This window comes from Notolepis coatsorum (assembly GCF_963971535.1).
Source record: "Notolepis coatsorum genome assembly, chromosome: 8".
Taxonomy (NCBI): domain Eukaryota; kingdom Metazoa; phylum Chordata; class Actinopteri; order Aulopiformes; family Paralepididae; genus Notolepis; species Notolepis coatsorum.
The window spans coordinates 89,573,320-89,634,267 of NC_140172.1; the positions used below are offsets into that span (position 1 = coordinate 89,573,320).

The 60,948-nt window shown below is 44.1% G+C and overlaps 1 protein-coding gene across 1 annotated transcript; it reads right to left on the reverse strand.

Annotated features, from left to right (window-relative positions):
- Window positions 1-14,898: 14,898 nt before the first annotated feature.
- On the reverse strand, window positions 14,899-40,890 carry LOC311233503 (insulin receptor substrate 1-B; the record flags this gene model as incomplete). The annotated part of the gene is made up of 3 exons (XM_084320470.1): window positions 14,899-14,936; window positions 15,215-18,391; window positions 40,542-40,890. 3 exons carry the CDS (start codon window positions 40,888-40,890, stop codon window positions 14,899-14,901), a joined length of 3,564 nt encoding a protein of 1,187 aa, XP_084176596.1.
- Window positions 40,891-60,948: the final 20,058 nt, after the last annotated feature.

Genomic DNA, 60,948 nt, shown 5'->3' on the forward strand with positions numbered 1-60,948 from the left:
TATTCGCTCTCCTATTGGACAGCGCCCCCAGGCGCCAGCCCCCAACGGCAGGTTCAAAGACAAGTTCAGGCATGTCAGAACATGCCCGGAGTCAGCGTATTGATACCAGACAAAGACTGCGGTTTGGGACTAGATATTCACTTAAGTATAAATACAGCGCAAGGTGCGCACACCAGTAGTTCAGCCTCGTTCAGTACCTTACCCACCTTCACCACGAGTCAACGTGCAGTGAAGTGAGCAACCTTGCGTCTAACAGAGCATTGAGAACCACGTGCGAATAGAATAGTAAAAGTGTCAGAGTTTAATGAAGTAACGTCGAGTTCGACCTAATCTAATGTGAAGTAAATAGTCGTTCATTTATTGTATATCGTGCGGCCACAGTTCGTTCGTGTGTAGCATTACCCAGCGGTTCGTCGTGTCTTTAGCTAGTGTACTTAGCCAGGGTGTGTGGCCTAAATACGTCGCCCACACCCGAGGAGTCCTAGGCGGAGAACCGTTGGACATGTACACAGGAGAATCGGCGTCGGCGATTGCAGAACCATTACTGGTTGGATTATATTGATTTGGAATGTGGTACCCGGAGAAGAGCATCGTTGATTTCCACTGTCGTTTGGGATTCAACCTTGTGAGGATTACAACTCGGGCCGGCCTCGTGGACGGAGGCTGGCTAGCTGTCATCAATGCTATCTAGCATTTGGATTACAATTATTACTTTGCTGCTGATCAAGGGAGTTTACAAGGACCGACTCCTGTACCTGGAGTCTCTTTATTCCTCATTGAATCAGACGGAGTACCCGAACATTCCTCTACCCTCCAGGCCTTACACCCCCGGAGGGAACCCATTGTCTCCAGGCGGTACCAGTGTTGCCCTATCTAGTTGCTACTATACGACAGGTGGTGTCAACTTAGACCCATCGTAGGATTCCTGCTATTCTTAGTGACTCATGCTATTGACTGACTTTACGTATATTCTTCGCCATACAAGCGCAACCCTAATTCTCATTCTGTAACCTAATGTTGCCTAATAATAATAAATTACCCTCAAATACTATTTCTTTGTCAATGCCGTGTTCTTGTGGGTGTTCACCATCTATATTTGATGTACTGTCTGGCCAGTAATTAAAGTACATAACTAGCAGTGGTTTAATCTATCACAATCTTTAATACAGTCAGGGTTTTGTAACCCCTCAGTTACAATTGGTCCTTCGAGCCGGAGGGTATCAGTGTAATATTTAATATAATATTAATATTGACATGGCCAGCGGTGAACACTCTCCAAGCGGCTCCCCTAAGCTAGAACGCCCGCAGCGCAAACGTCAGCTACCTCCATATCTGGAGGAATTCGCTTTCGTTCTACCCCCGAGCTTATCTAAACAGACGTTAAATACGGATAAATCGGATAGTTTAAGCATGTCCAATCCTATCGACGTGGCGACCCTGCCAGTAGAGACCCCAGTGGGTTCAAACGAAACTGACTTAGCTCACGGGGGGACCAAGTGGGACATGACGTGACTATACCTCCAGACAGTGTCACCGGGATAGACCCCGGAGCGCTCCAGGATAAAGAAAGCGCTCCAGGGATAGAACCCGACACACAACCAAGAGAAGAGAACCGCGCCCAGGAGATAGACCTCGGAGCGCGCCAGGAGAACAGATCTCCAACAAGCCCTGTCAGCACCCGATCACCTCCGTCAGTGTCATCCCCCAGCGAGGCAGACCAGAGACTGGCGCAAGCCTTGATCGCCACGCTGACAGCCTCAACCGAAAGAGACCGACTCCAGGGTGAGCGCGACCGGCTTCAAGCAAAGACACTTAGTGAGCGCGAACACTCTGCCACGGAAAGAGAGCGCCTCCACGCGCAACTCCAAGCGCAAGCCCTTAGTGAGCGCGAACGCTCTGCAGCGGAACGAGAGCGCCTCCGGGCGCAACAATTAAGTGAGCGCGAACACTCTGCCGTGGAACGAGAGCGCCTCCAGGCTCAACAGATGAGCGAGCGCGAACAACGAGAGCGCCTCCAGGCGCAACAATTAAGCGAGTGCGAACACTCTGCAGCGGAACGAGAGCGCCTTCACGCGCAACTCCAAGCGCAAGCCCTTAGTGAGCGCGAACACTCTGTTGCGCCTGGAGGCGCTCTCGTTCAGTTGCAGAGTGTTCGCGCTCACTAAGGGCTTGCGCTTGGAGTTGCGCGTGAAGGCGCTCTCGTTCCGCTGCAGAGTGTTCCCACTCGCTTAATTGTTGCGCCTGGAGGCGCTCTCGTTGTTCGCGCTCGCTCATCTGTTGAGCCTGGAGGCGCTCTCGTTCCACGGCAGAGTGTTCGCGCTCACTTAATTGTTGCGCCCGGAGGCGCTCTCGTTCCGCTGCAGAGCGTTCGCGCTCACTAAGGGCTTGCGCTTGGAGTTGCGCGTGGAGGCGCTCTCTTTCCGTGGCAGAGTGTTCGCGCTCACTAAGTGTCTTTGCTTGAAGCCGGTCGCGCTCACCCTGGAGTCGGTCTCTTTCGGTTGAGGCTGTCAGCGTGGCGATCAAGGCTTGCGCCAGTCTCTGGTCCGCCTCGCTGGGGGATGACACTGACGGAGGTGATCGGGTGCTGACAGGGCTTGTTGGAGATCTGTTCTCCTGGCGCGCTCCGAGGTCTATCTCCTGGGCGCGGTTCTCTTCTCTTGGTTGTGTGTCGGGTTCTATCCCTGGAGCGCTTTCTTTATCCTGGAGCGCTCCGGGGTCTATCCCGGTGACGCTGTCTGGAGGTATAGTCACGTCATGTCCCACTTGGTCCCCCTGTGAGCTAAGTCAGTTTCGTTTGAACCCACTGGGGTCTCTACTGGCAGGGTCGCCACGTCGATAGGATTGGACATGCTTAAACTATCCGATTTATCCGTATTTAACGTCTGTTTAGATAAGCTCGGGGGTAGAACGAAAGCGAATTCCTCCAGATATGGAGGTAGCTGACGTTTGCGCTGCGGGCGTTCTAGCTTAGGGGAGCCGCTTGGAGAGTGTTCACCGCTGGCCATGTCAATATTAATATTATATTAAATATTACACTGATACCCTCCGGCTCGAAGGACCAATTGTAACTGAGGGGTTACAAAACCCTGACTGTATTAAAGATTGTGATAGATTAAACCACTGCTAGTTATGTACTTTAATTACTGGCCAGACAGTACATCAAATATAGATGGTGAACACCCACAAGAACACGGCATTGACAAAGAAATAGTATTTGAGGGTAATTTATTATTATTAGGCAACATTAGGTTACAGAATGAGAATTAGGGTTGCGCTTGTATGGCGAAGAATATACGTAAAGTCAGTCAATAGCATGAGTCACTAAGAATAGCAGGAATCCTACGATGGGTCTAAGTTGACACCACCTGTCGTATAGTAGCAACTAGATAGGGCAACACTGGTACCGCCTGGAGACAATGGGTTCCCTCCGGGGGTGTAAGGCCTGGAGGGTAGAGGAATGTTCGGGTACTCCGTCTGATTCAATGAGGAATAAAGAGACTCCAGGTACAACAAAGGAGTGAGGACGACCGCATAAGACTGGAGGAGAGGCGCCTTCAGACGGAAGAGAACATCGAACGAGACCGCGCCAATGCACAGCGCGACGCCGCCAATGCACAGCGCGAAGCAGAGCGCGACCGGCTGCAGGCACAGATGATAGAACAATTGATCGCCAGGGCGACACCCCCTCTCTCCGCACGGAGCTCCCGGAGATCATCACGACAAGGGTCTAGGGCACCTTCCCCTACCCGACAAAGCGACCCGGCCAACAGGAGGAACCTGTCTACGTCTCCGAGCCCCCTCCCCGACCGGTCCATACGAGACCCAGCCAACGGGAAGAACCGGCCTACGTCGCCGAGAGACTAACTAGAAGACTCCAGGACCTAGAAGAGGAAGAGGAGGAATATCAAGCCCACCAGCACGAACGTACGCTGGACCAGGAGGCCCAGTACAGCCCCGACTTCAGCCCCGAGTCACTGCACTACAAACCCCCGACCCAACTCACGGGTGAGTTTGACGTACAGTCAGCACCGAGGAACAGCACCTGGGGACCCGGCCTCTGGTACCCACCAAGTACTAACCCACGACCACACGTACGGGGAGACTCGCCCAGGAGGCCTCTTCCCCTACGCTCACCAATGTACCAGCCATCCATGGCATCGTACCTTGGCACACCGACGTTCCCAGACTTTACGCGCGAGGACAGAGCACAGTACACGGAATTACGCATGTGTTTGGAGACTATGATGTCCGATGTCCCCGACGAGTCGTACAAATATGCCATCCTCCTCAAGCATCTCAAGGTGCCCAGAGCGCATAACATAGCGCTGACATATTCCAACTCAAGCACCCCATACTCCGCGGCTCTGGTGGCCCTCAACCAGCGTTATGGACGCATATGGGATTACGTGATCCAAGAAATACGTGATATTGACCGCCTCCCCCCAGCCAAAGACAATAGAGCACTGGATGACCTCTCTATCAAGGTACAATCCCTCGTGGGGATGCTGGGGTCCCAAAAGGAGAAGGGGAGATATGAACTGTATGCAAATTCTAATGTGGAGCGAATACTGGAGAAGCTCCCTCCAGCCCGCCAAGAGCGTTTTCGGCGGCAGAGAGACCACCGTGATCCCAACGGCCCAAAGCCATCCCTCCTAGACCTGGCCGCTTTCCTCGCAAGGGAAGTTAGCAGCCTACGACTGGACACATTCGTGTGGAGTGGATCTAGCCCAAGAGATGGACCTCGGAGGTCCAACGATAACCGCCGGTCAGTGACAGTTATGCACCAGGCCGAGTCAGTGCCGCAGCACAAGAACCACAGCACCCCCCAGACCAAGGGGAAGTGGAAGATTGTATGCCAGTACTGTGAAAATGAACATTGGCTGTCTCAATGTGACACCTTCAAGAAGCTGACCGCTGACGAGGTGAGTCAGTGGATCAAAGCCAACCGCCGCTGCTTCCGCTGCGCGCGCAGCCATATGGCAGCTGAGTGCCGCCTAAAGAAAAGATGCAGCAAGTGCGACGGCGCCCACTTGGAGGTCCTACACGACAGCAACAAGAAGAAACCCGTACCCCCAAGCAGCTCGAGAGTGAACGTCATGTACATAGACCCTGCGAAGAGCGGGAGCTCCCGAGTGCTCTTGAAGGTGGTCCGAGTGATCTTAAGCTACGAGGACAAGGTCATGGACACTTACGCCGTCCTAGACGATGGGTCAGAAAAGACTCTCCTCCTCGCATCCGCCGCAGCCCGGCTGGGTCTGCGGGGGAGCGAAGAAACAATGACGATCCGTACCATTAGAAGAGACCTGAAGACCATAAAGGGTGAAAATGTCTCCTTCACGATAGCAGCGGTCGGGCAGCCCGAGAAGCAGTATAGCATCACTAACGCCTTCACCAGCCACGACATAGGCCTGTCACAGTACACCTACCCCATCCCAAAGCTGATGGAGAAATACGTGCACCTACGTCAACTACCTATACCGCTCATCGACGACGCCACCCCGACCCTGCTCATAGGATCCGACCACGCACACCTCATCGTCCCAAAGGACCGGGTCCACATCGGGCCCAGAGGCTGTCCAGCAGCGGTCGAGACCCGCCTGGGTTGGACACTACAAGGCCCCCTCTCCGGGTCTTCCAACCGACCGACAGCCACTCGCTGTCTCTACACGAGGATAAACGAAGACACCACCCTCTTGCAGCACGTCGAGAGGCTATGGACATTAGACGCGATGCCCTTTAAGAATGAAAAGAAACTCGTTAGCTCAAAGGAAGACACTTATGCCATAGCCCTCCTCGAGCAGAAGACAAAGAGTCGAGGTCAATGGAGTGATGAGATACGCAACTCCACTCTTGAGGCGAGAGGGTATGCCCACCCTCCACGCCTCAAAAGAAGCGACAGAGCGATATCTACTGAACACCGAGCGGCGTCTAGCCAAAGACCCCACTCAAGCCACTGTGTACCGCGCTGAGATCGACAAGCTGATCACAGCGGGACACATAAAGAAAATTGACATTCAAGAGGCCGACCACAGCGTTTCCGGTAGCCGGTAATTACCGGTATTTGACCGGCAAAATCTGTTGAAGTCCGACATATTTCATCTCTCCGGTCTTAATGTCCGGTGAAAATAATTCCCTGAGTCTAAGCACAATTTGATTATTTGAATTGTATTAAAATAGGCTAAAATTAAATAGCCTATGCGATGAACGAAACGATCATTACATTTGTTTCCTCGTTGCTTCTAATAATGACAACGACGTTGTCAGCGAGCGAGAGCTTAGTGCTGGGTCTGCGAGTGCATGTGAAGCTGCAGAGCCAGAGCACTATCAGCACAATGCAGTATTCCAGCAGTACTCCAATTCAGCCATTTTCAGCCAATGTTGGGTGGGGGGCGCTGCTGTGTGGTTCCCAGAAAAGAGCCAATAACAGCTAAATCAGCTTCTCTGCAGCGCCATACTCTTTGCAAATAAGTCGTTGCGAGGTGGAGAGAGTCGTCACGCAAACCACGATAATGTTGCCGTCTCTCTGCTTTCTCAGTTCTTCGCTTGATATAATTAATACAAATGTCCAATATAACGGAATTCGTTAGCTCATAAAAATGTGATTATAACAGACTGCTGTTTAGTGTCGGACCGACTGCCCACATACGCGGTCTATTTTATTTCAAGTCAGCAGCAGCACAGAGTATCGAGGGACTTATTTTATTTGGAATATATTAATTAATGACTGTATACGCAAAAGTAGCCTAGTTTTAAGTAATAATATTATAAATCTACATGCCTTGAGGATGACATTCTTTATATAGCCTGCCTATCAATTGTTTTAAAGCTCAATAAACTATGACCGGAATTAATCTCATTTGTCCGGTAGATTGAAATCTTGCAGGTCACGGAGACCGGCAACAATTTTTTCTAACGGAAACCCTGGCCGACCAGACGATTGAATCCTGGTACGTGCCCCACCACAAGGTCCACCACAACGGCAAGGATCGCATTGTATTCAACTGCAGCTACCAGATCGGACTACAGAATTTGAATAAAGAACTCTTGCCCGGCCCGACACTCGGCCCCTCTCTCCTCGGCGTACTACTACGTTTCCGCCAAGACAAGGTGGCCATCAGCGGCGACATCAAAGGGATGTTCCTGCAGGTGCGACTAGTGGAGGAGGACAAGCCCTTGCTGCGGTTCCTATGGAGAGAGAGGATCAAAGATGAGCAACCATCCATCTACCAATGGGAGGTCCTCCCCTTCGGAACCACATGCAGCCCATGCTGTGCTACGTTCGCACTGCAAAAACATGTGACAGAAGACCCTGAAGCTGACGAGGAGGTCAGACAAAGTGTAGAGAGGAGTTTCTACGTGGACAACTGTCTGCAAAGCGTCTCGACGCCAGAAGAAGCCGAAGCCCTCCTGCTCAAGCTCCGCGCCTCACTGATCAAAGGCGGCTTTGATCTCCGGCAGTGGGCCAGCAGTGACCCTCAAGTACTTCGCAGCCTCTCCCCAGAGACAAAGGCAGCAAGCAGCGAGACCTGGATGGCGACCACCCCAGGTGAAGCACAGGAAATGACATTGGGCCTAGTCTGGCGCTTCAAAACAGACTCGCTCCATTACAAATACACACCCCTGACCACGGAGCAGGGAAGGTCGACCCCTCTACCGACCACCAGACGGAGCGTATACAGAACACTCGCAAGTCAATACGACCCGCTGGGGTGTATCCTACCTTACACCACTCGGGCAAAAATGATTGTACGAGAGCTGTGGGACAAGGAACAGGGCTGGGACGACCCCATACCCGACCACCTAGCTTCCACCTGGAGAGAGTGGGAGAGAGAGCTCAGCTCGCTCCAAAATGTGAACATACGCCGAAGCTACTTCCCACCCACAGTGCGGCTGGAGACGTGCCAGATGGACCTGCACGTCTTCAGTGACGCCTCGGAAGTGGCCTACGGCTCGGTGGCCTACTTGCGGGCCCGAGAGGAGGGAGGAGAAATACACACAGCCTTCATCCTGGCTCGCTCAATGATAGCCCCCCGCAAGCAACAATCGATCCCGCGTCTAGAGCTCTGCGCAGCTCTGGTAGGCGCGCAACTCGCCACGTTAATCCAACGTGAACTCACCATCCCGGTGCAAAGAACAATCTTGTGGTCAGACTCCATGACCGTACTCACATGGATCCAGTCCGATTCTTGTAGATACAAGGTCTTCGTGGGAGTCAGAATCACAGAGATTCAAGACCTGGTAGGATCAGCGTGCTGGAGGTACGTGGACACGAAACAGAACCCAGCCGATGTCATCACACGGGGGATGTCCCTAGATGACCTCACACGTCACAATATCTACAGTGACGGTCCTGAGTTCCTCAGGCTCCCGGAGGAAGAGTGGCCTACCCCCACCCCTCGGGAGGCTAGTCAAGAGGAGGCAGAGATCAAGAAATCTATGTTCTGTGGGTTGACGCACACCCCAGTCCCCACTGACCCTAACATAGACGACTGCCTCACCTTTGAGAGTGCGCAGCTAAAGACATTCCTGTGGCACCACCCTGAGGTTCCCCCCACTACCGACATTGACGCATCGAACTACGCAGAGGCAGAACTCCTTCTGCTACAGCGAGCCCAAAGAGACTCGTTCCCCGACGAGCTAGACTGCCTGCAGGGAACAAAGCCAATCCCGTCAGACAGCAGACTGCTCCACTTGGCCCCTGAGCGCGACACCCATGGCCTCATCAGGGTGGGTGGTCGTCTGAGACGGGCCCCGGACTTAACGGATGACGTCAAGTTTCCTATAGTCCTCAACAGCCGACACAAGGTCACTGAGCTCATCATAAAGAAATACGACGAGGATGTGCACCACGCTGGGGCAGAGAGAGTCTTCGCTGAGATCCGACGTCGCTATTGGATACTGAACGGAAGAGAAGCAGTACGTCGCTTCCAGCGGACTCGTCTAGACTGTCGCAAGTGGAGAGCACAACGCCCTCGAGTACGTCTCAAGTGATGTAGCAGATGTCGACCCAGTCACCCCCAACACTCTCTTGATGGGGCGGCTGGACCCTGCGCTTCCACAGACGGTGTACAGACCCGAAGAAGCGAACGGCCGAAGAATGTGGAGGTACAGTCAAATATTGGCTGACAAGTTTTGGAACAGTTTCCTCCTCCACTACCTACCGTCTCTCCAAACCCGCCAGAAATGGGTAAAGGATAGAGACAACTTACAAGTGGACACAGTCGTTATGATCATAGACCAGTCACTACCCCGAGCTATGTGGCCGGCCGGCCGCGTAAGCAAAGTGATCACTGGTGCCGACGGAAAGGTCAGAGCGGCAGAAGTTATTGTCCAGGGGCGGACCTACACCCGACCCGTGGCGAGGCTGATAGAGTTGCCGAGGCTCCCTGACTCCCCTGATGACGATCATGACCCACTGACTTTGTAGATTGCCCTACTCCCCACAACAGACATTGAGCAGTTGACTGGACTATTAATCTGTCTCCTTTAACTAATTAGGTGCGGACTAATTAGGAGGCGGCTGTTGTGAAGGGCCAGATTAAACTGAGAATCTACCTTTATTGTTTGATATACTTTGTATATTATTTATATATATACACGGAATATCCCTTTACCTGCGTTCAAACCAGAGTAATATTCGCTCTCCTATTGGACAGCGCCCCCAGGCGCCAGCGCGCAAGCCCCCAACGGCAGGTTCAAAGACAAGTTCAGGCATGTCAGAACATGCCCGGAGTCAGCGTATTGATACCAGACAAAGACTGCGGTTTGGGACTAGATATTCACTTAAGTATAAATACAGCGCAAGGTGCGCACACCAGTAGTTCAGCCTCGTTCAGTACCTTACCCACCTTCACCACGAGTCAACGTGCAGTGAAGTGAGCAACCTTGCGTCTAACAGAGCATTGAGAACCACGTGCGAATAGAATAGTAAAAGTGTCAGAGTTTAATGAAGTAACGTCGAGTTCGACCTAATCTAATGTGAAGTAAATAGTCGTTCATTTATTGTATATCGTGCGGCCACAGTTCGTTCGTGTGTAGCATTACCCAGCGGTTCGTCGTGTCTTTAGCTAGTGTACTTAGCCAGGGTGTGTGGCCTAAATACGTCGCCCACACCCGAGGAGTCCTAGGCGGAGAACCGTTGGACATGTACACAGGAGAATTTACGTCGGCGATTGCAGAACCATTACTGGTTGGATTATATTGATTTGGAACGTGGTACCCGGAGAAGAGCATCGTTGATTTCCACTGTCGTTTGGGATTCAACCTCGTGAGGATTACAACTCGGGCCGGCCTCGTGGACGGAGGCTGGCTAGCTGTCATCAATGCTATCTAGCATTTGGATTACAATTATTACTTTGCTGCTGATCAAGGGAGTTTACAAGGACCGACTCCTGTACCTGGAGTCTCTTTATTTGAATTGAATCAGACGGAGTACCCGAACATTCCTCTACCCTCCAGGCCTTACACCCCCGGAGGGAACCCATTGTCTCCAGGCGGTACCAGTGTTGCCCTATCTAGTTGCTACTATACGACAGGTGGTGTCAACTTAGACCCATCGTAGGATTCCTGCTATTCTTAGTGACTCATGCTATTGACTGACTTTACGTATATTCTTCGCCATACAAGCGTGACCCTAATTCTCATTCTGTAACCTAATGTTGCCTAATAATAATAAATTACCCTCAAATACTATTTCTTTGTCAATGCCGTGTTCTTGTGGGTGTTCACCATCTATATTTGATGTACTGTCTGGCCAGTAATTAAAGTACATAACTAGCAGTGGTTTAATCTATCACAATCTTTAATACAGTCAGGGTTTTGTAACCCCTCAGTTACACTGCTGATATGCTTCAGCTGCTTCGCGAAGCTCTTGGAAGCTGAATGCTCTCTTCTTGAGAGCCAAACATGACACCTGTTTCAGGTAATTCTGATCAGAGAAATCAAACCATTTGTCTAGGTAAGCGAGCGCTCTCTGATAGAAAATTAAAAAGTCCTGTTCGATCGCAGCAGCCTGTGCGGCCGGTAGGAAACCTCTGCATGAGAGCACTGGTCTCGAATCCAAAATAACGGTCCTTTGATCGTTGTTCAAGTTTCAGTCTTAGACTGGTCATGAGCTGGAAAAGCTCACAGACAGTTGTCATCCCCCTCAACTTCAAGCACTGCGTCGTAAAAAAGCTTTAGGCTATTCTGCAGAAACATCAGGTATGACTGACGTCACACACACTGCAGCTGCCTCGGACTGTCTGAGGACTGTCTGAGTCGAGCAGCTCTGCTTGGCTGCACATTGGTTTGACGTCGCCCGATTTTTTTATTTTAAATATAAGAGGGTATTGGAACGAGGCATTAAATTAACAACATTTAATACATTTTTAAATAATAATCTTTGAATAATAAAAAATAAAAAATAATAATTAAATTTTTTTATCTTTGAATTGCGAGACATTGTTTTGTTGTAGCGGGACGCGGGACAAACGTCCCAATATCAGGACTGTCCCGGTGGGCACCCTACACTACATTTTAATCAAATGTATTACAGTGTGAATGTCTCCAGATCTCTCCTGGTAGAGCCTGTGGTGTGGTAGGCCAGCAACAGCAACATTGCCCCTATAACCCCACTCCTCTCCAACCAACACATCAGACCAAAACATATATATGTTTCTCTTATTTTTTTATATAAATTGCAATACTGAGAGGGGCTGTTTTGCCTAGACTAGAGGTTGCTGTTTGTCGGCAGATTCTACCTGGGGGGAGACCTTAGTCTCCATTTCTTTTAAAGTTACAGCAAATGATCACTAATGGGAATCAGTGAATTGTCACAAATAGGGATTTAATAATTTTTTTTAAATGACTGTTGTTACTGGAGAAAGCTGGTGGGTGATGTCACAAATTAAATGACACATGGATAGTAATCTGGATGGAGTTCATTTCCACGTAATATTTTTAGGGGGGGATTCTTGTTTCTAAAATCCATTGGGTTTGCAAATGTTATGACCTTGAAACACCTCCTCTAATTTTCTATAGTTAACAATGTTGTTAAGTGGACATGTCACATGTATGTGAGACATGCCAACAGAATTAATTGGATTCCACTAGCATTTAATGAATGAATGATCATTACATTCATAAGCACTTTCCTAGACACTCAAAGTGCTTTACAATGTAGGGTGGAAATAGCCTCCTTCACCACCACTGTGTAGCATCCAACCTTGGGCTACACAGGCTCAATTAAGCATTACATCACGCACAGGAGTGTGTTATAAGAATTAGATCATGCCTAGGGGTGGTTGTTAGGCCCGAGGCGCAGCCGAGGGTTGTTAGACCCTCCTAGGCATGATCTAATTCTTATAACACACGACTACAAGTGGTGTAATGTCTTTTATACAATTGCCGAATTCATCCAACCTTATTGCTATACAATAAACACACATTAATTGAAGCATAATGGAGATTTATTCACAACCATCCGCAGAAAAAGTAGGTAAAAAAAAATATATAAAGTTGCCTCCGTGTCTAGAAGCAGCTGGGAGGTGCGGTGTTTCAAAGCATGCCATCTAAGAGTGAAGTTAGCGGTTGTTATTGGATTGATTGATTGATTGAAAATTCTATTACAGATAGACAGTGCTACATCTATACATAGGTTGCTTCAAAGCATGCCATCTAACAGTGAAGTTAGCGGTTGTTATTGGAATGATTGATTGATTGATTGATTGAACATTTTATTACCAGATTGCAGAATGGGTACAATACAGTACAGCTCAATACACACAATTGTTAAGGGGATGCAGACCAGAGAAAGACTTTTGTCTTGTTTACATCAGGGTCCCCCATTTTCAATGCATCATATGACATACATGACATACAGATAGACAGTACTGCTACATCTATACATTTATGACATACCAGATTTACAAATACAGTACTGTTTTTGTAGGGTGATTATGGTGTATTTACATTGAGGTTCTGGGGTCACGTGGAGTGTATTATACGAAATAACAACCGTCGGCTTTCCTTTTCTAAGCATTTTCGGTGATAGAAGTGATTGGGAATAGTTGCGGGACGCCAAGATGTACCCACAGTAGAAAGCTCGCGTGGATCCTTATATTGGTTCTTTTAATACAGCGTTTTTTAAATCACGCGAAACAAATAACCTCTGTTCTCCTTGCAAAGTTTTTAATTCTTTCTTATACAGTAGGAAGGGGGAATAACACTATATCGTGGGTGTTCCTATGACTTGTATTCTGCTTACAGCTTCGAAACTCCACTTATTTCGTTTTACAATGTCAAAGCCTTTTAAATATAATCAAAACGTTCCCGTATTTCTGCAATCTATGCGCCAATAATAACGGGTTGAGTTCTATTACATGCTGAGTAGGCTGATAGTGTCTGCGCGTTCACCAGAGAGGAGTCGGATTCTGCAACTGCCAGTGGCCACTCCCCCCCCCCCCCCCCCCCCCCGCGATTTATATTTTGTTTTACAATGAGTCATGACAAACCAATTACATAATCCAACATTGTGTAAACAACTAACATATTCCAGGTAAATTTATCTATTTTGAATGAGTCGTTATGACTGAATCAATACATCCATTCATAAAGATTATTGTCCGCCATCTTGGTTTCATTCGGTAAAAGAATGAACGGCGGAGTGATTCGGAAACAAAGTAATTCGGTTGTGGGCGGGTTCTGGGATCACGTGGAGTGTGTTATGAGAAATAACAACGTCTGAAACAAGTGTTTCAGCCAATCAGAATCAAGAAATTTGTATGCCATTGTATAATGGCTGCCATACACTGGCACCAGGCACATATCACACTACACATACTGTATGTATTACTGCTATGTAATTGGCTGTAACTAACACTATTAGTACTCTGTGTTCTGTCACTGAACCCCCTTCAACTGTCCCTTTGTGTAAGAATGGAATAGTTCATAATGTAATACAATATGCTTTAGAAATATAAATGTCATTGTAATTTTAGACACATTTCCATTAAAGCAGCAGGGACATTTGGGTGCTGAAAAGGAAATGAAAGCAACAAGCCATCTACAAATTAAACAAACCTGTCAGGTAATACATTCATGCTGCAAACTCCTGGTGATGTCTATATAGAATAAATATATCTGGCTTTGGCTAATTACTGAGAGGAGCACCACAAGATACAGCACTTAATATGCACCTAAGAAAGTAGAGGACCTGAAACACCTACATTTAAATACACCTTACCCAGATACAGGGTTCCCACAGACATTGCAAAATGAAATTCAAGGACTTTCACGTACTTTCCCAAGCACTATTTTTAATTTAAAAAGGACATTTAAAAGGATACAATTCACTTTTAATTAAATGCAGTTTAATTAAATTATTAAAATCAGATCCAATATTTATGGCTTAAAACCAATTTCCGACAATTAGTTACACTGTAGATAAAAAAAGAAATGTCTTTATTCAGATAATTTTTTATCATGGATGAATAAAACTTTCAATGCGAAGTGTTGATTTGAATTTCAAGGACTTTTTAAGCACCTTGTAATTTTTTTTGCTGTTTTCAAGGAATTCCATGCCTTGACTTTTTTTTTGTAAAAAATCAAGCACTTCAAGGACCTTGTGCGAACCCTACCCAGATCATAGATTAGAAAATGAAGTGCTTTTGGCACAAGGTTATTTTAAGACTATCCTCTATTCTCGATGTTAAAATACCCTTATGTCCAAAAGTCTGCCTCTTGGGCATAGGGGTAGTTGGTATACAATCAGCACTCACGCAACGCATCATTGTACTAGCGTATTTGTCAGTTAAGCGTACAATTATGTTGAATTGGAAGATACAAAAAACAAATTGTAATTGCATTGACACCTGGATGAGAGATTTCATGGACCTATTGACAATGGAACGAGCAGCTTCAACGCTCGCTGAACATGACCATGGAGAGGACGGTCCCTGGATCTTTATAAGGACATATCTGGAGAATAGACTATATGACTGGATGTAGAAGTGTTTGATTTGTTAGTGTGTTTTGTCTGTATTGTACTGTATTGTACTATGTTTGTGTGTTTTGTTTTGTCTGTATTGTACTGTATTTATGTTGAGCTGTTTTGTGTTTCAAACAAAAAAAATTAAGTGGTCATGCACAACCAATTATTTTCTTTAATGGCTAATCTACCCATTTGCTGAGCAGAGCATTTAAGAAATAGTTTTACAGATCGAGTAGCCCTTACCTTGACCATCCTTTCTACTGCTCTGCTGTGTTCTTAGTTCCTCGGACTTATAGAAATCAATACTGACGTAGGTGTTGATGTTAGAGCCACTGCCGCTCCCCAGACCACCTCCTCCTACGGTGTAGGAGGTGGTGGAGGAGGAGGAGGAGCGTTCCACTCCAGCTTGAGGGCTCTCTCTGACGGCCAGGTCAAGGTCAATATAGTTCAGGCCTTGTTCGGCAGACGAGGAGGAGGAGGCCTGGGCCGGCGAGGCAGAGGACAATGCCGGCTGTCCATTCTCCCATGGCAAGCACTCCGGGCCACGTCGATGACCCGCCACTTGGGACGCTGAAGAGGGCGAGTGGTGCGGCGCGGATGGGGACGCAACGAAGGCCTCCGACCGGTGACACCTTCGCCCGCGCTGGTCGCCTCTGACCGGCCTGCCACTCGGCTCGGGCGACGAGAAGCCAAAGCCCTGCTCCTGCTCCATAGATGAGACGTGGCCCGAATGGATGGCTGGCGTCATCGTCGTTATTGTCGCGACATTGGAACAGTGAGCGGGGGAGTCTGAAGCCCTGCCGAAGGCTGTGGCCATGTAGTCTGTGAACGGGCTGAGGATGTCTGTTGGCACTGTTGTCGTGTTCGTTCTGTACCTCGGACTACCTTCCGCCGCCACAGGCAATGACCTACCGCGTTCATCTCTGGCCTTGGGGACGACGGCGGGCCTCGGGCCCTGCGGTGCACTGAATGTAGATCTGACGGGAGTCCGGGGGGACGACAACTTGACAGAGTCCATGCTGACGTACTCGGTGGAGGTGGCCAGTGGTGCCGAGAAGCTGCGGGGGAGGTTGGCGGAGCCGTTGTGGCAGAGGACTGTTTGGTGCGATGGCCTGAGAGTCCCGTGAATCACCGATCTGCCGTGTTCGCTCCCTCTTCCGTACTCGCCGTCTCCCCCGTACACGATGCTCACATAGTCGCCAGGGCTCTGAGACGCCGCTGTGGGCAGGAGGTTCTCCTTGGCCCGGGGCAAGGTGTTAGCTTTCGACATGTCCAAGGACACACTGAGCGGACGGCCCCTCCTTTGCTGCTGTGGGCTCTTGCTGCTCGACACTCGCTTTTGCTGGTGACTTCTGTCTTTCACTCGTATTCCCACACTCCTGTACTCCGCTTCAATGCGTAATAAACTTAACCCTCTCCCCACTGCGGTCGACATGGACTTTTCCTCCAAGCTTTCACTGCTGGCCGAGCTGGAAGAAAACGATGAGGAGGACAGGGAGAGTTGACAGCCTCCCGCGGGTCCTACTCTGTTCCGCTTGCTGTACCTCGCTTGGCCGCACCTCGCCGCGCCGTCAAGGCTGCCATTGTTCTCTTTTCCCTTCCCTTGGCTTAAGTCGTCCTCAAAGCGGGTGGAAAGAGTGTGCTGGTAGGACCGTGGCAATGAGAAGTAGGAGTAGGAGGTTTTGGGCTGCAGTGGGTGCTGCTCAGGGGGGTGGGAGGGGGGCGTGCTGGAGGCGGAGCGAACGCTGGTGGGCGAGACATTCACATAGCCGTCAACACCCCCCACCCGGCCCTCCACGCTGCCCCGGCTCCCCCATGTCACCAGTCCGTGCGAGTCTGTGGAGCAGCTGCCGTTGGGAGACATGACCATGTAGCCCTCGGAGGCGGTCTGGCGGATGGGCTGAGGGGGAGACACGCTATTGTTGGGGGTCATGGCCATGTACTCGTCGTCAGACAACCCAGGCTTAGCACCAGCATCCGACACCCTCACCGAGAGGGGAAGTGAACCAGGGGGAGGAGCCGTCACTCCGGGCAGCATTGACATGTATCCACTATCCACATGCCCCGTGGCGTCCTCGTCTGACCTGCCCTTGTCGGCCCTCTTCTTCGACTTTCCTGCCACGTTGACCTGCCGACCCCCCGCTGCCGGACCTCCCGAGCCCTGATGCAAGACAAAGTTCTCTTTGTTTGCGGTCCGAGACATAATGGCATATTCATCATCACCATCGTCATCCTCCTTCCTTCGCGGGGTGAGGCGGTCTTGGGCGGCGAGGGGCAGAGAGGCCCTCTTGCTTAGCCGGCGCTCCGCCTTGCATTCCCTGCTGGAGGAGCGGCGCAGAATCCGCCGGCCCTGGGGGCGCTGGTGGTGGGAGCCGAGGAGACCCTCTCGCTGTCCCATGACTATGTAGCTGGTGGAGCCTTCTCCGTGATGGGATCCTCCGGACATGTTTGGGACGAGCAAGGAGTGCTCCCCGGGGCTGGAGCCGTACTCATCCGAAGAGCCGTAGTCGCTCGGTGAACCAGAGACGGACACTCTCTGAGGGACGCGGTTGTAGGAGCAGATGGTCATGCCTCCCGCAGCCGCTCCAACTAAGCCACATTCTGACCCATGACCGGAGCTGGAGGACAGGCTTGGGGCCGGGGAGGGGGTGGGATTAGGTGTATAACGCGCTAGGCTGAGAGTGATCTTAGCTGGGGTCGGTGCTCTGGTCGGCTTAGGCCTCAGGGTGGGCGTAGTAGAGCAGGACCCGTTGAGGCTTGGGCTGGAGCTGGCCCACGTCCCCTTGGCACATGCTCCGCCTTCCTCCGACCTGCCTCCGATGCTGGCAGTCCGTGCTCTCGGGAACCCATGGCGCAGTGTGGGCGAAGTGCTGGTGCTGCTGTTGCCCCCCGCTCCGGGGGTCTCGGTGCGCGCTCGTCTGGAGAAGCCCACCTGGCTGGGAGGCAGATGGGCGTGATGTCGACGGCTCGGGAAACTGATGGGGTTGGAGGTGGTGCCTCCGCAGCTCGAGGTTCCCACCGACTGGGATTTACTACGCTGGCGGAACTCCTCACTAAGGGCTTTCATGGACTCCAGCAGCGTCTCGTGCATGTTCTGAGCCACGACGGAGTCGTCCACCTGCATCCAGAACTCCCCGGGGCCCGTCATCGCCGAGCGGCCCACCTCGATGAAGAAGAAGTTCTCAGAGTGCCCGCACCTGCGCACGTTCATCAGCTGCAGAACCACCGCCGCCACGTCGGAGTTGAGCTTGACGAAGTTGACCGTCTTGTCGGTTAAGCACAGCCGGTGGACACCAACCAAGTTCCTGGCGTGTCCCAGACCCTTAGGCCACACCTTCACTTGCCACACCTCCTTGAACGTTGGGCTGGGGGAGGGCATGCCACACTCTCCACTACTGCCACAGTCATCAGGGGTTTTACCTAAAAACAATGACAGAGAATAATGATATTAATGGATTGTTACATTCATGTATGTGTGTTGGGAATTGGAGCAGGTAAGGGGCCCAATACAGTTAGTAATATCTAGACACACTAGGTCAGGAGTGATGTCACCCTTTTTATGTTTTGGGTATATTTTGGGTAGTTATTGTAGGTAGTCAGGAGTGTGTTTTTATTTGTCTTTTTTTGTTCTTGTATAGTTAGATAGTCTATTCCCTAATAGTCTGCCTCCCCCCACCCCTTGGTCGGGTGTCTCCAAAATCCACCATTTAATTGATCCCCTTGTTAGTTGTGTATTTAGTCTATGTCATTATGTTATTGGATACACTGTAAATATTTCCTGCACAATATATCACTTTCTTTCACCTAATTTGTTGTTGGCATTGGTTTATTCTTCCTTTGGTTCATTTATCCCAGGTTACATCACAATCATCATATGTTGTTAGTTACCCCTTCCCCTTGACTTAATGGGGAAACTCTAATTTTACAGATTTTTCGATTAAACCAACCAATCGATTACTGGAAAGGTCCTTGACTATTAGTCGACTAATCATTTATTTACCTGAGGACAGCCCTGTTCTATGTAGGTCAGGCTATAATGTAACACTTTATTTAGACCTTATGTTGTACTTTATATAACAGTATCCCTTGAAGAAATAACAAGGCCACTGCCTAATGTCAATCTTGAGTAGCGACACTGTAGCAAATTTAGCAAGCATATAATGGTTCAGCAGTATCTTTTTCCTATAAGCTAGATGTTACATTTGACTTGACCTTTCGGCTCTTGCTGTATATTTTTATTTTTGGCTTCATCACAAATTACTAGGGCTGACCCCGATTAGTCGAATAGTCGACTAATCCATCAAAAGGAGACGTAGTCGACTGCCAACCTCTTAGTCGAATGCACACTAATGGTGTGCATACCAGAGACGATAACTGCCTAAGAAATGGGCACAGAGGCACTGAAAGAGGATTTCACCCATCTAATGAACACACTAGACAAATATCAAGATGTATCCATCAGTCAGTAGACCAATTGCATGCTTTCGCAGAGGACAAGAAGCCTTCAGTCGACTCCTTCAGACATTAAGCACCCCCCACAGCCCAAATGGAATGATAAAAAAAAATATATATATATATATATATATATATATTATAATTATTTTAGTTTTTTTTATAGTCGACTATCAGTCGACTATCGGCAAATTTCAGCCAATCAAAGTCAACTATACAAATCCATAGTCGGAGACAGCCCTACAAATGACTCAAACACAATGTAAAGTTTAACCAGTTCACTACCACACTACAGAAGGTTAACCTTTCACTACAGTGTGGTAGTGAAAGGGTTAACCTTCTGTAGTGTGGTCGTGAAAGGGTTAAGAGACCAGCTGGGGGGTGAGTAGGTGCTCATCCATCGCATGGTGACAGTAGTCTGAATATGAGGGATGAGGACCAGTGATGCCAGTAACGCGTTACTAAGTAACGCGTTATTGTAATCTGATTACTTTTCCCCGAAAATAGTAATCTAACGCGTTAATATTTAAAAGCCAGTAATCTGATTGCAGTTACTTGTCCAAGTGGCTGTGTGTTACTATTTCGTTACTATCTCATCATAAATTCATAATGCAGGCGGAATGCAGTATTTTATTTCGTTTTCGACAGTCAAAAATACATTTTGAGCTGTTTTTCTTATTTGGCAGTGACGTTGTGTGGCAGTGAAAGGGTTAAATACAAGAATGTGTCCCGCGGCGTGACTGGAGCCTCTGTCTGTGAGTGACTCTGCTCTGGTCCAATCACATTCCCCATCCACAGTCTGCGAATCAGAGGCAGAGTAGGGCGGGTCTTCACAGCACGTCATGTGACATATGCGCCAATCGTGTGACAGCAGGGCTCCGTCGTCCGGAGAATTCCACCCCAAAACGCTTGGCAAAATTAAAAGTGAAACTTTTGCGGTTTCTGTTCAGACTTCCATCCCAAAACGCTCATCTAAACGTAGGCCCAGTCACTACTTCACAACATTCATATGCGGAGGAAACAAAATACTGTCTACCGCTAAAAACAGCACATCCAATTGCATTGAAAGCATCTGGAATCACAACACTAGCCGACGCTTCGACTAGGTACAGGAGGGTTGATGGTGGCAGAGCAAAAGCTCTTATTTGCCAGATTTACAGTTAATTTACATGTTAAAGAGAGACTGATTGTATGTTTATAGAGAGACATTTATAAAAACAATTTAATAGTTACAGTTGATATAATTGAATAGTTCAGCCTGCATTTGTTAGATGTGATACACTGGTTTTGTAAAACCACTGGCTGGCTGCTCTAATGCTGTGAGCATCATAGACTGTTGCTTTACCATACTTGATGGTACAGAAGCTGAAGCACTAGTTTAACAATTTACGTTATGTGCAGAGAAACAAGTTAAAAACAATTTATGCACTTTCAATAAAGCGTTTAAAAAAAACTGTTGGGGGAACGACGACGACTTCGTAACCTATAGTTACTTTCAAAGTAACTAAGTTACTCTGATAATCAAGTAATCAGTAAAGTAACTTAGATTACTTTTTAAAGGAGTAATCAGTAATCAGTAATCAGATTACTTTTACAAGTAATCTGTGGCATCACTGATGAGGACATACTGAGGATGTGGCCCTCTCTCTCTCTCTAACAGCGACACCAGATCAAATGTAGGTTAAGCACACGGCATGCAGAGCTATAGGCAGAAAAACACAAGCTCCAGCAGAACAGATATAGATCTGGCACCTGTACACCACCTGCACCTGTACACCACCTGCACCTGTACACCACTGGCACCTTTACACCACCTGCAACTGTACACCACCTGGCACCTTTACACCACTGGCACCTTTACACCACCTGCACCTGTACACCACCTGCACCTGTACACAACTGGCACCTTTACACCACCTGCACCTGTACACCACCTGCACCTGTACACCACTGGCACCTTTACACCACTGGCACCTTTACACCACCTGCACCTGTACACCACCTGCACCTGTACACCACTGGCACCTTTACACCACTGGCACCTTTACACCACTGGCACCTTTACACCACCTGCACCTGTACACCACCTGCACCTGTACACCACCTGCACCTGTACACCACTGGCACCTTTACACCACTGGCACCTTTACACCACCTGCACCTTTACACCACATGCACCTTTACACCACTGGCACCTGTACACCACTGGCACCTTTACACCACTGGCACCTGTACACCACCTGCACCTTTACACCACATGCACCTTTACACCACTGGCACCTTTACACCACATGCACCTGTACACCACTGGCACCTTTACACCACCTGCACCTTTACACCACTGGCACCTGTACACCACTGGCACCTTTACACCACTGGCACCTTTACACCACATGCACCTTTACACCACTGGCACCTGTACACCACCTGCACCTTTACACCACATGCACCTTTACACCACTGGCACCTTTACACCACATGCACCTGTACACCACTGGCACCTTTACACCACATGCACCTGTACACCACTGGCACCTTTACACCACCTGCACATTTACACCACTGGCACCTGTACACCACTGGCACATTTACACACTGGCACCTTTACACCACCTGCACATTTACACCACTGGCACCTGTACACCACTGGAACCTGTACACCACTGGCACCTTTACACCACTGGCACCTGTACACCACTGGCACCTGTACACCACTGGCACCTTTACACCACTGGCACCTTTACACCACTGGCACCTTTACACCACCTGCACGTTTACACCACTGGCACCTAGGGCTGGGCGATATGGCCTAAATATGATATCACGATATTTTCTGACCTTTCGGCGATACACGATACGCATCACAATGTTTTTCTTTTTTTCCCCAAACAATTCATTATGAGGCTTACCAAGACAGTATTTGAGTTTGCAAGCTAACATTAAAGACAAAATAAAATACCCATGCATTTAGCATTTTTATATTATATATTAGATTTAGATTATTGGATTATTAGATTATATATTGCATATATTTAGCAATGAGATATTATATGATTTAGATATGAAATATGATGAATTGAAAATGGGGGACCCTGATGTAAACAAGACGAAAGTCTTTCTCTGGTCTGCATCCTCCAGTCCACTGTTGACTGTTGTTGTATTGAGCTGTACTGTATTGTACCTATGCTGCAATCTGTTAATAACGTTTATATTCATTCAGTCGGCAAACAGAATCATTTTGATTGACAGTCGCGTCTGCCAATTACGTCACATCGCTTGCACCCGCCCTGCTGTTCTTAGCACCAATCGGCAAGCGCGTATTCATTTTTTACTTCCGCCATTGGAGAGCTCAATGAAAACAACAATGGCAGTGGTAGCTCGCCGCGGCCGACGTTTAGCTTTTAGCTCTGCAGAATGACTAAACGACTGGAGGCATAATGATTTTACTGCAACGGATGTTATAATAAAAGCCTTTCCATACATCTGTCTGATTGAAAACGTTATTAACAGACCGCAGAATGGGCACAACGGAGTCAGCACGGGCTGAGATATGAACGGCTAATGCTTGCTATATCTATTCTAGGTCGACCTCGGTCGTTGCTATGTAAATACGCTGATGTTATTGAAAGTGTAACTATATAACGTCAATGCCACAAAACTAATGCCTTTGTTATCATAAGTAGTAACTTTTGATGCAGTAGTGTGTGTGTGGGGCGGCGCTGTTCAAAAGTGTCAACGTGTGGACCAGATTGACGCAACACAAGCCTCTTGGGCAAAACATCACGATATCCACGATACGTTTAAAAAGTGTATCGTTAATGAACTGTACCCGATATTTATATAATATCGTCATATCGCCCAGCCCTACTGGCACCTTTACACCACCTGCACGTTTACACCACTGGCACCTTTACACCACTGGCACCTGTACACCACCTGCACCTTTACACCACAGGTAACTGTACACCACTGGCACCTGTACACCACCTGCACCTTTACACCACTGGCACCTTTACACCACCTGCACCTTTACACCACCTGCACCTTTACACCACCTGCACCTTTACACCACCTGCACCTTTACACCACTGGCACCTTTACACCACCTGCACCTTTACACCACTGGCACCTTTACACCACAGGTAACTGTACACCACTGGCACCTTTACACCACTGGCACCTTTACACCACAGGTAACTGTACACCACTGGCACCTTTACACCACTGGCACCTTTACACCACAGGTACAGACGCAGCGCTCAAAAATCAAACCAATTCTGCTGCTTGTCTGCTGCTTGTTGCTGCTTGTTGCTGCTTGTGTGCCACTTAAGTCTACTCAGGTGTTAATTTTCCGGGGCTGTTGGCTGGGGGAACAAAGGGAGGGTAGTTAACTTAAGTGCTTCCCCAGGGAGGGGGTCGGGGGCTACTGCCCTCAGACCCCCAAAATAATTTTTATATGGGCAGTCTGACTTGGGGTACTGACCATATATTAGTGTTGCAATTAGAGTTGTTCCGATACCGATACTAGGGCTGCACGATTTTGGGAAATAATCTAATTGCGATTATTCTGACAGATATTGCGATTGCGATTTGCGATGCGATTATAACATATTTAAAAAAAAATGTACAAGAAGAATGTTGCTGCTTTGTGTAGTCGGGTCCCAACTGCAAAATTACTGTATTACCCTGTATTATACACTTTTACTATCATGTAGACTATTCTGCTTTGTGTTTACATGTGATGTATTGTATACATGCACATTTATTATGTTCTTGTGTGATGTATCGCACATTTTATTGCTGTGTGATGTATTGCAAATGTTATTGCTGTCATCTTGGCCAGGTCTACCTTGCAAAGGAGATCTTGTATCTCAATGGGACTTCCTGGTTAAATAAAAAAAAAAAAAAAAAAAAAAAAAAATGTTTTTTTTTTTTTTTTTTTTTTTAATTGCAGGCTTGGCGATTTGATAATTGCATCATTCCAAATCGCGATTTCGATTAAAAAACGATTAATCGTGCAGCCCTAACCGATACCAGTATCGGAAATGCCGCCGATACTGCCTAAAATGCTGGTATCGGCGAGTACCCTCTAATGTTGCGCTCCGATACCATGACGTAATTTATCAACAACACTGCGGACGTTGGGCTCTGTAGATACTTTATATACTCATACTTCGCTGGGTGAGCATTATAAAACAAACGTGTGCTTAATCGACCGTGAATTAAAGTGTCAATTGCCATTAACAGCAGAGCAGATACTTTCTTAAAATGCCATTGTCCCGACAGCGCTGTTGACGGGGAGCTCTGATGAGTTCGCTTGGTGGCTGGTGTTATTAGCATTGAACAGCTAACCGAAAGCTAGCTTTGACGTTACCTTGGCTAAAGTTGGGGCTATTCACATAATCCAGCAATAATGGCTGCAGATCTGCAAGCAAAGTACAGCAAGTTGGCAAAGGAGTATTCCAAGTTAAATCACAATGTCACCGGCAGTAACGTTACAGTCTTTCCATATAGCGGTAGCTCATGCTAGCTAACATAGCTCACGGTAACGTTGTCATTGCACAATTGCACGTCGCGTACACAATTAATGACATGTTGCGGACAGCCATATCGGCGACAATGTTTAGCTTTTAGTGCCAAATGATAAGAGTCTGAGGCGGAGTCTCAAAAGAGAATGTTGAATATTTATTGTGCAAAAATCACAACAACAGAGCCTCTGGTACTAAACGGAGCCTTCTTGTGGAAGCAAGTGCAGCAACGAATAATGTCCGTGTGGAACTAATGTGCCAACAACCTTTCCGTGGGTGAACTCATTGAGATAGTTTTCAATTACTGATACTAATACTAATCTATACAATCACCTGTTGTTGAATAAATACCATTACTTTATAGTTATTACTAAAAAACAGTATATATAAAACAGTAGCTGTATTAAAAAAAAAAACGTTTTATAATTTATATAATATTTTTTTATTTTTTTAATGTATGCACTGGTATCGGATAAGTATCGGTATCGGCCGATACCCAAAGCTTAGGTATCGGAATCGGATTGGAAAGGAAAAAATGGTATCGGAACATCTCTAGTTGCAATGCATGATAAGTAAACAGTGAAAAAAGCTAAGAAATCTGATGGGCCTGGGACATTTGGGACGAATAAAAATGTAAGATGAAAATCTGCCCAGCCTGTGGGAGGAAGTGGAGGTGTGAAATCTGGCCCGGTCAAGAACAATAGGAGTCACACAATCAGTTTGGAGTGCAGTGGTGGAGGAGTGGTAGAGGCGCATGAGAGGTTTGAGTTTTGAGTGCTGTATCTGTAACTGTACACCACTGGCACCTTTACACCACTGGCACCTTTACACAACAGGTAACTGTACACCACTGGCACCTTTACACCACTGGCACCTTTACACCACCTGCACCTTTACACCACTGGCACCTTTACACCACAGGTAACTGTACACCACAGGCACCTTTACACCACTGGCACCTTTACACCACAGGTAACTGTACACCACTGGCACCTTTACACCACTGGCACCTTTACACCACTGGCACCTTTACACCACAGGTCCCTGTGCTCTGTTGAAACGCAGGACACAGGTGCACTCTGGGTGACCGTGAACAATAAACCTACCAGTGTTTGTGTTATACTAACTGATTACACCACAAGAAACTAGAAGTCACTTCTAATGAACATACTTTCTAGACAACAGATCATTTAAATGCCAACAATACAAATGGGTTGGAAAAAGGATGCCTCTGAGGTAGTGATGCACGATATATCGGCCGATACGGCCGTTTTTTTACACATCGGTCCGATATCAAGATAGGGCCGGTATTAAATTTTTTTTTACATGTTTTGGCCTTAAATAGTTTCAAAATATCAGTCATTTCTGAAAATAAGTTACAAAAGTAAAAAAATTATGCGTTTTGGAAAATAGCTCTTTATTTGATTATCATAAAAAAGTGTTTTCTATACAGAGATATCGACATCGGTAAATATCGGTATCGGCCAGAACAGCAATATTAATATCGGTTATCGGTATCGGCCACAATTTTCACATCGGTGCATCACTACTCTGAGGTCACCGTTTATTGGTCAAGCTGCCTCTGAGGTCACCACTTATTGGTCAAGCTGCCTCTGAGGTGACGAGGTCACCGCTTATTGGTCAAGCTACAAATCCTCAGAAAAAATAAATAACGCACATCCTCCGTTTCTTGGTGCTGAGCCAAACTGTAAAAACAGTAATACATAAAACAAAGCGGGGCTCGCAACTCACTTGATGCTCCAAGGTGTTTTAATTGACAAAATAATAGCAGTGGATACAACGTTTCGACCGACCCTTCCGGTCTTTTTCAAGTATAAATGCAACACAAAAAATTACATCTTTTTATACAGGAAATTAAATAGATTACATATCAGCCCCACCTGGTGATCAGGGGCGGTCCCAAGACTTGCATGATTTATACATTTATACATGATTACGTAACAATTTCTCTTTTCCATTTGACATTTTTTAGAAGAATTTTTTTGAGAAATATATATATATATTACATATATTAAACACAGTATTAGACATAATTTAGGCAGCAGTGTGTAAGGTACTTTCTTTGGACCCGGTCCAGGTCCTAGCCACTGAAAACACAAACAAAAACAAAAAAACAAAGTCTATCTATTGACTGTCTCCCTCTATAAGTTACATTTACAAATAAGGTCTAATGTCAAAGTCCTCATTGAGTCCTGTTGGTGCCATAGTTTTAAGATAATGGATCCACCATACTTCTCTCCTCAGTAGGAGATTATCTATATCTCCCCCTCGTCTTGGAAGATGCACTCTCTCTATTCCAAGGTATCTTAATGATGAGACATTGTGGTGTGCCTTTTTAAAATGTAAAGCTACTGGGCTTTTTTCATCCCCATTCCGTATCGTACTCCTGTGTTCAGCAATACGTGTTTTTAAAGCATGTGTTGTCTTGCCGACATATGCCTTACCACATGGGCACTTAAGCATATAGATTACATTGGTAGTTTTACATGTTATTTTGCCTCTTATTTTTATCTATTTCCCAGTTGATGGGTGATAGAAAACAGTGCATTTTTCTGTAAAGTGACACTGAGCACACAAACCACAACGTCGGTTTCCATATGGCAGGTCATCTAAAAATGTTTGTGTTTTTTTAGGAGGCAGGTCTGATTTAACCACAATGTCTCTGATGTTATGTGCTCTCCTGTAGACTAGTCTAGGGGGGATCTGAAAAGATTTATCCAATGTTGGATCAGAACTGAGAAGATGCCAATGTTTTTTAATAGTTTGTTTAAAAAGGTTGCCTAGAGGCGAGTATTGTGTAACACACTGTATAGGTTGTGCAGAGGTAGTTTTGTTTCTTGTAGATTGTAAGCAATCTTCTTGGGTTTTATAACCTACTTTCAAAGCTGCTTTTTCTACAATGTCCTGTGTGTACCCTCTGGTTTTAAACATAGTTTTTAAAGTATCTGTCTGTTCCTGAAAACACTCATCTGTACTACAGATTCTACGGATCCTGTAGAACTGGCTGATAGGTAAACAGTTTTTTAGCGGAGTAGGATGAAATTAATCACTTCTCAATAAAGAATTTTTGTAACAAGCTGTCATAATTTCCCCCTAAAAAAAGTTTTTTTTACTTAACCCTTTCACTACCACGCTACCAAAGGGTTAACCCTTTCACTGCGACAATACAGAAGGTTAACCCTTTCACTACCACACTACAGATAACCGTCTGTAGTGTGATAGTGAAAGGGTTAACCTTCTGTAGTGTGGTAGTGAAAGGGTTAAGGCAGCTTATCCAACAATTGAGGGCCTGCATCCTCATAAGCAAAAATAAATGTAAAATAATAATGCTGTATATACCGTACATATATACTGTATACATGTATTCATACAGTGTATACATATATATCTATCTGTATACCTGCATATCATTAATTTTTTTTACATATCTGTATATACTATCTATATTTGCACATATCTCTTACCTACTCTGACTAGTTACTCTGCTGGCCAGTATGACTTTACTACCATAGTGTCTTTATACCTGTATCACTGTACATATATTAATACTACAACTCTGTACATACATCTGATTAGCACTATTACTCAGTAGTACTAATTTATATATTTTATACCCAGTTTAAGCACCTGTACATTGTATATTACTATTGCACTTCACTGTTATATTTGCACTCTGGTTGGATGTCAAATTTATTTTCGTTGTACTATACTTGTGCCGTATGATGACAATACATTTCAACCTAAACTAATCTACTACGTACATTTTTAAGTTTACACAAGGTTTTTGTAATATGAAGGTTTAGTCATCGATTGTGTCTGTTACTTGAGTAAATTGTTATGAAACAAAGGAGAATATAAATGATGATTTTTCTTTGCATCTTTGACAGTGAATAACACCATGCTAAAAATGACCAGAGATGAAAAACTGCCACTGAGCTCGGGATTTATAAACCTGAGGAGTGAGGTTCCACTGTGATCTATAGACCTGGGGAGTGAGGTTCCACTGTGATCTATAGACCTGGGGAGTGAGGTTCCACTGTGATCTAATGACCTGAGGAGTGAGGTTCAACCTGTGATCTATAGACCTGAGGAGTGAGGTTCCACTGTGATCTATAGACCTGGGGAGTGAGGTTCCACTGTGATCTATAGACCTGAGGAGTGAGGTTCCACCTGTGATCTAATGACTTGAGGAGTGAGGTTCCACTGTGATCTATAGACCTGGGGAGTGAGGTTCCACTGTGATCTTTAGACCTGGGGAGTGAGGTTCCACTGTGATCTAATAACCTGAGGAGTGAGGTTCCACCTGTGATCTAATGACCCGAGGAGTGAGGTTCCACCTGTGATCTATATACCTGGGGAGTGAGGTTCCACTGTGATCTTTAGACCTGGGGAGTGAGGTTCCACCGTGATCTAATGACCAGAGGAGTGAGGTTCCACCTGTGATCTATAGACCTGCGGAGTGAGGTTCCACTGTGAACTATAGACCTGGGGAGTGAGGTTCCACTGTGATCTAATGACCTGAGGAGTGAGGTTCCACTGTGATCTAATGACCTGAGGAGTGAGGTTCCACTGTGATCTAATGACCTGAGGAGTGAGGTTCCACTGTGATCTAATGACCTGAGGAGTGAGGTTCCACTGTGATCTATAGACCTGTGGAGTGAGGTTCCACCTGTGATCTAATGACCTGAGGAGTGAGGTTCCACTGTGATCTAATGGCCTGAGGAGTGAGGTTCCACTGTGAACTATAGACCTGAGGAGTGAGGTTCCACCTGTGATCTAATGACCTGAGGAGTGAGGTTCCACTGTGATCTAATGACCTGAGGAGTGAGGTTCCACTGTGATCTATAGACCTGAGGAGTGAGGTTCCACCTGTGATCTAATGACCTGAGGAGTGAGGTTCCACTGTGATCTATAGACATGCAGCATGAGGTTCCACCTGTGGTCTATAGCCCTGATGAGTGAGGTTCCACTGTGATCTAATGACCTGAGGAGTGAGGTTCCACTGTGATCTATATACATGCGGCGTGAGGTTCCACCTGTGATCTATAGACCTGAGGAGTGAGGTTCCACTGTGAACTATAGACATGTGGCGTGAGGTTCCACCTGTGATATATAGACCTGGGGCGTGAGGTTCCACCTGTGATCTATAGACCTGAGGAGTGAGGTTCCACTGTGATCTATAGACCTGTGGAGTGAGGTTCCACCTGTGATCTAATGACCTGAGGAGTGAGGTTCCACTGTGATCTAATGGCCTGAGGAGTGAGGTTCCACTGTGAACTATAGACCTGAGGAGTGAGGTTCCACCTGTGATCTAATGACCTGAGGAGTGAGGTTCCACTGTGATCCAATGACCTGAGGAGTGAGGTTCCACTGTGATCTATAGACCTGAGGAGTGAGGTTCCACCTGTGATCTAATGACCTGAGGAGTGAGGTTCCACTGTGATCTATAGACATGCAGCATGAGGTTCCACCTGTGGTCTATAGCCCTGATGAGTGAGGTTCCACTGTGATCTAATGACCTGAGGAGTGAGGTTCCACTGTGATCTATATACATGCGGCGTGAGGTTCCACCTGTGATCTATAGACCTGAGGAGTGAGGTTCCACTGTGAACTATAGACATGTGGTGTGAGGTTCCACCTGTGATATATAGACCTGGGGCGTGAGGTTCCACCTGTGATCTATAGACCTGAGGACTGAGGTTCCACTGTGATCTATAGACATGTGGAGTGAGGTTCCACTGTGATCTATAGACCTGATGAGTGAGGTTCCACCTGTGATCTATAGACCTGAGGACTGAGGTTCCACTGTGATCTATAGACATGGGGAGTGAGGTTCCACTGTGATCTATAGACCTGATGAGTGAGATTCCACCTGTGATCTATAAACCTGAGGAGTGAGGTTCCACCCCCATTGTAGCCACCCATTGAAGATCAAAACTAAAGTATACAGCTAGGGCTGCAACGATTAGTCGACATAATCGACGATGTCGATTATAAAAGATCGTTGACGAGAAATTGTTGCGTCGATTAGCCATTAAAAAAAATTATAATTTTATTTTTATTTTTTTGCACTACCTATCTTTGTGAAAGTGGCTTCTCAGCTCTGGTCCAGCCAGCTGAAGACTTCTTAGCTTAACATAACAGACCGACAGTAAGTTTGGGGGAACTAATGGGATAACTGGGGATGTTGTTTGGTCCTGACAAGAGTCTCAAAGCAACTCTGAGGTCATGCTCAATGTCCAATCTGTTCCTCTGCTCTGTCTTCAGCTGGACCAGAGCTGAGAAGCCACTTTCACAAAGATAGGTAGTGCAAACAAATAAAAATTAAATTATAATAATTTAAGTATATAATTGTTTTTCGATTAGTCGACTAATCGAAAAAAATAATCGACAGATTAGTCGACTACCAAAATAGTAATTAGTTGCAGCCCTATATACAGCCAAACCGTATTGTGTATGTATATAATCTTTGACGGAGGTATAGATTATTCAATTCGTATACTTTAACATTTTCGTAAATATTTAAACGTAATCTTTGAGAAAATGTGTTTTATATCCTGATCTTTACTTTGATCTTAAAACAATCAGGTGACTCCCCGGGTCTATAGGAACGACGCGGGTCTTAAAACAACTACCAGGTCTATAGGAACGAGGCGGGTCTTAAAACAATCAGGTGACTCTACCAGGTCTATAGGAACCAGTCAGGTCTTAAAACTATCAGGTGACTCCCCAGGTCTATAGGAACGAGGCAGGTCTTAAAACTATCACCTGACTCCCCAGGTCTATAGGAACCAGTCAGGTATTAAAACTATCAGGTAACTCTCCCGGTCTATAGGAACCAGGCGGGTCTTAAAATGACTCCCCAGACACTCTCAAGAACTGGTGCTGAGCTCAGTTCAGGTCAGAAATGGACTTAGCTTGGGCTAAATGTCAGACTGCAGAAGTAAACATGGGTTCAGAGTAGGGCTGGGCGATATGGCCAAAAACGTTATCGCAATAAAATAATAAAATAATTTTCATATCACTCGATATCGATAATTATCGACGATATAAGTTCTGTCAAGTTTAATTAACTTCTTATGCCCGGCGCCATTCTTCTACGCAGTAAACACGGCCCAGTGCATAGATTATTATATTCCACCAGGGGGCAACCTACCGCCACTGGATCATATGCATTATAAGAATGGAACTAACACAGTTAGCCAGAGCAAGCGGTGTATCCCACGACAATGTACTAACTATCACCCTAAAATACTCCGTTCCGCCCCAATACATTGCAACGACGTCCACCGCGGCGCAGCATACCCCACACTACTCTAACCGTACCCTCAGAATTCACACCACACACCCACTCCGCACGTAAACTATAAAATAGCGGCGTGCAAGCTAATGATCCTAGCCAGCCTTGTTTCCAATGTACTAACTATCACCCTAAAATACTCCGTTCCGCCCCAATATATTGCAACGATGTCCACCGCGGCGCAGCATACCCCACACTACTCTAACCGTACCCTCAGAATTCACACCACACACCCACTCCGCACGTAAACTATAAAATAGCGGCGTGAAAGCTAATGATCCTAGCCAGCCTTGTTTACTACCCAGAGGTGCTGTAGCGGCAACATGCCAGAATGCCGCTTCTTGGTGTAGACGGGGAGTGAATCCATACGCGCTCAACGTCCAAAGAAATAGTTTTCCACACATTAAGCTCCGTTATCAGACACCGATGTGGTGACCCGATTTAATTAGAATAAGTAGGTTACATGGGAGGGTTGATCACAGTGATCCTAAAACGTCATATAACCTGGTCTAATTGCTTAAAGTGTAATCTAAACAGTTTCCGAAAGCGTCCTGAAGCGGTAAGAAAATCATATGGTTTCCCCATCGGCTACCGCCCAACAGCTGATTCCTATCACCTATCTAATGATCTCCGCTGCGCTGTGCCCGATCACCCGACAGGTGCAGGTGATCCACTCACAGCGCCACAGAGTCCACCCAACAGGCTACACAGAATCATAACCTTCCCCTCAATCATAACATTCCCCTCAATCATTACATTCCCATAAATTGTAACCTTCTATTGATAAAAATAATGATAATGATAATAATAATACTAATAATAATAATAATAATAATAAATAACAAAAAACACTCATTCGGCCTTTACAGGTGCACCGCGGGTCTCCTTCGCGGTCGCCATCTCCTTCACTGATTGGTTGTTAGTGCGCGTGTGCTGATATCCAAGCTTGGGAAATCGATATATCGAAACTTTGCGACCACGTTTCATGTTTATTTCGAGGAAATAATTTATCGCGATAGTTATCGTTATCGTTTTATCGCCCAGCCCTAGTTCAGAGTTAGACTGTAAATCATTCTTCTGCAACAGAGCTGCATCAAGAAGGACAAGAATAAAGAGCTGGCTTTTTTCTCCCTACTACTTTTTGGACAGTTTCTTTTTAAATGGCTACTTTAAAAATTAAAAAAATGAGCTTTCACCTACTTGAAGTGAAGTAAGTCATTGAATGAAGAGAGAATTGTTTGTTGATGTCCGGCAGTAAATTAAAGTATACTAGTCCGTTTTTCTTTTTTTTTCGATTTTAATATTCTATACACTCTCACGGACCGCTGTGTTTTCATTGGAACTCATTCTGAGACCCCGAGAGTGCTATGCCGGCCAAATCCTGCTAGGTGGCAGTATCGCCTACCCTTTGAAACCTTATTTCACACTGTGTGTTACATTTTATATGGTCCGGGCAGAGAATTTGGACCCAGGCAAGTGAAACGCTTCATTCGAGCAACTTGGAACGTGTCCAGCACACTTGATGCATATTTTGTGCCATTTCATGTCAGGGATCCGATGGACATCAATACTGGAAATCGCGATCAGACAATTGGAATATTCATTTTGGAATAACTCCTAGCAAAGGTAAGGACTATATGACATCAATCCTACTTTGATCCTACAATGATTTCACATCGATCACAACGATCAATGTATGTAGTATTCAAAACGTATGCCATTGCTGACGATCAGAGCATCACAAAACGACCACCCCCCTTTGATGCCTTCAAGATTAAACAAAATACCTATTATATACCTTTGATTTGGAAATAATATCGCGTCTAGGCGAGCAACACGAACGACTTTCGCAAAATGCACATAGCGCTCCATAACTCAGCTTCCAGGAATTAGCCCGGATCAATCTGAAACTATACAATATTCACCACGGGATAACACGCGAACGTATACATGAAAAAATTTACTCTTTTTTTACATATTGGACTACAAATAGTGCCTGTCAAATGAGCCAGACAATTTTCTCCATAGTTATATAGAATATACAATAGATCCGCAAAGATCGTGAAATGTCGTGAAAATAGGCAATGGAAAGCTGGCGCTAGAGAGCAGAGATGGCGAGAGCCCCTTGGCATTGAATGAGTTAATGACCGGACAAATCACAATCTGTTGTAGAGATGTTCCGATACCATTTTTTCCTTCCCGATCCAATTCCAATACCTAAGCTTTGTGTATCGGCCGATACCGATACTGATCCGATACCAGTGCATACATTTTTTTTTATTATATTATATAAATTATAAAACTTTTTTTTTCACAGCTACAGATACTGTTTTATATATACTGTTTTTTAGTAATAACTAGAAAGTAATGGTATTTATTCAACAGGTGATTGTATAGATTAGTATTAGTATCATTAATTGACAACTATGCTCAATGAGTTCACCCACGGAACGGTTGTTGGGACATTGGTTCCGCACGGACGTTATACATACGTTGTTGCACTTGCTATCCAGGTGATCCGGTTCAGTTAGCTAGTAGCAGAGGCTCTGGCTAGTAGTAACGTGTGTTGTGATTTTTAATGCACAATAAATATTTAGGGCTGTACCGAATGCTTCGATCATAATGTTGACTTTCGAATTCTAAATCAACATTAGCATTTTTTATTAAACATTAAAAATTATCTTTTTTTTTCTGTCTATTCAATCTGTTTAAACCAATGGGGGTTTTCTTCACAGTTGCAGTTAAAGATTAGGCTACACTAATATTATAATATTATACTATAAGACGTCACCATCACTTTCATACCAACCGTGCCCTTATTGGATTATTTATGTTGACGAAACTGATGAGTTATATTCATTAAAGAAAGTTGATTTAATAAAAGAAAAAAACTAATTTAATCAGATTAATCACTTTATTCAAATTGAGGATTTAGTTTATATAAAAAAAAAAAAAAAACAATTTATAGACATTCAAAGCTTCGTTGTTAAATGTTAAAAAATGACATTTGGTACAGCCATATTCAACATTCTCTTTTGAGACTCCGCCTCAGACTCTTATCCTTTGGCACTAAAAGTTTAACATTGTCACCGGTATGGCTGTCCGCAACATGTCATTAATTGCGTGCGAGAGGTCTGAAATCTGAAATAAGCAAGGAAAGTGCTTGAAAATAAATTTGTATCTTCCAAGTTTAATTTCAACAAGTTCAAGTGCAACTACATATGAACCATAATAATAAAAATTATGATGATAATCATACACTTATTTTATATCATTGGAAAGCCCTAGTTGTTAGCTTTAAAATTGTACCAAATATGAGGTACTTTGAAATACCCAGTAACTAATAATCTATCACAAACCAATGCAAGTTCATGTTCATGGATTTCCTAAATGGACCAGAGGATCCCAGAGCGTTATGTGGCCGCGATGTCTATCCCATGTCACTTTATTATTGATTTAGGGGAGTGGGTGGGGCCCCATGGTCCAACCTGCGGGGGAGCCCCGAAATATTGCGCAACGCCACTGAATAGCAGTCTATTTTTTCGGTCTGTTATAACGGGGCACCGTGAGCCAGGGGGGAACCAGGTATTTTGGTCCCCTTGCCCTCCTAAATTTGGCGTGTCCGGCCCTGCACCAGAGGAGTTTTTTGATTGATTGATTGAAAAGTTTATTAACAGATTGCAGAATGGGTACAGTACAGTACAGCTCAATACATACAATTGTTAAGAGGATGCAGACCTGAGAAAGACTTTCGTCTTGTTTCCATCAGGGTCCCCCATTTTCAATTCATCATATGACACACATGACATACAGATAGACAGTACTGCTACATCTATACATTTATGACATACCAGATTTTCAAATACAGTACTGTTTGTGATACTAAAAAAATCCAGAAGAAGAGTATATACATTTGACATAGAAACTGTGCATTGGGGGAGGTTGGGTAGGTGGGGTGGGGCTGTACATTGGAGGTGGGGGGGGGGGGGGGGGGGTTGGGTAGGGGGGGGGGGCACTGTACATTGGAATACTGACATACATTTGACATGGAAACTGTACATTGGAGGAGGTTGGGTAGGTGGGGTGGGGTTGGGTGGGGCTGTACATTGGAATACTGACAAAGCCATGCTTGGTCTTTATTGTACAACTGGGTTAGGACATTTGTAGGGGCCAGTTTTGAATTGCAGTCTCCCGTAGGTGTTATTTGAGAGTGTTTTTGAAGGTGGGTAGTGATTTACATTCCTTTACAGCTTTGGGTAGGGCGTTCCACATTGTTGTGGCATAATTGCGAAACGTGTTTAGTCCCTTGTTTGAGCCGAATCTGGGTTTTACATGATTTGTGGAGCTCCCTCTGGTGTTGTGATCGTGGTATTCACTGACCTTTGGGAAGTATTTTGACATGTACATGGGTACCTTGGTCGTGTAGTGTATCTTGTAGACCAGGCCCATTGCAAGTTGCTGTACTCTGCCGTCTACTCTAAGCCATCCTAGGTTGGCAAAGTGTGCAGGGGTGAGGTGGGTTCTAGGAGTCAGGTCAAGCAGTAGTCTGACTAGTTTGTTTTGAGATGTTTGTAATTTGGTTTTTAGTGCCTTTGAGGTGCTTTGGTACCATGAGGTGCAAGCATGGTCGTAGTACCCTTGAATGAGTGCTCCTGCCAGAGTCTTCAGGGTATTCTTGTTTACCAGGGAGGAGATCCGGTACAAGAATCGAGTTTGTTGATTGACTTTTTTTATTACATTGGATGCCATTTTGTCACAGGAAAGATTAGCCTCTAGGATGGAACCCAGGTAGGTACATCGATTGATTGATTGATTGAATTGAAAATTGTAGATTGCAGAATTGATTGATTTAAAACTTTATTAACAGATTGCAGAATGGGTACACTATACAGTACAGCTCAATACATACAATTGTTAAGGGGATGCAGACCAGAGAAAGACTTTCGTCCTGTTTACATCAGGGTCCCCCATTTTCAATTCATGACAACCTAGGATGGCTTAGAGTAGACGACAGAGTACAGCAACTTGCAATGGGCCTGGTCTACAAGATACACTACACCAGCGGTTCTCAACAGGGGTTCCCCGGCACACAGGGGTTCCGCGGAGAGCTGCCAGGGGTTCCGCGAGATGCCTGGCAATGTTCTTTAAAAATATAGAATGACAACAGTCTTATTTTGAAAATCCTATAGCGGGTCTCATTTATGCCCACGCGCAGCTCCAGCTAAATAACTAGGCTCCGAAAGCTAGCAACATTTAGGTCATTATGATACTCTTATTTTGAAACTCCGTGGTGTCGTGACTCATATCCGCTCCAGCACACAGCCAATAAGGATGCATCTCAACACAGCAGGCTGAGCAGTGAGCAGTAGCGTCTCTCAGCTCAGCAGTAGTAGCGTCTGGATCTGGAACGCGGACATTGAAACACAGCAAGGATAGTGTTTTTGCGACCCAAAACAAATCCCTGCTGTCTTATTCCGCAACGGGTCAAATGCATATAACATGCTTTGCAATCATTGCCATTCCTTTGTGGCCACGTTGTGTTTAAGACCGGAATTAATGTCCCTTTAGCATAAGCTAACAACAAGCTAAAAGCCCTGTTCAGAGCGACAGAGAACAGCAGGGTGGGGACTTAGTTGGAAGGAGGACTGGGAAGGAGGGGGGGGGGGGGGGGCATTCTCCCTCTATGTGTGTGCGTTTGAAAAGATATGATGAAGTCAGACTACTATATTATATTGATAGTAAATGTACTGAGGGTGGACATACAGATTATGTTGATATTTAAACATAAAAAATACAATACATAATAAATGTATCCATGATCATCATGCAACAAAACAATTGCAGGAACGGTTTGGGAGAGGAAGGTGTTTTAGGTTGCGTGTTCCAAAAAAATTACTTAAAGTTTAAAGCTCAATATATCAAAACGTGGCACTTTATAGTGAACAGGCACTTTATAGTGAATCCAAATTATTTTTGGATTACAGAAAATTATTATCTGATGCAGCTGCACTGTTTTCCATGAAAATACCATATTTGGATAAGTTTGACCATTTCTAAAAATCTGAAAATCATTAAGTCACTCTGGATAAAAAAAGACTTTACAGACAACATTGAGACAAAGCTTCCTGACACATCTCCATCCAAACTCTTGGAAGAACTCATTGAAATCTCATCTGATACCACCTGGAGAGCTAGTTTCAGAGTGTGGTGCTGAGTACCAAGTATCTCATGATGCTGCAGTTAAGGTGTTGATACCATTCAGCCCCACATATCTGTGTGAAGCTGGCTTTTCATCCATGACAGCTCTGAAAACAAAATATAGGGCCAAGTTGAGCCTTGAGGATGACATGCGTGTTGCCTTGTCAAAGATCTCCCCACGTATTGACCGTATTATTAGACAGCAGCAGCGGACCTCGCATTGAGCTAGAAATGTCCACTGAGTGAACGAGTGCTTATTTTCTGTATTTATTTATATTTTTTGAGAAATGGTAACTTGGTGATCCTTTTCTGTATTTAAAAAAAATACATGATTTTCTGTTTTTGAGAAATTGTCAAACTTATCCAAATATGCTATTTTTATGGAGAACAGTGCAGCTGCAACAGATGGCACTTTAGTGATCCTTTTCTGTATTAAAAAAAAATACATGATTTTCAGTTTTTTCTTAAATAAACATTATTTTGAAAGCAAGCACTTTTGTCATCAGATTCAGACAACTTTATTGATCCCGCGTGGGGCAATTCATATTTGCAGATTCACCAACAAGCAACAAAGACAAACAAACAACAAAACATCTCAACGACAGCACGGCAAATAAAGAATCATTGTATCATCATTGTAGCAAAAAAGACAGGACCGAAAAAGTCTTTATCGTATGTAGGGGTGCCCTGGAATATTTTATTGAACACAGGGGTGCCTTGGCAGCAGAAAGGTTGAGAACCCCTGCACTACACGACCAAGGTACCCATGTACATGTCAAAATACTTCCCAAAGGTCAGTGAATACCACGATCACAACACCAGAGGGAGCTCCACAAATCATGTTAAACCCAGATTCGGCTCAAATAAGGGACTAAACACGTTTCGCAATTATGCCACATCAATGTGGAACGCCCTACCCAAAGCTGTAAAGGAATGTGGATCACTACCCACTTTCAAAACCAATCTCAAGGGACACCTACGGGAGACTGCAATTCAAAACTGGCCCCTGTAAATGTCCTAACCCAACCCCCTCCAATGTACAGTCATTTACCTAGTATGGTTTTGTCAATAGTCCAATGTACAATTTTGCTTGTTTGTACAGTGTCTCTCCCCCCCCCCCCATGTACAGTTTTGCTTGTTTATACAGTGTTTCTCCCCCCCCCCCCCCCCAACCACCTCCAATGTAAATTACCCAGTATGGTTGTCAATATCCCAATGTACCCAACCCCCCCCCCCCCCACACACAACCCCACCCAACCTCCTCCAATGTACAGTTTCTACGTCAAATGTATATACTCCCTTTTCTTGACTCCTTTTGTATCACAAACAGTACTGTATTTGCAAATCTGGTATGTCATAAATGTATAGATGTAGCAGTACTGACTATCTGTATGTCATGTATGTCATATATGTCCTGATGAATTGAAAATGGGGGACCCTGATGTAAACAAGACGAAAGTCTTTCTCTGGTCTGCATCCCCTTAACAATTGTGTGTATTGAGCTGTACTGTATTGTACCCATTCTGCAATCTGTTAATAAAGTTTTCAATCAATCAATCAATCAATCAACACACATCAGGTTATATTGCATTACCTTCAGAGGATGCTTAGGCCTATTGGCGCTGTGGAAATAAATCATAGGTAGAGCTACATTGCGACCTCGTGGTGTCAGTTCTATTGGCTGCGGTAGCTGGGTTAGTCTATATACTGTACATCATGTAATTAGGCTAACCGAGAATTATCTGCAGCCTATTATTGTATTCAACCGCAGCTTATTTGAGATGTTGATGGTCAAACAGAGTGGGTTGGTGGTGTACCCCTTCCATCTGTCATACACCTTCTTGGTTAAAAACGCACAGCACAGCATTGTATTTGATATCAATTGATATCAATCAACAGTAGGTGCTAAATTATCAATCCCAGGCCTCGTAGTCCGTTTTTTCAACAACGATATCTGCAGGCGAATGTGATGGACACAAGAAAGACATTTAGGCTTAGAACAAACACAGTACGATTGGGCCTGCAGCTGCACGAGTGAATATACATGTTATTCATCGTCGTAATGACTTACAGTTGAACTGGAGGTCCAGCATGGCCTGGTACCATTCGTCCTGGACGTCCTCGCTGTCCGCCACGATGGCAAAGCTCTCGCTGCGGGTGTAGAGGACGATCATGTGCTTGTTCTTGGAATCGGCCCGCTTGTTGATGTTGAAGCAGGTCTCCAGGTTCAGAGCCTTTTTGGGGACGGGCGATTTACTGCGGAATTTCTTCTCGTTCTCATAGTACTCGAGCCGAGCCGGACCGTGTTCCGAGGCCGCCCTCAGCACGAAGAACCGCCGGTGCATGGATTTATGCTTGAGGAGGTACCCGCTTTTCTGCACGTCTTCGTAGCTCTGCTGCTCCGTCGCTTGGTGCTCCATGGCGAGGGGCGATTCTTATTGTTATTACTGGGAATAACAATCCTAAATCCATGTGTCAGCTATGCATCCATTTCAGCTACAGATTGTCCACGTTGTCCGAGGATAGGCGAATTAATGTGACCAAAACATCTCCAGCGGGCGATCATAGTGCGCATATATACGGCAGCAACAGTATGCGCTCAGGCGCGCACGGCGTCCAGCGATGCGCCCCCCTGTATACTATATACGACCAACTATAGCATAATTATAGTCCTGTTATGGGTTACTTTCTCCTCCACCTGTATGGTGTTGCCTATTATTCTGGTTCTGCCTGGCTGAGATGTCAATCAGGCGGCAACGGCGCGCGCTTCGGGACTGATGAGTGCGCAAAGGATGCTGTATCAGAGCACCGCGTTCAGCTCATTGGCTCAGTGGCAGCACAAGCAAATGAGCAAACGGCCAATGTTTATATTGCAGCCTCGAAACCATGTGCAGAATGTAACTAGACAAATGAGGGTCGAATAACAGCCTTGTTTATCAGAAGACACGGTGGCTGAATGATCTACTGTGTGGTTTACAAAATGTCTGGGTAGCATTTCAAGATTTCAACATTGTTATAATTATCACTAACACATTCAAAATGTCTGCGTAGCATTTCAACATGGTTATTAATATCACTGACACATTCAAAACCTCTGAGCGAGATCTCATATTATGCAGGCAGCTGTGGAAACATTCATGATACTGATAAAATGTGACCATTATTCATGTTATTGTGTTATTGTGTTGTATACGAACTTTGAAATCTTGCCTATAATTTATACTTGCCTACAGTCTACCTACCTCATATTTGAGTATATAATTGTATGATAGCGTGTACAATAGTGCTGTATATACCGTATACATTTATATATTTATCTATGTCTGTACATATCCCTACTCTTATTTATGCTGCTGGCCATTATGACTACTACCATGTCTTTATACCTGTATGATATCACTATATGAATAACTCTGTAGCCTACATCTGATTAGCACTCTATAGTATTCATTTATATATTTTATACCCAGTTTAATCACCTGCACATTGTATATTACTATTGCACTTTACTGTTACATTTGCATGTACATTTAATCTGATTAGCACTAGGGGAGAGTGGGGTGAGTAGTGCCACTTTTTACTTAAAGTGCCTTTAAAGCAAAGGGATTACAGTAATGCCCCCAACTAAAATATGTACATATAGTTTAGGATGTTGTGCATCCCTGGGGACAATCACTTTGGATCTTAAATAAACTGTTTCAGAAATATAGCTTTAGAAAAAAAAGTGGTTTTGTGGCACAACTTGCCCCCGTGTGGGGTAAGTTGTGACATTAGAGAGAATACACTGGGGTAAATTGTGCCATTGATAATTTGACGTAAAACAGATAATTTTAATCTCAAAAGCGGTAAAAGCATCCTGCAGATCTTCATCTCCTTTCCAACCTGACATATAGTCTTCCCCTGTTGCACCTCTTTCACTGCTCTTTCCAACTTCTCAAGAGGAGTTGAAACCCTGTCTGTCTTCCGTTTGTATATCTCTGTGGCATGATGATTTTGGTCTAAAATTAAGAATATCACATAGTTTTAGTGATCAAATGCAAGAATGCAATGTACAATAACAATAAAATACAATAAAGTAATATATATAGTTAATAATTATAAGTTGGGGCAACTTAACAAAGAGAATATCTGGCACAACTTAACCCAGGCCCTTTGGCACAAATCACCCCAAGCCTACCATTTTGAAAAAAATGCATCCCCCAGCTGTTTTGAGCTAGCATCATGCTAACTGTATAGACTCATGGTGTAGCTTACTAAAGCACTAAAACATGTGTGAACTGTTTTCAAAGTTGACTATAATTGTTCAAACACAGCAATAAAAAAACCTTGATCATACAAATTTTACTTTGGAGGGCAAAAAACTGTTTTTTGAACTTAAATGTGCTTATGATGAATTGAAAATGGGGGACCCTGATGTAAACAAGACGAAAGTCTTTCTCTGGTCTGCATCCCCATAACAATTGTATGTATTGAGCTGTACTGTGTACTGTACCCATTCTGCAATCTGTTAATAAACTTTTCAATCAATCAATCAATCACCTCTCAAGCCAGGTGTCTCCCTTCTCTGCAGGTTGAGTGAAATGGATGCCTCTTCAAAAATATGTTGTCACATGACCAACTTCTTCTATGGTTTTCTAGATAACAGGGGTGGAACTACATGCCCCTTGGCACTACTCACCCCACTCTCCCCTACTTAGCATTACTCAATAGTACTCATTTATATATTTTATATCCAGGCATTTTTAGCTACTAAAAAACATGCCTTCTGGTGAGAATTGTTAGGACTATCTGACTCATAATAATAAACACTGGTAGTGGTAGGACTATCTGACTCAAGCTCTTAACATGCGGGCAGAAAAGTGGCCATTTTTGTTTTCGTTTTTGAGGACTGCATACCTTTTTTGCAAACCAAAATACTATACTTTATACTTATAGCACATGCATAAGCCTGGTCTCTTTTGAAATATAACATTCTTAAGTTTATGATACAATAAAGAAGGATCACTTTTAGTGCTAATGAAATAGAGTAACATAGGTCTGAACTTGAGTTGTAGAAAAACTTGTTACTCAAGTTTTTCTGTAGTAGTTAGTAGTCCAGAAGTAGTATTTATAATAATAGTAGTATTAATAATAAACACTGGTTGGACTATCTAACTCTTAATAATAAACACTAGTAGGACTATCTGACTCTTAATAATAAACACTGGTAGGACTATAATCTGACTCTTAATGCGCAGCACAGTGGTGTAGTGGTTAACACTGTCGCCTCACAGAAGGTCCAGGGTTCAATTCCCACTTGGGGACCAGGTTTCCGCGTTGCCAGGTACCCAGGTGGGGTATCTCCCGGGCCTTTCTTTGTGGAGTTTGCATGTTCTCCCCGTGCTCGCAGGGGTTTCCCCTCCCGATAAGATAAACCCAATGGAAAAACATGCACAACAGATCGCTAACGCTGTTGCGTCCCTTACGAAGATGGACAGGAGCACTTGAATTGGTCCCCGGGGCGCGGCCCCACGCTGCAGCCCCTATCTGCTCCTGGCTGCCCTTGTGGGGGAAGGATGACGGGATGGGTCAAGCGCAGAGACTCAATTTCATCGGCGACCCAAAAATTGCATGTGTGTGTTCCTGTGTGTGCTGCCCATCGCATGTGTGTGTCACTGCATGATAAATAAAGACTTCTTCAAAAGTCCAGTTTATTTATTTATTTTTAATTCATTCATTCATAAAAAAAAATTATTTGTAATTTTTTAAAATTTGTATTTAATTTTATTTAATTTTATTTAATTTTATTTAATTTTATTTAATTTTATTTAATTTTATTTATAATAAACACTGGTAGGACTATCTGACTAAAAACACTGCACGGACTCTGGTGCAATGTGTTACTTACTACGGTTTGGACTGTGTATACCATCATCACTATTACTACTGTCTGATTGAATCCTGAATGAATGAATGAATGAAAACTTTATTTAACAGATTGCAGAATGGGTACAATACAGTACGGCTCAATACATACAATTGTTAAGGGGATGCAGACCTGAGAAAGACGTTTGTCTTGTTTCCATCAGGGTCCCCCATTTTCAATTCATATAGACATTTATGACATACACAACATACATGACATTTATGGCATAGGGACATATAGGTATTTAGTACTGATACATTTGTGACATAGGCGGTATTCAAATATACAGTACTGTTTCCCCTAGATCCTGACAGAGTATATACATATGATGGGGAGGGGACTGTACATTAGGAGGGGGTGGGTGGGTGGGAGGGAAATATACATACGGCGGGGAGGAGACTGTCTATTAGGAGGTGGTGGGGGTTTTGGGCATTTACGGTGGCCAGTTTCGAATTGCAGCCTCCCGTAGGTGCTCTTTAAGGGCGGTTTTGAATGTGGGCAGGGATTCACATTCCTTTACAGCTTTGGGTAGGGCGTTCCACATTGTTGTGGCATAATTGCGAAACGTGTTTAGTCCCTTGTTTGAGCCGAATCTGGGTTTAACATGATTTGTTGAGCTTCCTCTGGTGTAGTGGTTGTGGTATTCACTGACCTTTGGGAAGTATTTTGACATGTACATGGGCACCCCGGTCGTATAGTGTATCTTGTAGACCAGGCCCATTGCAAGTTGCTGTACTCTGTCGTCTACTCTAAGCCATCCTAGGTTGGCAAAGTGGGCAGGGGTGAGGTGGGTTCTGGGGTTCAGGTCAAGTAGTAGTCTGACCAGTTTGTTTTGTGATGTTTGTAATTTTGTTTTAAGCGCCTTTGAGGTGCTTTGGTACCATGAGGTGCACGCATAGTCATAGTACCCTTGAATGAGTGCTCCTGCCAGAGTCTTCAGGGTATTCTTGTTTACCAGAGAGGAGATCCGGTACAAGAATCTAGTTCGTTGGTTGACTTTTTTTATTACATTGGATGCCATTTTGTCACAGGAAAGATTTGCCTCTAGGATGGAACCCAGGTAGGTAATTTCGTCTTTCCTTGTGACAATATTGTCACCCACTGTAACTGAGAATCCGTCGGTCTTGCTGAGTTTGTTATTTGAACCGAAGAGAATGGACTCTGTTTTGCCCATGTGTAATGATAGTTTGTTATCAGCGAGCCATATGCAGATTTTGCCTAGTTCCGTGCTGAGGTTTGGTTCGCTCCCCGCCACACGCTCCGTTCATTTAAGGTACTATGTTGATTAACACTATGGGTGCCGGCCAGAAATCCGGAAAATGACTGTGGATTGCCAGCGCTATTTGTCTATGGAGAAATTCCCCTTCTTTGCAGGGCTATAACTTTTTAAATTCTATTGCTACATTGCCATTATTAGGGCCCATTCAAAGTCCTATATGTATTGTTCATTGTGTAGCAACGTTAAACTTTTTCATTCACATATTCATAGTAAAGTATGGTCTAATGCAGGGGTGGCCAACCCGCGGCTCGCGAGCCGCATGCGGCTCTTTGCCCGTCAATGTGCGGCTCTTCCATCCATAATTTTTTTTTTTTTTTTTTTTTTTTATTTACTTTTTTTACTTTTTTTTTTTTACTTTTTTTTTTTTTATGTCACTCATTCCATAAGGACGTAGAATAAACATTTACAATTTTTTTTTAAATGGTCCATTTGCATGTTCTTGGTATCTGAATCTAGGGACATATATGGATCAGTGTCAGAAATAGTGTGTCTGTTACTAGGCTTGAGTAAATTGTAATGAACCAAATGAGAATATCAATTCTATTTAAAAAAAAAATTATCTTTGACTGTAAATAACACCATGCTAAAATTGACCAGACCTGAAAAATCTAAGCAAATGAATAAAGGGAAGATGATTAAACAGAAGGTTTTGTAGATACAGTACTGAATTCTGCCATCTTTTTTATAATGTAAATTTCTCCACCATTTTTCATCATATTGCAACACCGTTTTTTGCAAGACGTTCACAGAAAGGTAGAGAAACTAACTGCGTTCTGTTTTATGGCAATAACGTTCAGGTTTGTGGGAGATAATCCCAAAAAATAAGAGAAATTAAAAAGTAAATCCAGAAGTCAGATGATTGACAGGGGCTGGTGTGAGCTGGGTAGGGTAGTTTTTCGAAATTTGAAAGCCCTGAGTCTCTTCCTTCAAAAGACTACACTCACTTTTGGCTGTGCCACTTCCTCCTGTCAATATGCGCCGGTTTCCGACTCAATGCCCTGAGATTTCTATAATCTTATATTTCACTAATAACAGTTAAAATAATTGGTAAACAAACATAATGCTGAAAATATACACTTTTACTGTATATCTCGGGCTTAAGAGGTTAACCCTGTGAGGCCCAAATTAAAAAGAAATTAGCAACTTCAGAGGCCAGAGGGTGGGACATATAAACACATTTACTATCAAATAGCATTGTGAGGCTGAACAACAGGACCAATTGACTATACATGTGCTTAAAGGGGAACTATCTTATAAATGGCTTTTTTCAGTGTTTACCATTGTTTCTTAGCTATGTGGACTTATATTAATAGGATATATGTCTCTAATTCTCATATTGGCGAATTCTTCCAATTCTCCTCTCACAATATTCACCCTCACTGAACTGAGTCATCTGCAAATGTGCATATCTGTGATGTCAGAGATTTCTCAGCTGCATAATAATGTGGCAGTTGATGTGGCAGTTGGCACCAGGCCACACAGTGGTTGGAGCCCAGCCTCAAAACGGCTTAAGATCTTGAGGTAGAAAAATGCGGTTTTTAGTACTTGATTAGAAATACAAAACAATGAATTTTTTTTGAAAAAAACCTAGGTGTTCCATAGACTCACAGGAATTGTGTAAAAGTGCCCAAATAGTGAAAGAAATAGTAAAATAGTTCCCCTTTAACATTTTTTAAATAAACATTATTTTTTTAAATGGCTAAAAGTGATTTTGTAATTTTGCAACCGTGGGTCTCACAGGGTACTTTTAACCATGTGAGGCCCAAATAAAAAAGACATTAGCAACTTCAGAGGCCAGAGGGTGAGACCTATAAACACATGAAGGGTGCCGTGACTGAAAAAAAAGGTTGAGAAACGCTGGTATATGGTGTGGCTCTTTGTGGTACCACAGTAATTTTTTTGTGGCTCTTAGTCTCTGACTGGTTGGCCACCCCTGGTCTAATGTATAAGTATGTTTTCATCTCTTTCTGCAGCTTTCTCCAGAACGTGATATATAGCCCCAAATGCATTATATTGATGATGAAATACAGTTTGATGGCAATCGGGGCGATATAAAAAATTTCAATTGGACGTACTTCTAGAATGATCTACGTATGATCTGATGATGACCGGATGGGCGGGGGATCGTTTTTTTTTTTTTATATTTTTTTTTATTATTGCAAAACAAAAATTATTAAAAGTCAGTACTCAACACACAATGTATAATGAAACTTTCAGTAAAGGTGGTTAAAATATATGCAAGTACAGAAACAAGATAAAACAAAAATAGTCTATAATAACATTTTAACCGTATACAGTGTATATCCAGCGAAATTACAATTATATAAATGTTAGTATATAATATACCCCTAATACCTATTTTCTAAAACCCTACACACATATGCTCCAGCTCGAACCCCCCCCTCCCGGACCCCCTCTTGGATAGTACCTCCATTATCCCTCACTCCTAACCAGACACTACCATTATAAGCTAGCTTTTATTCTCTCCACCACTTCTAACCACATTGACATTTTGGATTCATTGAGACCCAGAATTCTTGCTGTAGATATTTCTTGATATATCACATCGAGATATGTAAGAAACCACACTTTTCGGCAAATTTTTTCCGGTTGAAACCAACGTGATGCGATCAGTTTTTTAGCTACTGTGATACCTGATAAAACCAATCTCTTTAGTTGTGGATTCACTGCAAACTCAAAAACATCATTCAATAGTAATACCGAGGGGTGTACAGGTATATTCCAAGATACGAGTATTGATAATTGTTGGGACACATCTTTCCAGAATGCCTTAACTGGTGGGCAGTCCCAATACATGTGCATAAATGTTCCTTCGTCCCCATTTGTACATTGGGAGCATTTGGAGTCTTGTTTAAGCCCCATTTTGCACAGCCTTATAGGAGTCAAGTATGTCCTGTGAATATAGTTCAGATTGATTTGTTGATGATCCGGGTTCCTTGATGTAAGTCGGACATTTGCCCAGGCTCCTTGCCAATCAAAGTCATTTTCCAGGTCTGGTATATCCCTCCTCCAGACAGTGTCTAGTTGAAGGGTTTCATACGAGGATGTTAGTAATTGATAATAAAAACCCGATACAAAACCTCCCAATGTTTCTCTTTCATAGAAAAATTTGTGGTATCTGTGGTGTTCAATTGGTATGAGTAATGGAACACCGTGAGACCTCAGACAAAGTCGTAACTGTATGTAAAAAAGCCATGTGGACTCGGTGAGGTTAAACTTTGTGCATATTTCGACATAACTACAGAGGCCCTGGTTATTAAAAATATCCCCTAATGAGTGTATGCCTTGCTCTTCCCATATAGGGAATCTTATAGGGCGTTTTCCCATTAAGAGTGCATTGTTATTGAATATGGGAGTGTGATTATGCCATTCTTGATGGTTAGGATATTTCTTTTGTGTTTCCCGCCATGTTCTGATTGCATGGGTAATTATTGGGCCAAATTCTCGCTCACAATGCTTGATTGAAAGTTTAGTGTGTGCTATGTCTTTCAGTCTCTGTGGGGCTACTATGTTTTCTTCTAATTCTCTCCAAGATACCAAAGCCTGGGGGTCAAACCATATCTTCAGTGGTCTTAATGTGAAGGCCTTAAAATATTGTAAAAAATCTGGAACTGCCATGCCACCGTCTGCTTTATTTCTCTGTGCGGTGGATCTTTTTATGCAAGGTGGTTTGTTATTCCAAATAAATTTGTATGTGGAGGTTTGTAATCTTTTCCAGTAGCCCTCTGGAGGAGGTAACGGAAGCATTGAGCTGAAGAAATTGATTCTTGGTAATACATCCATCTTAACTATTGATACCCTTGCCTGTACTGAGTTTTTAAGTTTTGCCCACCTGTCCAGGTCGTCTTTGATTTTGTTCTGTATTTTTGTGTAATTGTGCTTCACCGTTTGTCTTATGGTGGGAAATATTTCCACATCCAAGCATCTAAAATGTTTGACCATGGGTATCGCACCTGGGAGGGTTGTGTCTTTTTTTGCACTGATGTTAAGAGGAAGAAAAGCCGACTTAGGCCAATTTATTTTAAATCCCGATAAATCACCAAAGTTCTCTATCAACTTGAGTATATGCGGCAATGTGTTGTTGGGGTTTTGCATGAACAATATTACGTCGTCCGCATATAAACTAATTTTATGTTGTGTGCCCTTGATTACTATTGGTTCTATGTGTTGGGATTGTCTTATAAATTGTGCTAAAGGTTCTAATGATAGATCGAATAGTCCGGGACTAAGAGGGCAACCCTGTCTGGCTGAGCGTGATACCGGAAAGATATCGGAGATGAATGTGCCTGTTGTAATCCTGGCCGATGGGTCCTTGTATAGTACTTTAATCATATCAATGAATCCTTTTCCTAACCCCATCCTTTCTAATACTGCCCATAGAAACGACCATTCCAACCTGTCAAATGCTTTCATAGCATCCAGGGATAGCATCGCCTTAGGTGTGGTGTCCTCTTTGTCTGCGTCTAGTATGTGCAGTATTCGCCTTATGTTATCATTGATCAGGCGACCTTTTATGAAGCCTGTTTGGTCCGGATGAACTAAAGACGTCATATGCTTTTGCAATCTGATGGCTAATATCTTAGAGTACAGTTTGACATCGGTTCCGAGGAGGCTTAAAGGTCGGTAACTACCGCACTCAGTGGGGTCTTTGTCTTTTTTGTGAAGAACTGAAATGAGTGCGATATTTTGGTGTTTATGGAAGCTTCCCTCTTTGACTGAGTATAAGATCATATTTAGTAATAAGGGTCCAAATATGTCCCAGCAAGAAATGTACATTTCTGATGGGATACCGTCAATTCCCGGAGCCTTGCCGTTTTTCATTCCGGATATGGCCTTCTTGAGTTCTTCTAATGTGATCGGTGCTTCTAACTGTTTAGCGTCGTCCTCCGAAAGTTTAGGGAGAGTAATTTGATTAAGATATGTGTCTAATTTGTCTTGATCAAAGGTCGTCTCTGAATTATACAAATCGGAGTAGAATTCTTTGAATGTATCGTTTATTATTTTGGGTTCTGTTACTAGAGCTTGTTGTTTCCTAATGGCAGTTATATCTGCAAATTTTGCATTAATTCTTAGTCGCATGGCTAATATGTGACTAGGTTTAGATCCTTGGAAGTACTGCTGTTGTCTTGTGCTGCGTATTTGCAATTCCGATTGTTGTCTGTATATTGCTTTGATCTCTGTCTTTAGAATGTTAACTTGGTTTTCTAGTCTAGTAGAGTTGTTGTATTTTAAAGAATTAAAAAGCGTTGAGTAAAGCGTTTCCATTTCAGACAGTTTTGTGCATTGATTTTTGCGCAATATGGAGGAAAATCTATCCGTGAAATCCTTGATCATACTCTTTACCGACATCCATAATATTCTGGGATCTTGCACCGAGTTTGCATTATCCCGTAGGAATACTGTGAGAGCTTCTTTAATTTGTGTAATGAATTCCTTGTTGTTAAGCAGCATAGAATTAAAACGCCATCTTGGGGCCCGGGAAGATAGTGTACCAAATGTTGCTTTCAGGATTAAGTAGCAGTGATCTGATAGCGCATTGGGTGTCATTTCCACTTCATATTTATCAAATATTCTCGGGGATGCAAAGACGTAATCAATTCTGGATAGTGTGTTGTGTCTCGCCGAACGACAGGAGTACTTGCGGGTCATGGGATTAAGTGAACGCCATAAATCAATTACCCCTGTTGATTTTGACCAATCTTTTAATGCTTTAGATGAATTTTTTTGTTCGCTGGAAAAGGTAAGGTAAGTTTTGTCCATCCTTGGGTTCCAAATGGCATTAAAATCCGCACCTATTATATATGAGTACTCGGGATGGTTTAACATTTCTCCGGTTAGTGAGGCAGCGTTATATCATTCATCTAGTGTGGGTGATATATGTTCATCATAACAGTTTATATGGAATACGATCAAAAATAACGCTGAATCTTACCGTATCCTCCTCGCGCCGTTGGGCGATGAGCGTGGAACAGTCATTTACCTATTATGGTATGTAGAAATATCGGGTCCATTTCCAGCTTGTATAATAGTATATATGTCCAAATCATGTTGTTTATCGAGTTATTGGCAATCGATCGCTATGTATTGTGTCGAGATCGAGTCCCGGTAGCCAAACAGAGTGCCCGGAAGTAATATGGCCGACCAGCACAACCTCCATAGCACTTCCTGTTTGGCGATTGCGCCGATCGGCCACCAGATGGCGCTCCTGAACCGCCAGAGAGCTCAGTGGGTCCTCCTGGTGGATCTCAGGCCAGCGGAGGGGAAATATGAATCCGATCGCAGATTTTTGAAATATTGATATAAGGACGCTGTAAAGCGTCCTCCGGCAACTTGAGCATGGCCGGGAATGACGCTGTAAAGCGTTTTCCGGCAGTCAAAGTGTTAATGCATTCCCCGCCACGCGCTCCGTTCCTTTAAGGTGCCGTGTTGATTGGTGCTTTCCCCGCCACACGCTTTTGGAGCAAGTATCAATCTCATCCTGCAGCTGTCACAGCTTGTAATTAGCGCCCCTGAAGGCTTTATATACACAGACCTCCTTACTATCGATGTTGGGTCGTTCTGAAATACACCTGCATATACCTGCCTTCCCCGTCGCTGTTCCTGTCTTTTTGCTCTCCAGGACCTTTTGTGAAGAACCGCTGTGGAGAACCTGGTTCCCCGTTCGGAGCTGCGCCTCGTTATCTGCCCGCTTTACGCGTTGCGCTCTGGTGAGTTTTTGGAAACAGTCTTTTTTGGATTATCAGTTTTTTGTGTGTTTGGTGAACACCGAAGATATCCCGTTTTGTTTGTACTGGACTCACCTAATTTTTGGGTTAGGATATCACTGAAGAATTCCTTTTTGTTTCGCACTGGACTCAGCTATTTTGTGTGTTAGATTAACACTGAAGATTACCGTGTTGTTTTTCACTGGACTCAGCTAACTTGTGTGTGGTACACCGAAGATCAAGTCACTTGGGATTAATACTGGACTCAGTCACCTCTCTGCCTCTGTGTGTTCGTTGGGCTAACTCTGATTTCTCTCTCTCTCTCCGTTTCCACCGGGAGTGAAAGCTGGGAGTATCTGCAGAGCCGCTACACATGCCAATTCCTCACCACTATCTACTGGGAGTATCTGCAGAGCCGCTACATCGTCACATGCCAGATCCCCGTTTGTTTTGATTGCTGTACTTCATCCATCTTGTGACTCTGTAAATAAATACGCCCTAGCTTTTGGCTAACTCTGAACTTCCTCTCTGTGCCGTTGCGTTTGAGGTCGGTTACAAACCATAACACTGCCACTCACTGTTATCCCTATTATTATCATTATTATTTTGCACTTGCATCCTATAACCTTTAACCCCCACCCAGGCTGCCATGACACCTGCATTTCCCCAAGGCGATCAATAAAGGAACACTGGACTTGACTATATAACGTTACTGAATACAATATTTTATTTGACAGAGTTGATATTCAGTGATGCACATGGTTTTAGGCTATACATCATTGGGCATAATAATTTAATACAAATTATGATTACGTTATCACAAACTTGATCACAAACGTTATTGCTACTATGTTACATGTTACCCCCCCCCCCCCCCCCCCCCCCCCCCCCCTAGTCGGCTGCCAGTCTGTTTGCGGTGGTGAATATGCATTATGTTTTGTCTCAAGGCTAGGCCTGCATGCATTAAACAAAGCGCATGTCAGTGATTTTAAGCTCTGCCATTATTACTACCTACAATGTAATAAATTGTGGAATATTACTGTAATGAGCTGTATGTGTATAAAGCGTCCTATGATCTCACACTCTTAGGAGCATAACAGAAAAAAGCATTCCATGTGAAAGTATTCTGTATTTTTGCATGTCAACTAATAAAGAAACTTGAACTTGAACCTTTAATAAGCTGTAGCCCTATTTTCAGAAATGTCGCCTAAAGATACATGCCTAAGTAAATGGAAGATTGCTCCACTTCTACAAGGTCAATTTGCATGTTCTTGGTATCTAGGAACATCTAGGGACCTGGGGGTATGTATTCCCAGTGTCAGAAATATTGTGTCTGTTACTAGGCTTGAGTAAATTGTAATGAAATAAAGGAGAATATAAATGATGATATTTTTTTGCATCTGTGCCGGTGAATAACACCATGTTACAATTGTAACAAATAGATTTCGCTCCATGAGCTCATTCACCACCTTATTGAGATCAAGTGTACAAAAAATCTAAGCAAATGAATAAAGAGAAGATGATTAAATAGAAGGATTTGTAGATACAGTAATAAATGATAATCGATTTTAATTATAAATTCATATTTGACCTTGAACTTGACCTTGACCTTATTATGGCCAAATCATACATCTATGGATAGGGAAAAGGCTCCTCTTTCCAATGGCAGGGTTAAATCTGGATTTAGTAATTTCCTCGCGGTTTTACAATAAAAGAGATATTATTAGCATTTTTCCGATAAATTCTTATTTTCTGTCAATCTTACAAAACATCGGTAAAAATGAGAATATACACTTTGACTGCTGTTTTGATAGGGTTATGGTCTTTACTCTTGGCACAAAAAAAAACATGTGGGCCCTCATGAGGACGATTCGCGACGCGCCACTTTGCCGACCTCTAGCGGCTCGGTGTGCATTTCTTTTAATACAATATATAGATAGAATCGAAGCCCTATTTGTTGCCTGTCAATTGCCCTTTCAGGTGACAAAATGAGTTCAGCAGTTCTCGAGTTACATGCCGATATGTGAGGCGTGCGCCAAAGTACACATTACCACCCCCGATCTCCGGGGGCTCTAGCTCCGTCAATCATTTGGCGATCTCGAAGATTTTTGGACAGAGTTGTAGCAAATGAGTGTGGCTTTCCAATGATACCCCATGACAATTGGGGATCTAATACGGTCTCTATTGATTGATTTATGATAAAGAAAAGCAGGGTCCCCCAATTGGGGGACCTTACGGTTTAACAGGTTAACTTAATGTGATATGAGAAACAGACACATGGTTTTCATAAATCTCACTTGAACATATCAACATTTGGTGAGAGCTTCTCCAAACCACCTCACAGTGACACAGGCGAGTTACTTTGGATACATTTTTTTATTTTATTTTATTATTGTATTTGCAGGTATATAGGCCTACAGCAAAGCCATTGTTTTGAGTATCAAACCAGCAGCCAATGACTGCAGACCATCAACACATACAGTATGTAGGAGCCAAATTCTAGGTTGAAAATGTTATCTGTATTGCCCCATTAGGCATATAGTTTATTATGGTCTTTGTGCTTTGCGTTTATTAAGCATTGCTAGCCCTGGTGAGAATTGAACCCAAAACACGTCAGGGTCATGCTCTATCCCCATTGAGCTATACACAGGACCACATGAAAATCCACTTGGAAATACTTTCCCGGACTTCCGGTTTAGCTGCAATATGTAGCGCACGCATTTGGTAATAGCTCCGCTCCCGTTAACGTTAATTTAGTTTAAAAACCTTATTTGGACAATACCAAAAGAGATTAAACCACATCGTATGTATTGATAAGACCTTCTACTAACTATATCAAAAGACAACATGGATAAGGATAAGAAAAAGATTGGAAAGAAACAAGAAACAGCAATTCCAACGGCGCAGATTGAAACACGTTCAAGAAAAATAACAGGCGACGCTGCGGCAGATCCGTCGGTGACAAGCCCCGACGAGGGGAATATAGAGGAGAATACACCGGGACCAACGACTACTGGCCCCGAGAGGGAGACAATAGATGACAACATAACAGGAACGACAGGAAAAAGTACCGTGAGAGATAAAGCAGGTGATTTTGAGAAGATAATAGCAAACAAATCCATCGGATCCCTCACTGCACCCATATCATCAACTGACACAAGCAGTGCAATTACACCACCCGACTTCAACTCACTGACTATCCTGATGAAAGAACAGATGGTCGCTTTCAAATTACACATCGATACTAAATTCGAACACATCGATGCTAAATTAGAAGATGTTATGAAAGCGGTCGCTGTACAGTCCGAGCGAATCACGACAGTGGAGAATACGGTGACAGAAATTACACGGGCAGTCAAAGAGAACGAGAACACTCTGCGGAAGACGGCAATAAGAGATGACATCATCAAAATTGCTCGCAACCAAAGGGGAAAGCTGAAACATGGTGAAAACCCAATATTTATCTACGAGGATCTTTGCAAAGAGGCCCTCGCTCGGCGTCTCCCCTACAAGGAGGTGATGCAGAAATTGTTCAAGTCTGGCCTCAGACCAAGGCTAGTATACCCGGCGCTATTATCGATCGTGGGCAGTGACAGCCGTAGGGTAGGATTACACACCCCTAAAGAAGCCGAGGAATACTGGAATCTACATGGAGCAGAACCCCCAAGGCAGAGCGAAACACTGTCTAAAAACAGATAAGCCTTCTCATCTCTCTCTTTCTCTGTGTATATCAGTATTAGAATGACTTTATCCGGGCTCAACAAAAGTAGCAGATGATATGCATGCCGGCTACACCAAGGCATATTGTGTGTAATATGATTCGTAATGCATTATATTTTCAGACCTCTGGACTCCGTGGAGACAAGAATATATCATTGACAATAAGAACAATCTGGAATATTCTGGGCTTATCGCTCGACTGCTCTGGGTCACTTAGAAATCTCCCGAAAATACTAGTAGTCATGAACCCTGGGTAGGAAGATCATTCTGGAACATAACAACAGTCTGTTAGTATATACTAGTGTATTCTACAACCTTCTAGAATATAATGCACCATTACAACGAAAGCCTGCAACTCTAACATTAACATCCGGTGTGTATAAGCATAAGCATATGATCAATTGACTGAAGTTTAATCATTCCTTAATAAGACTTAAAAAAAAATAAAAATAAAATCAACCACACCTAAACGTATGAGCACAACAAGGTTATTCTAACAATTTAAATAATCACTCCACTGATGTAGAGATTGGCACATTGTAGCTCTAAAAGGCTCTGTTTTTCTCTTTTATCTAATTACTCAATTCTGTTCTAGTGGCTTCTCCACGTTGAGTTTTTATTCTATCTCTCACTCCTTATTTTTTTTTTTTCTCTCTCTTTTATCTTACATTGTTCTTTCCCATTGTTCTTCAGATTAAGGTGTTAATGTTTCTCTACAATCTTTTCCTTTTTTCTGATGTTTCCTACATAAGTTAGTAGAAGGTTCAAATGAATATATCGATGAAAGTGTATTATTCTTTTTTTTCATTTTTCATAATATTTCATTACAGTAAGGGAAGGCGCAAGACCAAAAGCGACATTCTATTGTATTAGAATGAAAATGTTAGATCCTATGGCAATTAGCATAGGAAGATTAGGATTACAAAGCTCAGTTTGGGCAATCCGGTGGCCTAAGGGAGGGAGTCATACGCGGAGGATGTGTTTTTGGAACACAGGCCTGTACGACTCTCTGGGTGAGGGGAAAAAAGGGGATTTTTATTTGTATATATATATGTTTTTAAGCTCGGCTCTCAACGGGACCTCAATAATTGGATGTACATCTATTGTAGCTTCGCACTCCAGAAGCATTACCAAAAACTACACAAAAACATGCATAGATTATGGCTAGTTTGAATATAATGATATGGAACACTGGTGGGATAAACAAACAACACAAACGCAAAAGCGTGCTCACACTGATGAAAAAAGAACATGTGGACGTGGCTCTACTAAGCGAAACGCACATTTTAGAGGAAGACATAGATATGTTAGCGGATAACACATACCATAATATTAGTCACTCTTCTTTTGGTACGAGAACTCGAGGTGTAGCCATAGTCGTCAGACGTAAGTTAAATATTGAATTAAAGGGGGTATGGTCGGATGCGGATGGGCGTATAACTATAGCTAGGATTGTACACAATAACAGGAAAATAGCGTTGGCAGCGGTATATGCCCCAAATTTGTACGAAGAGGGTTTCTTCACTACACTAACCGATGAAATGTTAAACCATCCCGATTACTCATTTATAATAGGTGCGGATTTTAATGCCATTTGGAATCCAAGGATGGACAAATCTTACCTCGCCTTTTCCAGCGAACAAAAAAATTCATCTAAAGCATTAAAGGATTGGTCAAAGATTACAGGTGTAAATGATTTATGGCGTTCACTTAATCCCACGACCCGAAAGTACTCTTGTCGATCGGCGAGACATAACACATTATCCAGAATTGATTATGTTTTTGCATCCCCGAGACTATTTGATAAATATGAAGTGGAAATGATACCCAATGCACTATCAGATCACTGTTATTTACTCCTAAAAGCAACATTTGGTATACTATCTTCCCGGGCCCCAAGATGGCGTTTTAATTCGATGCTGCTTAATAACAAGGAATTCATTACACAACTCAAAGAAGCTCTCACAGTATTCCTACGGGAGAATGCAAACTCGGTGCAAGACCCCAGAATAATATGGATGTCGGTAAAGGGTATGATCAAGGATTTCACTGATAGATTTTCCTCCATAATGCGCAAGAATCAATGCACAAAACTGTCTGAACTGGAAACGCTTTACTCAACGTTATTTAATTCTTTAAAATACAACAACTCAACTAGACTAGAAAATCAAGTTAACGTACTAAAAACAGAGATCAATGCCATATACAGACAACAATCGGAAATGCAAATACGCAGCACAAGACAACAGCAGTACTCCCAAGGTTCTAAACCTAGTCACCTATTAGCCATGCGATTAAGAATTAATGCAAAATTTGCAGATATAACTGCCATTAGAAAACAACAAGTACTTGAAACAGACCCCAAAATAATAAACGATACATTCAAAGAATTCTACTCCGACTTATATAAATCAGAAACGACCTTTGATCAAAACAAAATGGACACATATCTTAATCAAATTATTCTCCCTAAACTTTCAGAGGATGACGCTAAACAGTTAGAAACACCGATCACACTAGAGGAACTCAAGAAGGCCATATCCGAAATGAAAAATGGTAAGGCTCCTGGAAGAGACGGTATCCCATCAGAAATGTACCTTTCTTGTTGGGACATAATTGGACCCTTATTACTAAATATGATCTTATACTCAGTCAAGGAGGGGAGCTTACATAAAAACGACAATATTGCACTCATTTCAGTCCTTCTCAAAAAAGACAAAGACCCCACCGAGTGCGGTAGTTACAGACCCTTAAGCCTCCTCGGAACCGATGTCAAACTGTACTCTAAGGTATTAGCCATCAGATTACAAAAGCATATGACGTCTTTAGTTCATCCGGACCAAACTGGCTTCATAAGAGGTCGCCTGATCACTGATAACATAAGACGAATACTGCACGTACTAGATGCAGACAAAGAAGACACCATACCTAAGGCGATGCTGTCCCTGGATGCTATGAAAGCCTTTGACAGGCTGGAATGGTCGTATCTATGGGCAGTATTAGAAAGGATGGGGTTAGGAAAAGGATTCATTGATATGATTAAAGTATTATACAAAGACCCATCGGCCATGATTACAACAGGTACATTCATCTCCAAAATCTTTCCGGTATCACGCTCAGCCAGACAGGGTTGCCCTCTTAGTCCCGGACTATTCGATCTATCATTAGAGCCTTTAGCACAATATATAAGACAATCCCAATCCATAGAACCAATCGTAATCAAGGGCACACAACATAAAATTAGTTTATATGCGGACGACGTAATATTGTTCATGCAAAGCCCCAACACCACATTGCCTCATCTACTCAAGTTGATTGAGAACTTTGGTGATTTATCGGGATTTAAAATAAATTGGCCGAAGTCGGCTTTCCTTCCACTTAACACCCATGCAAAAAAAGATACAACCCTCCCAGGTGAGATACCTATGGTAAAACATTTTAGATGCTTGGGTGTGGAAATATTTCCCACCATAAGACAAACGGTGAAGCACAATTACACAAAAATACAGAACAAAATCAAAGACGACCTGGACAGGTGGGCAAAACTTAAAAACTCAGTACAGGCAAGGGTATCAATAGTTAAGATGGATGTACTACCTAGAATCAACTTCATCAGTTCAATGCTATCGTTACCCCCTCCAGAGGGTTACTGGAAAAGATTACACTCCTCCACATACAAATTTATTTGGAATAACAAACCACCTCGCATAAAAAGATCCACCGCACAGAGAAATAAAGCAGACGGTGGCATGGCAGTTCCAGATTTTTTCCGTCTGACCACACCCCCTTCCGCTTACCTTCATAAGCAGGTGTGTGGTCACCTACTCGCCTCCTTCCCAAACTTTCACCACAAGGCGAGATCAAGGGCCACAGCGGCGTCCCGGTGCTGAGCGCACCATAACTCATAGAACTGGGTTATATACATAACCCTCCGTTCTATGTCGTTATGGCTTGCTCAGCACCTGTCTGCAACAGGGGCTGAGCAGGAGCCATAGCCCGACAAATGTACCCCGCTGAGGCCCCCCACAACCATCAGACCGGGGAGGACCGAGCCCCCCCGACCCTCCCTAATGGAGGATACCCCCCCTATTGGAGGTTCACGGGAGGGCGACGGATCCGACCGTGCGAAGAGGCACTCAAGCAACCCAACGCACAGGGTGAGCAGACCGTGGCTTGACCCCACGACTACACACACGCACAACCCGCATGCCACCCGGGAACGAACGAAGGAACAACCTTGTTACTGCCCCCAAAATCACGGGGTCAAGAGCAAACCCAACCCTGTGGCAAGGCCGTAGCAGTGGAGCGCGAAGGAAGACCCAGACCCACTGAAGGGACTGGATCCCCTGGAAAAGGGGGCCCGGAGAGGTCAATGATGCCAGGCATCAAGACCCCACGAGGTGGTCACCTAGTGACACCGCCCCCCACATCGCCAGCGTATTCGGATAAGGCCCCTCCAAGAGCGGGCCCTTTCCCCCCAATAGCACACCGCCTGGCATACTGACCCTGCAACACAGGCAGTCAGCATGGCCGTAAACACTCAAAAGGTTAACCAACGGAAGCAGGCAGCGTACCGGGGAAACCAGGCAACAGGCTGTAACCTGAGCCTGGAGCACTGCGGACGAGACAGGCGCCAAAGGAGTCAGCTGAAACAGCCCTCCCGGCGGAAGGGGCGGATGCTGGCGTTGTTGATCACCATGACGAAGCCTCCATCAAAAAAAAACCACCCAGAGGGGTCAAGGCAGAGAAGGCTGACATGATTGGCAGACGTCATGAACGTGCAGGGGCACACTCAACCGGACAACCCGGGAGTTGACACTGCTCCATCACACCAGGGAATAAACCACCC